Below are 68,557 nucleotides of genomic sequence, written 5' to 3'. Positions count from 1 at the left end.
TCTGTCCTGTTCTGTTCCATACATGTTAATGTCAAGTTCCCCAGTCCAAGTTGATTTATACTGCTGCTGCTATATTATTTGCTGATTCTATTCTATTCTGTTCTATTCTATTTTATTCGATTCTATCGTGTCCTGCATAATTGCTTTTTCACTCACAAATGTGCAGCAGAAATCAACAATTGTAACGGAGGGGGGATAAAAATCCCCATTTGTTGCAGCCGATCACTTGTTGACGCCCATCAAGCATCGAAATCCACCAATGAGAGGACAGCGTCTATTCCAAATATGGCATGCCGACATCTCGGGCCCGCCCTTCTTTGTTGGCTCGGCCAATGGGAGGCCGCCGAACGCTGGCGGCTGTCGGGGCTACGAGCTACGGAGGGATACGGCAACACAGCGGGCAGCTAAAGGACTGTTTTATCCTCCAAGAGCGAAACATGTGACGGAGCGAAGGAGGATTTTTATCAGGATGAAGGCGGGTTTTCCGGGGAGATAGTCGCTACCGAGGCGCCATGTAGGCTGCAGACGGACAGGAATGTATGGAAGAGGTCATTTTTGTGGACTGGGGTAGCGGGTGGGAGGCAACGGCCCCCGCAGTGTTGTGAGACAGGAGGACCGGTGTCAAGCTAGCCAGAGAGAACACGGCCACTTCCGCTTGTCAACGTTTTCAAAAAACACTAAATTTCGGCATCTTCGGCTTTAAAAACTCGAACAGCCTCCAGTGGACAACAGCACCGTGTTATGAATGGGACTCCCCTCACCTCACTGTGGTTTTGTTAACGAGACAGATGCCTTTTAAATCGGAGGTTACCTCATTGATTTCAGTGCCAGTCTCGGCGGAGAATGGAAAAGACGGTATGGTTGGCTTGATAACGGTTGGAATATCGCATCGAAAACACCCAGAGGAAAAAAAAAAAAAAAAACACTAAAACTCATATAGGGACTTGTAGTGTAGTTCTGTAATACTCAATAGTAGTGTTGTAGTCAAGACCACACCAACCGAGACCAAGACATTAACGAGACTAGAGAGTACCGAGACCAAGATAAGACCAAGACATTTGGAGGTCGAGACTGAGACGAGACCAAGACTATATACACTACTCACAAAAAGTTAGGGATATTCGGCTTTCGGGTGAAATTTCAGGATGAACCTAAAATGCATTATAACCTTTACAGGTGAACTTAATGTGACCTTCTGTAAACTTTTGAATGCACATGTCCAACTGTTGAATGTTTCAGTACTTTTTGCACAAGTTGCTGTTTTCTAACAAGGAGTTTAACAGCAAAATTCACATCAGGTGTTTGATGCTCCAGCTCATCGAGGTCGTATCATTAGGGAACGGCTGCTGGAGACTGGGGTACCTCAAATGGAGTGGCCTGCACTTTCTCAGACCTGAATCCCATAGAAAACCTATGGGATCAGCTGAGTCGCCATGTAGAGGCTCGGAGCTCTGTACCCCAGAACCTCAATGTCCTGAGGGCCGCCCTTCAAGAAGAGTGGGATGCCATGCCTCAGCAGACAATAAGTCGACTTGTGAACAGCATGAGACGTCGTTGTCAAGCTGTAATTGATGCTCAAGGGCACATGACAAGTTATTGACACTGACATTTTTTGTTGTGGTAGGCCTATATCCACCACTGTTGTTGGCTTTTGTTTCAATAACTTGTTTGAGATGAGGAAATCACCAGTGCATGCTTCTACTTAAATGCCCTACTTTCATGATATAATATCACTGTAGCGTGAACATTTTCCATTTTCCATAAATTTCACCCAAAAGCCAAATATCTCTAACTTTTTGTGAGTAGTGTATATTAAAGAAAAATCCTAACACAATAGAACAAAATGACAGGTATCTCTTTTAAACTTAGTTTGCTTTTAAACAAATGCAACAGCAACAAAAACAAAATGCTGCTGTTTTCCAACCAGCACAATGAAACAAATCTCAAATCTAAGGAAATCTGTTGTTTGACTTCTTGTAAAAGGTACGCCATCATTGACCTGACAAGCAATGATAAATATGATATTTGATAAAGAAAGATTAAAAGAAAAAGGAATAAGACCTAAATTAAATGAACTAAACATGTATCTTTTCATAAACTCATTGGAAGATGTTTTATTTCAGCTGGGGGTGTGTCACTCCAATTTAACATCAGATCGGATTAATGTGGCAGCAAAGTAACAACAGTAAGCAGTCACATTAAGGCTGAACAGAGTTATATAATCACCTTTTCAGGCTGTTATCAATTTACCTCTGAAATAAAGACGACAGTTTTCACAGATGTGTTGATTTATTAAATGTTCATTTCAATGTACAGATGCAAACAAACTGACGAATTAATTAAATCAATGGCCAAGGCTACTCATAAAGACTAAACAAATGAATAATGATTAATACATTAATTAATAGCTGATAACATTAACACATTAATAACAAGAACAAAGTTATTGCCTGCACATCTCCGTGGAAAATCTTACTGGTACTGTCCGTGGTGCTGAATCTGCCTCAGCGGGTACTGTCCGTGGTGCTGAATCTGCCTTAGCTGGTACTGTCCGTGGTGCTGAATCTGTTTCAGCGGGTACTGTCTGTGCATTTCATTCTCTTTATTATAGAAAATAAAGCTCCATAAAATTCACAGAGGATCTTGTTTAGCTCTTCTTTACTTACACCTGAAAAATCAGCTGTTTGTCCGGTGTTTGTCAGGTAGTCTTGTAGACATTTGACGGCCCAAGACTTTGACCGGGCCGTACCGGCTTCATTTCCTGACCTCTCCAGCTGATCCAGCTCGTCACTCGTCACTCTCGCATATCTTGGCTTTATCTGTTTCTGTCTTGTCTTCCTCGTCCAGCCATTTATCCAAACTTAGGTCACCAAAGAAATCAAAACTGACAACAAATCGGTCCATTATGCAGACTAACAAAGATGACAGCGGTTTTTGATGCGGGTTTCAGTGAAACGTTCCGTGTTGCCATGGAAACCACACAGACTCGGGCAATAAGATATAGGGGGAGTAATATTTTCAGTGATGAGGTATTTTTCATTTGAGCATAGCTAGCCGTGCTGTCATGCTCATTTGAGCACATTCTAAACTTCTGATTGACCAGTCAGATTGCTCGGTCGGATCTACCTGTTGTATAAATTTTAAAAATCTCACGTACCCCCTGGAGTTCCTCCACTTACCCCCAGGGGTATGCATACCCCCATTTGAGAAACTGTGCTGTAGGGTATATGCCCACATCAGCATAAGCACTGACATCTTCTGCTAAATACACAACCATATAGGAAATCAAGTTTATCATATAATGATGTCCCTTACTGTATCGACCTCGGGAGCCGTGACAGCTATGAAAAACTGACACTGCCGTTTGGTTCCTGTCCGTTCTCATTTTTATTCTATGTCTATCCCCTCCTGCATGTTGCCGCACGTCAGCCAGTCCACCATGAGCCACAGAACACACTCGCCGAGACGTTTTGCAATTTGCCTTGTACTCGTTGCCACTGACTTATGCAACAAGAGAGAAAGCCAGCCAGAGTTTGCCGACATTTTTCATGGCGATTTCCCGGGGACGCCCAACATAAGCACCGCTTCTCCAGCCGTCTTTATCCACTTTGCGTGTTCAGGGGGCGTGTCACACAAGGTGTCGCAAAGGCTGTGTGACACCGGGAAGGCAGCAGCTGCACTTTTCTTTTTTCTCTTATCAAAGTATGAGAGACTGGTCTCGAGCGGTCTTGATCAAAAATTCCGAGTTCGCCCAGTCCGAGACCGAGACAAGACCGAGTGAAAATGCCTTCGATTCCGAGACGAGACCGAGACCCTCAAAAAGTGGTCTCGAGACCGGTCTCGAGACCAAGACCGATCTCGAGTACTACAACACTACTCTTTTATGAGGTTGCATCTTTTCCCACTGCAGTTGTGAAAATCTTTCTCATCTGCAGCTCTTTCATTTCTCAGCAGCTTGAAATTTAACTAGAAAAAGTGGGCAAGCTGGAAGCAGTTAGAAATTTAGGGTCAACTCTGTTGAAAACGTGTGTTGACCCACTGCTAAGCTCAGAATTCTCTCCTGACTTATGAGGACACTCCCCCTTGTGGCAGAAATGGGTAACAACTCACGTGCTCACCTGCTGTGCAGGAAACTGAAGGGTAGTTTTACTTTGTAATTACACGACATACATAGAATATAAAACAGTACATGTTTTAGTAAAAGAACACATTAAAGTCGATAATTTCCAAAACTCACCGCTCCCGTGACCAATAAATAAATAAATAAATAAATAAATAAAAACATCCTTGGGCAGAGTCTTAATAATTCCACAGCATCTAAAACATATTCCACAGTCAAACATCAGAATGGACATCTTAGTTCACTTAACTCCAGAGAAACAAATATCAGAGCAGTCTGGTGAGTGTAGCGCTTCGCTGTTTCAACGTGCCGTAGTATGCAGTGCACTTTCACTCATGAATTTGCCTGGCGCCTCTGTGTCCTTTCAAACTCATTCATAAATTTCAGCTGCTTTCACTTCAGAGCAGGGGTGTCCAATCATGTGCCATGGAGGGCCAAGAGGCTGCTGGTTTTCATTCCAACCAAGACCTCCACCAGGTGACATCACCTGAGTTTACTCCTCGACCCTCACACCATTCGCAAAGTCTGGTTCTTCTTTTCCTTCAACTCTGCAGTTTTGTCGTCTGCTGTCAGCTCATGCCACAGCCTGGCATTCAGACCACAGACTTGTAATGAAAATCTAAATGACAATAAGTAAAAAGTCAAGTAAAGAGTATAAATACAAAATTTAAGAATTAATGTGAGAAGTACTTACTAATATGAAGTTACCTTTTCCCTCTTTGTGTTTCCTGTATGGCTTTACTACCTGCTGCTAAGACATTTAGATGCAAGCTAATAGAAGTTATCATTTTTATTTGATTTAGGCACGATAAAGAACTACACTTACTAATGAGGGACCATAACACAACACATTTTGAATACGTAACATTACAACAAGGCCCACATGAGGTGGCGCATTCATGGACCCTTGGACGGAATTGTTTGGAAGTAAACCTCTTCTCCTGCCCCTGCAGCACTCAATACTCTCCAGGAGGGGGTGCTGTTTCACCACCAGCACCCCTAGTTCCCTCCCCCAATGACAGTCGATCCAAGAAAATTCTGAATAGAAGTTGAACAGCCTGAAAAAGTTGGATTATCTCATCCCACCCATTTTTACCTTGTTTGAAGAAAAACAAGATATTAACTCTGTATTTCAGATTCAATGAGTTGTTGAGAGTTGAGATGGATTTTATTTAATCCAGAGCTGCTCTCTGAGGCTGATGTGCCTCTTGTCTCCTTCATTGTAATGCTGTCGACTGGCTGTATCTGTCATCTCTGTGTGGTTCAGATGCTGATGCTCTCATCATGAGAAGGACAAACCAGCAGACCTCTGCTCACCGCTGAACCAACGTTCACACCAAAACACTGCCTGTGCCTCTCAGCAAAAATGACTCCAAAGCTGCAATGAGGAACTAACACCTCTCAGGGTCCTAAGATATCGTCATATCTGTGGATATTGTTTCTCACAGAACAGTGTCATTTTCACCATGAGAATTAAGAGGCAAAGTGTTGTCTATAAGCAGTGAGACTCTTCACTCCTCACTAATCCAGTCTGTTCTTTGCAGCACTCTTTGAGCCGTATCTATCGTATCAGTCGTATCAGTCACAGGACGTCAAAGAGTTATTATTATGAGCATTTGTCTTGAACTACAAAATCTTCACACATTTTTTCCAAGCTTTCGGAGTGCTCTTTTCTTCTTTAAGAGGAAACTACATCATCGCTACAAAATACAACATTAGAAAAAGGCATTTGAGAGCCTCCTTCTATGACTTCTGCTTTTTATCTGGACCAAGTCTCTGTAATATGAGAGTTTGTTTTGTTTGCAAAGAAAACATGTCAATTCTATTTAACCAACATCAGGAGAAAAAAAAATAGACAGAGCATAGAGGTTTGTCAGTATTGTCAGTTTCAATTAATTTTAATAATCAGTTCCTAATAAACATCTGGTGCCAGTGACCACAACTGCTTGCCAGTCCTGAGTTGACAAGTCAACACTTTGAGTCAACCACAACAGGTCAAAGATATTTGGAAAAACACTGTGACACCCACAGTTTATTTACCAGATCCATGCAACAAAGGTTTAAGAGGCTTTTAGTGATGATTTCAAAATTTTTCCATCTGTTCCCGACCCAGAGTGTCTTGGTGTTGTTGTTCTCTCCAGAATTGATCTTTGCTCGTTGGTGGATAAAAATCTCACATGTACGTCGCTGTGGTTAAAAGCGTCTGCCAAATGTGAGTTGTAATTGTAATTGTTTAGGTGGTGAGAAGTTTAATAATAGCATCTTACATTGTCCCTTACACAGTGTCAGTGTGGAGATGCTAACAGCTTAGCCACTGCAGCTCAGCTAACACCCTGGACCAGAGATAGCAGCACTTCTTGTATAGACACAAATTAGACCCAAAAACCAACCGCATGATGTTACACTGCTAACTTTATGCTGCTGTTTAACATGTTGAGAGGCTGATAGCAGAATCACAGGTCCTGACCACCATCACCTCTTCACCTCCTCTCTTTAGCCTGCTGCTGCACAAAACGTCTCTGAAATACAGATTAGAAATAAACAAGATCAGATAGATGCACAGAATTTAGCCTGTTTGCAAGACTGTGTGTGTGTGTGTGTGTGTGTGTGTGTGTGTGTGTGTGTGTGTGTGTGTGTGCGTGCGTGCGTGCGTGTGTGTTTTGGTTGCATATATACCTGTATTTACTATGTGGTTGTGTGTTGGCCTACATATCTTGTGTGCACTGGGGAAATATGTGTGTCTAAAATAATATATATATATGTATATATACACTACTCACAAAAAGTTAGGGATATTTGGCTTTTGGGTGAAATTTATGGAAAATATAAAATGTTCACGCTACAGTGATATTATATCATGAAAGTAGGGCATTTAAGTAGAAGCATACACTGGTGATTTCCTCATCTCAAACAATTTATTGAAACAAAAGCCAACAACAGTGGTGGGTATACCACAACAAAAAATGTCAGTGTCAATAACTTGTCATGTGCCCTTGAGCATCAATTACAGCTTGACCACGACGTCTCATGCTGTTCACAAGTCGACTTATTGTCTGCTGAGGCATGGCATCCCACTCTTCTTGAAGGGCGGCCCTCAGGACATTGAGGTTCTGGGGTACAGAGCTCCGAGCCTCTACACGGCCACTCAGCTGATCCCATAGGTTTTCTATGGGATGCAGGTCTGGAGAAAGTGCAGGCCACTCCATCTGTGGTACCCCAGTCTCCAGCAGCCGTTCCCTAATGATACGACCTCGATGAGCTGGAGCATCAAACACCTGATGTGAATTTTGCTGTTAAACTCCTTGTTAGAGAACAGCAACTTGTGCAAAAAGTACTGAAACATTCAACAGTTGGACATGTGCATTCAAAAGTTTACAGAAGGTCACATTAAGTTCACCTGTAAAGGTTATAATGCATTTTAGGTTCATCCTGAAATTTCACCCGAAAGCTGAATATCCCTAACTTTTTGTGAGTAGTGTATATTTTGAAAATAGTTGAACCATCACCTCATTATTGCAAGAGAAGAAAGACAAACTCTGTCCCTGCTGACTTGCCATAGAAATTTGCCTTAAAGTGAGAATGATTTAAATGTTTTGGCTCATCCTCAGCTCAGCTTCCTTGTCGCTGGGTGTGAGGCCTTCACACAACATTTTCCTGCTAGTCTCAAATGTTAAGATAGAAGCAGATAAAAATGACATTTTCAGTTTGTGGCTCTCCAGTGGAGGAGTTCACCTCATTACTTCCTTCAGCACAGGAGGGTCTGAGGCTGTCCACATCTTCTCTGTGGTTGATCATTTCTGAAAACAGATCAGCAGCTCCTGTCAGCCTCTCTACACTGAACAGCTTCCTCCTCTACTCACCACAATGGAAAAATCAACTCTTCTTCTTCTTCTCCTTCTTTTGTAATTCATTCATTTCCTGTTACTTCTCTACTTTACATGATGAGTCCAGCATCACAGGGCGCTGTGACTCTTTGACCCTCCATCTCGTCACTGTAGTTTCAGTAGGAATTGACACCTGTTTTCTTCTACTGCCACTGTAAGTCACTCTGTCACCTAAAATGAAAACAATTAAAATCAAAGTTTTTCATTGGTGCGATCTGAGCCTCTTTCTGTTTGCATCTTCAAGAAATTCTGTGAGAAGAGAAAACAGATAAACTGCACACATACAAAGTCAACCACACAGAAGAAGAAGAAGAAAAAAAAAAAGAAATATTAGCTGCTATAAGGAAGTGACCTCCCACTGATGACAGGAAGAATATCTGTATGTTTAAGAAGTTTTAGTCTGAGAGGTTTTGACAGTTAACAGTGAGAGAGCAAGAGGGAGAGGAAGGCACAACGGCCGAGTTCAGACGGACTAAAATGTCTTTGTTTCTGTTACTCCTGTTTCCCTTCACAGGTGAGGCTGCATTATGTATTCTAAATTACAGACACACAGTAAAACTTCACTTCACTGAGAACACTACTTTTAATTCTTCTTGTCATGGATTTAAGTTCAATCATGCCATCTTTCCAGGGCTCATTCGCAAATTTACTGTATTTTGTTTCTGTGCAACTATTGCTATTTCCTAATTATTCTGTTTATATCTTTTTATTTTTATGTTCTGTGTCTGCCATTGTATTTGTTGTAATTTTCTTTTTTCAACAATCATTTCATTCTGTGTAACATTCAGTTTGTGCTCTTTTACGTAAGACATTAATTTTTTTTTTCTTGTGTGTGAAGTGTGCTAAGTTGTATTAATAAAGCTAATGTTCCTTACAAGTCATATTTCTATTTTTGATCAATTTTAGTTTTCATAAAATTTCTCCCCAGCAGTCACTGGACAAGATGCCCCCTCCTTCTATGTGACAGATGGAGCTGAAGTCTCTCTGCCTTGTGGCAGTTTGATACCCAGTCAGTATAAATGTCAGTATACCACCTGGAACTTTCATCCTGTCAAAAAGAGCTATGCAGAAGAGCTGGTTGCCCATGGGAAGATTACACTACATGAGTTTGCCCGAGCTAACACAGCCAGACTGAGTGTTACAGCGGACTGTTCTCTGGTTATAAAGAAAGTCACAGCTGAGGATGTTGGTCGTTACGTCTGTCAACAGTTTATATCAGGACGACGACAAGGTTCAGATGCTTGGGTTTATCTGTCTCTTATAAAGAGTGAGTATTTCCATTATAACCTGTTCAGATCAAACTGCATTCTTGGAACAGTAAAGTAAATATTATAGTAGTGATCACAGTAATGTAGTTAATTTCCCTCTGTCACTGTCTTCCTCTCCCAATCTCTCCATCTTCTCCAGTGACTGAACAGCAGCAGAACCATCAGCTGAAGTTGCAGTGCTCTGTGTCCACATTTGGACGGTGTCTACAGACGGTGACGTGGCTGTGTGGGGAGGAAAGGTTGGATCAAAGTTCCAGTGACATTCAAATATCAGCGTCTCCCTGCGACACCACTGTGACCCTTCAGAAGAATCACTGTGACAAAGAGAGACTGAAGTGTCAAGTTTCTGATGGCACAGGAAAAGTGCAGACGTTTGACCTCACCCCTCTGTCCTCAGGTGAGGAAACTCTGACAATGTGATGAATTTTTGATATGAAACTTTGACATCATAATCATACGGGAAATTCAGATCTTGGTTTAGCTGATGTGCTCTGCGTAATCATGCAAAAGATTATTTCATCAACCCTTTGTGTTGGGTTTTGTTGTTTTATTTGTCCCGGTGAAATAGGCACAACGACATCAACAACAACAACAACAACAACAACAACACCAACAACAACACCACCACCACCACCACCACCACCAACAACAACAACAACAACAACAACAACAACAACAACAACAACAACAACAACAACAACAACAACAACACCATCAACATTCGGAACAACTTTGAAAATACCAGAGAAGACTAAAGACACAGGTACTGACTTCCTTCCATATTTCCACAGTCCAGCCTCTCTCTCTGTTTCTCTCCTGCTCTGTTGCTCAGATTTGGTGGTAGAATTTGTGTTTGCTCTGATATTTGGCTGTGAGAGGGAAAATTCTCTGATCTAACCAGCATCAGTCAAAATAATTTACAAGTAGGAAAGTTGGTACACAAATGTCCTCAAAGAGAAATTCATACACTTTTTCTTATTTTTTCTTCTTCTTTGGCTGATGCAGGGTTTTTTTTGTTTAATTGATAAATGTTTCATTTGTATCATCCTTCATATTAACTCTAGACTAATCCGTCTTTTGAAATCTCTGTGGCATTTAATTAACTTTGCTTTACAACCAAAAAACAAAGAAAACAGAAGAAAACAAAAGAAATCAGAAAATTCCTCTAAAGATTTTTTTCATGCATTTTTTTTTTTTTACCTCATAACCATTTAGGTGCCCCATATTTTTCTCTATTTTTCTATATTAACCCAAGAAAATTATTGCAAAATCAAGTCCACACACTCACTCGCATGGATGCACACACACACAGACACACACACACACACACACACACACACACACACACACACACACACCACACAAAGTCACAGATTCCAGTTTCATAACCAAAAATTCATTTTTATGTGTTTTATCTATGTAGTTTTATCTATGTAGCCACATGATCAGCCTGATTATGATAATGATTAATGATTATTCATTCAGAATCAGAATCAGAATACTTTATTGATCCCCAGGGGGAAATTACTTTATCATTCATTTGTAAAGCCACTTACCCTAATTAAGTTCAGGGATGATGATGATGATTATTTTTAATCTTATTTCCTCTCTCCTCTTTAATTGTCTACATGTCATGTTTTTCTTATAATCAGGTTCCACAGGTTCCTCTGGTGTGACCCACCTCATGTTGGCTCTTCGTGTTGCAGAGCTGCTCCTCCTTACTGTAATGACCGCTCTGCTCATCAGAACGTGGCGCAGAACAAGAGGTGAAGAAATTCAGAAATAAAAACAAATTCATCTGGTTAAAACAAACTGTCATTATAGAATTTAAACTGTTCTCTTTGTGTTTTTCCAGTGACGATGAAAACACCTGCGGGCAACGCTGTAAGTTTTAAAAATAAATCTGAAAAATTACATAAAACATGGTGGCATTACCTTTCCCTTTCCATAACTAGCCAGCCATTTCTGTCATGTAGGATTGTAACTGCATGTGTGTTAATACTTGTGTAGATTTTAAATTTGGTCAGAGGCTCCACAGTGAAGCAGCTTCTGATGGGCTGCTTCCTGTGAGGCTGTCGAAGTGTCTCCAAAGCCAGATTCTGTACAGTCTCTTCATCTTCTCCAGTGACTGGACAGCAGCAGAACCATCAGCTTTAGTTGCTCTGTGTCCACATTTGGACATAAAACATGATGGCATGTTTTGGTGGCGTGTATACCTTGAATATCTTGTGTCTGAGTGAAAAATAAAAAAAAAAGGGACCATAAAAACGACACCATAACATTTTACAAGCAGCTCCATTTGGAACGGTCTTTGACAAATAGCCATTTATCCATTCTCCAATCACATTGATTAAGCAACTTTGCCCAAGAGTTGTTTCTTTCAAAGACATTTTGTAAGTGAGCTCTTGAGACTGAGCCTACAGGAGTTTAGCCGGCTGAGTTTAGCAGGGAAGCTTGTTAGTTAGCTGTGTCACATCTGCATTTAACCCCACAGGCACAAGATGGCTCAGCACTGAACTTCAAAACTTCTGAAACTGCTGCACACAAACTCTTACGTGTTGTGTTGTATTGCACTGCATTGCATTGAATTGTGTTGCATTCCACAGGTGCATAACGATAATGATGATGGCGGTTCAGTGAACTATGACGATGTCGACGCTCCCTCTTCCTCTGTCGGACTCCACTGATCAACAGCCTCCACACTGACGTCGACTAACCAGAGAAACAAGACGACACAGCAGCTGAATGTCATCACATTGCAATCATTTTCAGAGGAGTCACTGAAGAATTTATATTAGAAGTTAAAAGATGAGTCAACTTTTAAATGTACTTTCAAGTAGATTTATAGCTTTAACCGATGAATTTTTAATGACAATACAAGTGTTTGTTTTGCCTTTTTTTTTTTTTTTTTTCCAAAATGACATGATCAAGGGTCGTCAGTAAAGTTGCAGTTATGGGTCCGGTGGCAGCAGCTGGATGTACGCTGGGTTGTGAGAGTAGGCTGGATGCAGAACAAACACCTGTTGCAGCAGCCGGGTGTAGAGCTGCATCTGGGTCCAAATTACAGTTTCCTGAGTGCAGGTGGAGGCAGAGACAGTCTAGAAGAGAGACGGCTCACTGTAGAGTCATTTCTTGGATCTGGGTCACGTGGATTCCTCCAATCATTCTCACACCAAAAATGAAAACCAGTCTGGAGAAAATGAACTGTGTTTGAGACCTGTCCCTTTTCCAGCATCACAGACTCACAAGGTCTGGCAACACAGATATTTCTTCACTTTGTCTGGCCTTTGTTTTTGATGCAGTGCTGCTGACGTTACTCTCAGACTGAATCAACAGAAATTTAAAGAGACTGATGTGTGAAATCATGAATTATTAGTTAAAACTGAAATAGAGTTTGTGCTTCTTTGCTTAATTATGCTATTACTGTTATAATGTAATTGTTTTTAGAGGGGAAAAAAGTGATTATTATTATTATTATTATTATTGTAACGAGCTTTCCATCTGGATTGATATATTGATCTAATGATCAACGATCCAGTATAATCAATTCTAATTGAAAATATTGTTCCATATTATCATCTTAGAGATCTGCCTTTATTTTGAAATTCCCATGGCATGTCTGTGTCACCATTTCCATCTAAGAACACGGCCAGAAACAGTGCCAGAGCCAGGCAGATAAAAGCAGCTGCAGCCAAGAAAAAGACAATAAGGACACTCTTTTTAGTTGTAGTCCACCACCTGCTGGGAGATTCTAGATAGAACTTCTGCCTGTGAACACATCATCTGCACCAGCGCAGCTGCACCAAGTCTAGTGCTCAGCTGTGTTCAGCTTAGAGCTTAAACTCAACCTTTTGTTTTACATTCAGCTGGTCGACTGGCCTATTAGACAATTCATTACTTAAATATTAAGATTAAAACAATGACTGTATTGGACAGTTTATACAAGGCTTTCCTACATAAACATACAGAGACATTTTGGGTTTAAGAGTTGTATTCCAACATATCGACCTTTTGCAGAAACTGAGGCCCACAAAATACCAACAAAACAATTGCTCACATCAAAGTGAATGAGTGTCATGTGTAAATGTTAAAGATATTATCTTTTTGTAGAGATGATGTTATTCCTATCTTTTTTTGTTAACTTAGATTTGTTGGACATGGCCTGTATTAAATATTGCAAATCACAATTATGAAGTTGTCCCAGCTGGCATTCAACCGACGTTCAACATCGAAATATAATTTAAAACAAGTTGTTGTTTCAACATTGAAGCAATGTTGAAATAATATGTAAAGCTAAATAATTGTGGAAACGTTGACAACCTATCAATAAATCAACGTTGAAATTTTAACAAGATCTGTATGTTGACTCAACCTATTGTCCTCTTCCATGTTCTATTTTAAAATTATCATTATGATGGTTCTTTTTATTTTACTAGCATTTTTTGTATTTTGTTCATAATGTTCTTCAATTAAAAAAATTCAAAAATATACATTTTATATATTAAAAATAGACACAGATGAGTTTGTGTCCTGCATGTGGTGTATTTGAATACAAAAAGGTAATCTCGAGATCACATGAGACTTCATAAGCAGGAAGTATAGAAAATGATACAGACAATAGACATAAGGCATAGGTCGTAAATCTTATAAAGGATCAAATACACAAAATTTGGCAAGAATATTGGAATATTACTGATACAGTGCAGAAGCCCAAGGGAGGAGATCCACTTAAAAATAGGCCACACAGGACTTGACCAGACTCTGCATATTACAGGAAAACACCCCACTGGACCCGACTGCAATACACCAGAAACTGTCAAACATTTACTAATAGGCTGCAATGAATATAAAGAAGAAAGGAAGAGGAAAGTAGTAGGAAAAATAGTTCTGCTTTGAAAAATGTAACTAGAAAAGCAAAGCAACGTATACTTTTTACACTGTGACCAGGGCCAAAACCACCAGATATCCCGGAGGCTTTTAACCTTTCCAGGGTTCAACTCCCCACCTGGGCAAAGCGACAGCACTACACAACCCACAAACAGCATAGGGCTGGTGGGATACCACGTGGTCGCAAGGGTGGCAAGCACGTTCAGAGTTTCTCCTTCTTACTTTTTAGTGATTCAGACGCACACCCGCCAGCAACGGCCCCCGAGGCACTCTCAAAATTTCCGCGGGGAATTTTCTATATTAATTCACTGTTGGGCCTTCAACATTAGTTCACTCATGTTGAAACAACATCACAATATCAACGTTGATTCGGTTTGCAAAAACAAAAACCAAATTCAACATTGATTCACCCATGAGTTATGATCTTGATTCAGTGTTGAATAAATGTTAAAATGCCAGCTGGGGTATCTTTTCCCACTGCAGTTGTGAAAATGTTTCTCGTCTGCAGCTCTTTCATTTCTCAGCAGCTTGAAATTTAACTAGAAAAAGTGGGCAAGCTGGAAGCAGTTAGAAATTTAGGGTCAACACTGTTGAAAACGTGTGTTGACCCACTGCTACGCTCAGAATTCTCTCCTGACTTATGAGGACACTCCCCCTTGTGGCAGAAATGGGTAACAACTCACGCACTCACCTGCTATTGTCTGAGTGCAGGAAACTGAAGCGTAGTTTTACTTTGTAATTACACGACATACATAGAACATAAAACAATACATGTTTTAATAAAATAACACATTAAACTGCACATTACAACCTCCCAACAAACCTGGCGTCTGTTTTGTAATACAAGAAATCGTCATGTTCTAATATCAAGCTATGTGAATAGTGACTATAACCAACTGAAAAGAAAGTCGATAATTTCCAAAATCCTCCTATGACAAAATAAATAAATAAATAAATAAAATAAATAAAACCATCCTTGGGCAGAGTCTTAATAATTCCACAGCATCTAAAACATATTCCACAGTCAAACATCAGAATGGACATCTTAGTTCACTTAACTCCAGAGAAACAAATATCAGAGCAGTCTGGTGAGTGTAGCGCTTCGCTGTTTCAATGTGCCGTAGTATGCAGTGCACTTTCACTCATGAATTTGCCTGGCGCCTCTGTGTCCTTTCAAACTCATTCATAAATTTCAGCTGCTTTCACTTCAGAGCAGGGGTGTCCAATCATGTGCCATGGAGGGACAAGAGGCTGCAGGTTTTCATTCCAACCAAGACCTCCACCAGGTGGCTTAACCTCACCACCTGAGTTTACTCCTTGACCCTCACACCATTCGCAGAGTCTGGTTCTTCTTTTCCCTTGACTCTGCAGTTTTGCCATCTGCTGTCAGCTCATGCCACATCCCGGCATTCAGATCACAGACTTATAATGAAAATCTAAATGACAATAAGTAAAAAGTCAAGTAATGGCTCAAAAATTGTCAAGTCAAGAGTATAAATACAAAATTTAAGAATTAATGTGAGAAGTACTTGTTACTAATATGAAGTTACCTTTTCCCTCTTCGTGTTTCCTGTATGGCTTTACTACCTGCTGCTAAGACATTTAGATGCAAGCTAATAGAAGCTATCATTTTTATTTGATTTATATTTAGGCATGATCAAGAGCTATACTTACTAATGAGGGACCATAACAACACATTTTGAATGCATAACATTACAACAAGGCCCACATGAGATGGTGCATTCATGGACCCTTGGACGGAATTGTTTGGAAGTAAACCTCTTCTCCAGCCCCTGCAGCGCTCAATACTCTCCAGGGGGGGGGGTGCTGTTTCACCACCAGCACCTCTAGTTCCCTCCCCCAATGACAGTTGATTCAAGAAAATTCTGAATAGAAGTTGAACAGCCTGAAAATGTTGGATTATCTCATCCCACACATCTTTACCTTGTTTGAAGAAAAACAAGATATTAACACTGAGATTAAATGAGTTGTTGAGAGTTGAGATGGATTTTTTTTCCAGAGCTGCTCTGAGGCTGATGTGCCTCTTGTCTCCTTCCTTGAAATGCTGTTGACTGGCTGTATTTGTCATCTCTGTGTGGTTCAGATGCTGATGCTCTCACCATGAGAAGGACAAACCAGCAGACCTCTGCTCACCGCTGAACCAACGTTCACACCAAAACACTTCCTGTACCTCTCAGCAAAAATGACTCCAAAGTTACAATGAGGAACTAACACCTCTCAGGGTGCTAAGATGTCGTCATATCTGTGGATATTGTTTCCCTCAGAGCAATCGCATTTTCACCGTGAGAATTAAGAGGCAAAGTGTTGTCTATAAGTAGTGAGACTCTTCACTCCTCACTAATCCAGTCTGTACTTTGCAGCACTCTTTGAGCCGTATTTATCGTATCAGTCGTATCAGTCACAGGACGTCAAAGAGTTATTGTTATGAGCATTTGTCTTGAACTACAAAATCTTCACACATTTTTTCCAAGCTTTCGGAGTTCCCTTTTTCTTCTTTAAGAGGAAACTACAAAATACACCATGAGAAAAAGGCATTTGAGAGCCTCCTTCTATGAATTCTGCTTTTTATCTGGATCAAGTCTCTGTAATACAAAAGTTTGTTTTGTTTGCTAATAAAACATGTCAATTCTATTTAACCAACATCAGGAGAAAAAAAAATGGACAGAGCATAGAAGTTTGTCAGTATTGTCAGTTTCAGTTAATTTTAATAATCAGTTCCTAGTAAATATCTGGTGCCAGTGACCCCAACTGCTTGCCAGTCCTGAGTTGACAAGTCAACACTTTGAGTCAGCAACAACAGGTCAAAGATATTTGGAAAAACACTGTGACACCCACAGTTTATTTACCAGATCCATGCAACAAAGGTTTAAGAGGCTTTTAGTGATGATTTCAGACTTTTTCCATCTATTCCCGACCCAGAGATCGACCACTGCTCAGTCTGTAAAGCCCGTTCATGCAGAGAGTTTGTTCTGGAGTTTGGAGGTTTGAAGAGGAAAATGTCTGTTAATTGTTAAGTTTCAGGAATCAGAGACTCACAGTCAGTACGTACTGAGTCAAAGATAAATCTGCTGTGTTCCTCTGTGCTGTTTTTACTTTCCTTTTCCTTTTCTGGAAATGCTGAAATGTGTGTGTGACAGTGGCTTAATGGATACACTCATTTGTGTTTAGAAGAGAGTCAATACACAGATGTGTATTGATGGTTCAGCATGTCAAGTGAGATGGTTTGCACTGAGAAAGTTTTTTTTTTTTTTTTTTTTGGCAACAAAAGACACTATGACAGAACTATGACCTCTCTCTCACATTTTACCTCTGACACACTGATGATGAAATGGAGCTACAAACACTGATGTGTCATGCTGGTTTCCAGTTTCTGCTTTTGTTTGTGGGACTCTGAGAATCTTGTTGGATGTTGTAACTATACATTTAAAAAAAAAAAAAAAAAAAACTGCCTCTATGCTCTCCTCCTTCCTCTATGCACTTTTTGCTCTCTATTTATTCCCTCTCTGTTCTGCCTCGTAGCTCCTCTGTCCTTTGGATCAGAACCGTAGCTTTGTGGCACTTGGTGTTGTTGTTCTCTCCAGAATTGATCTTTGCTCGTTGGTGGATAAAAATCTCACATGTACGTCGCTGTGGCTAAAAGCGTCCGCCAAATGTGAATTGTACTTGTAATTGTTTAGGTGGTGAGAAGTTTAATAATGGCATATTACATTGCCCCTTACACAGTGTCAGTGTGGAGATGCTAACAGCTTAGCCACTGCAGCTCAGCTAACACCCTGGACCAGAGCTAGCAGCACTTCTTGTATAGACACAAATTAAACCCAAAAACCAACTGCATGATGTTACACTGCTAACTTTATGCTGCTGTTTAACATGTTGAGAGGCTGATAGCAGAATCACACGTCCTGACCACCATCATCTCTTCACCTCCTCTCTTTAGCCTGCCACTGCACAAAACTTCTCTAAAATACAGATTAGAAATAAACAAGATCAGATAGATGCACAGCATTTAGCCTGTTTGCAAGACTGTGTGTGTGTGTGTGTGTGTGTGTGTGTGTGTGTGTGTGCGCGCGCGTGTGTGTTTTGGTTGTATATATACCTGTATTTACTATGTGGTTGTGCGTTGGCCTACATATCTTGTGTGCACTGGGGAAATATGTGTGTCTAAAATAATATATATATATATATATATTTTGAAAAAAGGGTGAACCATCACCTCATTACCGCAAGAGAAGAAAGTCAAACTCTTTCCCTGCTGACTTGCCATAGAAATTTGCCTTAAAGTGAGAATGATTTAATGTTTTGGCTCATCCTCAGCTGGGCTTCCCTTGTTGCTGGGTGTGAGGCCTTCACACAACATTTCCCGTTCATCTCAAATGTTAAGGTAGAAGCAGATAAAAATGACATTTTCAGTTTGTGGCTCTCCAGTGGAGGAGTTCACCTCATTACTTCCTTCAGCACAGGAGGGTCTGAGTCTGTCCACATCTTCTCTGTGGTTGATCATTTCTGGAAACAGATCAGCAGCTCCTGTCAGCCTCTCTACACTGAACAGCTTCCTCCTCTACTCACTACAATGAAAAAACAGCTCTTTTTCTCTCTCTAATTCATTCATTTCCAGAGGTGGGAAGTAACGAAGTACAAATACTTCGTTACCGTACTTAACCCTCCTATCGTGTTCGCGGTCAAATCTGACCGGTGTACAAGTTTTCTCTCCAAAAAATGCAGTTAATTTCATCTGTTTGTCATGAGGTTCCATGACTTTGTTCACACATGGCATCTGAACACATAAAATAAATTTGGAGAATTTTTATTAATTTTTGAATGTTTTATTTAACTTGTATACACCCATCGTGTTCCCGGTCACAAATGACCGGTCATTAGAAATGAATGGGTAAGACTACAATTAGTGTATAAAATAGAGTTAAACACATTCCCACACTCCTTTCCCACACCCCAACATGCAGGTGTCTTTGAGCAGACACAGATGTGTGTGAACACACACACACACACACACACACACACACACACACACACACACACACACACACCTTATACCCCTTTCTGGCTTCCATGGGAACCCCCACAGGAAAGTATCTCTCTGACTTCTTTCCCACACCCCAACATGTAGGTGTCTTTGAGCAGGCACACACACACACACACACACACACACACACACACACACACCTTATAACCCTTTCTGGCTTCCATGGCAACCCCCACGGGAAAGTATCTCTCAGACTTCTTTCCCACACCCCAACATGTAGGTGTCTTTGAGCAGGCACACACACACACACACACACACACACACACACACACACACACACACACACCTTATACCCCTTTCTGGCTTCCATGGCAACCCCCACGGGAAAGTATTTCTCAGACTTCTTTCCCACACCCCAACATGTAGGTGTCTTTGAGCAGGCACACACACACACACACACACACACACACACACACACACCTTATACCCCTTTCTGGCTTCCATGGCAACCCCCACGGGAAAGTATCTCTCAGACTTCTTTCCCACACCCCAACATGTAGGTGTCTTTGAGCAGGCACACACACACACACACACACACACACACACAAACACACACACACACACATGGACACAGACACACACAGACACACACAACTTTGCCCCTTTTTGGCTTCCATGGCAACCCTCACGGGAACCTACCACGGGAACTGCCAACACCTGTCACCTGACACCTGACACCTGTCAGGTGTCAGGTGTCAGGAAGAAGACCCAGCTGAAGTTGTGGTCACCTTTCGGTCCAAAAATGGTCATTTTTCCTGGACCTCATCCCCACCTGAGAGGAACGGTCAGCTTCCATGTGAAAATGTCATGAGGATGACTAGCTAAATCATAGTGGTCAATGCTGACGGGAACACAAAAGATGCTATTTTTTTTGCCACTATTTAGAAAATTGAAATGTTTTCAAAACAGTGTCCCTGGAAAACATTGAAATGAAGTACTCTGTGATAACTACTACAATATGTTTCATCTGAGTATTTGTTATAGTCAAAATAATATCTATATAATGTTTTTTTCCCTAAAAAACGAATGGTATGATCTCAGGTAAATTAGGCCTACAGCACATACATAGCAAATAGAAGTTCAAAACTTGTCATTTTCACAAGAGCAGAAGTTGATAAAAAGATCTAACACAACATTAGGTGATAATATGTATCATAGTGGATGTATAATCAAATATAATGTTCCCGGTCACATGTGACCGGGAACCTCATGAGTGTTAGCCCAAAATGAACAGAATAGGAGGGTTAAGTAGATTTTTCAGGTATTTGTACTTTACTTGAGTATTTAATTTTCTGCCGACATTTTACTTTTACTCCCTACATTTGAACACAAATATCTGTACTTTTTACTCCTTACATTGTCAAAACAGGCTCGTTACTTCTCTCTCCCTCTCTCTCTCTTTTTGGTGGGGGCGGGCGGGCTCGTTACCACCAAGAAAAAAATTATATCAACTGCACCGACACCGTACGAGAACAAAAGGCAGAGAAACTTTCCAGGCTACAGCAGTGCACTGACATGGATTGTGTAACAAAGCGAAGAGTTGCCACTCCGCTGTATTTTCACTGGCTAACAGCAGCACACTGGCTTAGCTTGTCTATTCAGAGAAGAGATATCACTTTGGCTTATTTTTCATTCTATGTTATCACATGCATACTACTGCTCATTCATTGGTAGCTGAATTGTTAGGTCTGTTTGATAAGTACTTTACATTTTTAAAACAAATAATAATTTAACATATTGTTAAATTATTGGAGTCAAGCTTACTGGTAAACATCTACTCCTTCAAGATAATTTATTATGTTCTACAACTCTGTACGTAGATCTTATTCTTTATTTTTTATTTATTTAATCTGTAATATGTGGATACTGCTGAAAAACTGTGAATTTCCTTCGGGATGAATAAAGTATCTATCTATCTATCTATCTATCTATCTATCTATCTATCTATCTGTCTGTCTATCTATCTATCTATCTATCATAAACATACACTAACACTACATACCGAGTGTTAGAGCAGCATATCTCCTCTGTGCTACAAAAGATCCGTGGTAAAAATTATTAACGTTAATGCTGAAGCCCTCCCCCACAGTTTCAAAAAATCCTGGAGGAAACCCTGCACAGAGAGGGAAAGGGAGAGAGGGCGCGGGGCGTGAGAGCAGCTAAGAAAAAGAAAACCATATAGAGAAATCTGGAGACATGGAGGAAGACAGTTGCCAGGGAAGATAACGTTAGCCGACGACAAAACAGAGTCGGAGAAGCAAGAAAAAATCTGTTAAAAGTCATATACGTTAGGTATAGTATTGAGAGTACCAAAGCTGTTATCAAGGTACTCATTCAAGACCTCTGGTCAGTTCAGTCTTGATTATTGTGTGAAACTGGGCTTGCAGAACAACTAGACTGTCGCGTGATTTTTATTCTCTGTACCAGCACTTTGCAGGTTGTTAATAAAAGTTCCTGTTTTGTGTGCCCTGAACTTTTTTTTCATCAAAAAGTTATCAAAAAGGTATATGTATCATTAATGGTAAAAAAAAAAAAATCATTTTTACTTTTTACTTTTGTACTTAAGTACATTTCAGAGCCTGTACTTTCTTACTTTTACTTGAGTAAAGAAGTTGAATTGGTACTTCTACTTTTACCAGAGTCTTTTCTCACACAAGTATCTTTACTTCTACTTAAGTACAGAATGTCAGTACTTTTGCCACCTCTGTTCATTTCCTGTTACTTCCTGTTACAAGGCGCTGTGACTCTTTGACCCTCCATCTCCTCACTGTAGTTTCAGTGTGAACAGACACCTGTTTTCTTCTACTGTCACTGTAAGTCACTCTGTCACCTAAAATGAAAAAAATTAGAATGAAAGTTTTTCATTGGTGCAATCTGAGTCTCTTTCTGTTTTGCACCCTCAACAAATTCAGTAAGAACAGAAAACAGATAAACTGCACACACACAAAGTCAACCACACAGAAGAAGAAGAAAAAAAAAGAAATAGAAGCTGCTATGAGGAAGTGACAGCCCACTGATGACAGGAAGAATATCTGTATGTTTAAGAAGTTTTAGTCCGAGAGGTTTTGACAGTTAACAGTGAGAGAGCAAGAGGGAGAGGAAGGCACAACGGCCGAGTTCAGACGGACTAAAATGTCTTTGTTTCTGATACTCCTGTTTCCCTTCACAGGTGAGGCTGCATTATGTGTTCTAAATTACAGACACACGGTAAAACTTCACTTCACTGAGAACACTACTTTTAATTCTTCTTGTAATGAATTAAAGTTCAATCATGCCATCTTTCCAGGGCTCATTTGCAAATTTACTGTATTTTGTTTCTGTGAGGTGCATGAATGACAACTATGGCTATCTTCTATTCATTCTGTTTATATATTTTTATTTTTTATGTTTAGTGTCTGCCATTGTATTTGTAGTAATTTTCTTTTTTCAACAATAATTTCATTCAATGTTAAATTCATTTTGTGCTTTTTAACATAAAAAATAATTTTGAAATATGCTAATTTGTGTTGATAAAGCTAATGTTCATTACCAGTCATATTTCTATTTTTGTTAAATTTTATTTTTCATGAAATTTCTCCCCAGCAGTCACTGGACAAGATGCCACCTCTTTCTATGTCAGAGATGGAGCTGAAGTCTCTCTGCCTTGTGGCAGTTTGATACCCAATCAGGATAAATGTCAGTATATCACCTGGAACGGTCAACATGTCAAAAAGAGATCAGCAGTAGAGCTGGTTGCTGATGGGAAGATTTCACCAAGCAAGTTTGCCCAAGCTAACGCAGCCAGACTGAGTGTTACAGCGGACTGTTCTCTGGTTATAAAGAAAGTCACAGCTGAAGATGTTGGTATTTACGTCTGTCAACAGTTTATATCAGGACGACAACAAGGCTCAGGTGCTGTGGTTGATCTGTCTCTTATAAACAGTGAGTATTTCCATTATAAACAGTTCAAACTTGGAACAGTAAAGTAAACATTACTGTAGTGATTACAGTAATGTAGTTAATTTTCCTCTGTCACTGTCTTCCTCTCCCAATCTCTCCATCTTCTCCAGTGACTGAACAGCAGCAGAACCATCAGCTGAAGTTGCAGTGCTCTGTGTCCACATATAAACAGTGTAGACAGACGGTGACGTGGCTGTGTGGGGAGGAAAGGTTGGATCAAAGTTCCAGTGACATTCAAATATCAGCGTCTCCCTGCGACACCACTGTGACCCTTCAGAAGAATCACTGTGACAAAGAGAGACTGAAGTGTCAAGTTTCTGATGGCACAGGAAAAGTGCAGACGTTTGACTTCACCCCTCAGTCCTCAGGTGAGGAACCTCTGACAATGTGATGAATTTTTGATATGAAACTTTGACATCATAATCATACGGGAATTTCAGATCTTGGTTTAGTTGATGTGCTCTGCGTAACCATGCAAAAGATTATTTTATCAATCCTTTGTGTTGGGTTTTGTTATTTTATGTGTCCCGGTGAAATAGACACAAGGACATCAACAACAACACCATCAACAACATCAACAACTTTGAAAATACCAGAGAAGACAAAAGACACAGGTACTGACTTTCTTCCATATTTCCACAGTCCAGCCTCTCTCTCTGTTTCTCTCCTGCTCTGTTGCTCAGATTTGGTGGTAGAATTTGTGTTTGCTCTGATATTTGGCTGTGAGAGGGAAAATTCTCTGAACTAACCAGCATCAGTCAAAATAATTTACAAGTAGGAAAGATGGGCACACAAATGTCCTCAAAGAGAAATTCATATAGTTTTTCTTTTTCTTATTTTTTCTTCTTCTTTAGGTGATGCAGTTTTTTTTTTTTTTTTTTGTTTAATTGGTAAATGTTTCATTTGTATCATCCTTCATATTAACTCTAGACTAATCTGTCTTTTGAAACCTCTGTGGCATTTAATTGACTTTGCTTTTCAACCAAAAAAAAAGAAAGAAAACAAAAGAAAACAAAAGAAATCAGCAAATTCCTCTAAAAAAATGCACTTTGCATCATGTGTCTGTATGAAAACAGGGCTCTGAGTTCAAACCACTAAAAATGGAGTTACAACATATCATATAACACACAGGTGTTAAACTCGTGCCATGGAGGGCCAAGAGGCTGCAGGTTTTCATTCCAACCAAAAACTCCACCAGGTGATTTCACTGATTAGTCCCGCCTCTCTGTTTGGAGGTAGGGTGATCAGTGAAATCACCTGGTGGAGTTTTTGGTTGGAATGAAAACCTGCAGTTTTGACACCCCTGATTAACAAAATGTTCCTGAGGAGGTAAAAAACAAAAGAACTGAAGCTGCTGTGTGGACGTGACACTGATCACATGTGGGAACAATATTTTTTTCTTTATTTTGTCATTTTTAGTCTTTAAGTTGTGAAGCAAATTGAATTTGTGGATATAATACTATATAAATATGTCATATGTACATAATGGAGCCATGGCTTGCCAGTCATGTTTCTGTTTTGATTCATTTCAGCTTTCATTATTTTTTCTCATCGGTTTCTCCCCAGCAGTCACTGGACAAGATTTCTATGTCAGAGACGGAGCTGAAGTCTCTCTGCCTTGTGGCAGTTTGATACCCAGTCAGGATAAATGTCAGCATACCACCTGGAACGTTGCAAATGCAGAATTTTTTCATGCATTTTTTAACCCCATAACCATTTAGGCGCCCCATATTTTTTCTCTATTTTTCTATATTAACCCAGGAAACATTATTGCAAAATGAAGTTCACACACTCACTCGCATGGATGCACACACACACACACACACACACACACACACCACACAATGTCACAGATTCCAGTTTCATAACCAAAAATTCATTTTTATGTGTTTTATCTATGTAGTTTTATCTATGTAGCCACATGATCAGCCTGATTATAATGACGATGATGGTTAATGATTATTCATTCATTCATTTGCAAAGCCACTTACCCTAATTAGGTTCAGGGATGATGATGATGATTATTTTTAATCTTATTTCCTCTCTCCTCTTTAATTGTCTACATGTCATGTTTTTCTTATAATCAGGTTCCACAGGTTCCTCTGGTGTGACCCACCTCATGTTGGCTCTTCGTGTTGCAGAGCTGCTCCTCCTTACTGTAATGACCACTCTGCTCATCAGAACGTGGCGCAGAACAAGAGGTGAAGAAATTCAGCAATAAAAACAAAATCATCTGGTTAAAACAAACTGTCATTATAGAATTTAAACTGTTCTCTTTGTGTTTTTCCAGTGAAGATGAAAACACCTGAGGGCAACGCTGTAAGTCTTAAAAATAAATCTGAAAAATTACATAAAACATGGTGGCATTACCTTTCCCTTTCCATAACTAGCCAGCCATTTCTGTCATGTAGGATTGTAACTGCATGTGTGTTAATACTTGTGTAGATTTTAAATTTGGTCAGAGGCTCCACAGTGAAGCAGCTTCTGATGGGCTGCTTCCTGTGAGGCTGTCAAAGTGTCTCCAAAGCCAGATTCTGTACCGTCTCTTCATCGTCTCCAGTGACTGGACAGCAGCAGAACCATCAGCTTTAGTTGCAGTGCTCTGTGTCCACATTTGGACATAAACCATGATGGCATGTTTTGGTGGCGTGTATACCTTGAATATCTTGTGTCCAAATTCTGAGTTAAAAAAAAAAGGGACCATAAAAACAACACCTTAATATTTTACAAGCAGCTCCATTTGGAACGGTCTTTGACAAATAGCCATTTATCCATTCTCCAATCACATTGATTAAGCAACTTTGCCCAAGAGTTGTTTCTTTCAAAGACATTTTGTAAGTGAGCTCTTGAGACTGAGCCTACAGGAGTTTAGCCGGCTGAATTTAGCAGGGAAGCTTGTTAGTTAGCTGTGTCACATCTGCATTTAACCCCACAGGCACAAGATGGCTCAGCACTGAACTTCAAAACTTCTGAAACTGCACAGAAACTCTTGTGTGTTGTGTTGTTTTGCACTGCATTGCATTGAATTGTGTTGTATTCCACAGGTGCATAATGATAATGATGATGGCGGTTCAGTGAACTATGATGACGTCGACGCTCCCTCTTCCTCTGTCGGACTCCACTGATCAACAGCCTCCACACCGACGTCGACTAACCAGAGAAACAAGACGACACAGCAGCTGAATGTCATCACATCGAAATAATTTTCAGATGACTTGCTGAAGAATTTTTTTTTTTTTTCAAAATGACATGATCAAGGGTCGTCAATAAAGTTGCAGTTATGGGTCTGGTGGCAGCAGCTGGATGTACGCTGGGTTGTGAGAGTAGGCTGGATGCAGAACGAACACCTGTTGCAGCAGCCGGGTGTAGAGCTGCATCTGGGTCCAAATTACAGTTTCCTGAGTGCAGGTGGAGGCAGAGACAGTCTAGAAGAGAGACGGCTCACTGTAGAGTCATTTCTTGGATCTGGGTCACGTGGATTCCTCCAATCATTCGGACACCAAAAATGAAAACCAGTCAGGAGAAAATGAACTGTGTTTGAGACCTGTCCCTTTTCCAGCATCACAGACTCACAAGGTCTGGCAACACAGATATTTCTTCACTTTGTCTGGTCTTTGTTTTTGATGCAGTGCTGCTGACGTTGCTCTCAGACTGAATCAACAGAAATTTAAAGAGACTGATGTGTGAAATCATGAATTATTAGTTAAAACTGAAATAGAGTTTGTGCTTCTTTGCTTAATTATGCTATTACTGTTATAATGTAATTGTTTTTAGAGGGGAAAAAAGTGATTATTATTATTATTATTATTATTGTAACGAGCTTTCCATCTGGATTGATATATTGATCTAATGATCAACGATCCAGTATAATCAATTCTAATTGAAAATATTGATCCATATTATCATCTTAGAGATCTGCCTTTATTTTGAAATTCCCATGGCATGTCTGTGTCACCATTTCCATCTAAGAACACAGCCAGAAACAGTGCCAGAGCCAGGCAGATAAAAGCAGCTGCAGCCAAGAAAAAGACAATAAGGACACTCTTTTTGGTTGTAGTCCACCACCTGCTGGGAGATTCTAGATAGAACTTCTGCCTGTGAACACATCATCTGCACCAGCGCAGCTGCACCAAGTCTAGTGCTCAGCTGTGTTCAGCTTAGAGCTTAAACTCAACCTTTTGTTTTACATTCAGCTGGTCAACTGGCCTATTAGTCAATTCATTACTTAAATATTAAGATTAAAACAATGACTGTATTGGACAGTTTATACAAGGCTTTCCTACATAAACATTCAGAGACATTTTGGGTTTAAGAGTTGTATTCCAGCATATCAACCTTTTGCAGAAACTGAGGCCCACAAAATACCAACAAAACAATTGCTCACATCAAACTGAATGAGTGTCGTGTAAATGTTGAAGATGAGATTTTATCTTTTTGTAGAGATGATGTTATTCCTATCTTTTTTTTTTTCGTTAACTTGGATTTGTTAGATATGTCCTGTATTAAATATTACAAATATCTATTATGATGTTGTATCTTTTCCCAGTGCAGTTGTGAAAATCTTTCTCGTCTGCAGCTCTTTCATTTCTCAGCAGCTTGAAATTTAACTAGAAAAAGTGGGCAAGCTGGAAGCAGTTAGAAATTTAGGGTCAACACTGTTGAAAACGTGTTGACCCGCTTGTGCTCATCTACTATTGTCTGAGTGCAGGAAACTGAAGGGTAGTTTTACTTTGTAATTACACGACATACATAAAACATAAAACAATACATGTTTTAGTAAAACAACACATTAGTAAACCGCACATTACAACCTCCCAACAAACCTGGCGTCTGTTTTGTAATGCAAGAAATCGTCATGTTCTAACAATCAAGCTGTGAAAACGGCAACTGCGACAACACGAGACATGGCAAGCCAGCTGATATCACCAATCAGTCCAGCAGCAGGGATTCAGCTCGGCGTCTGTCTTCCAGCCTCTGACTTCACGAAGCTCTCGCCAGCGACTTAAAGCCCAATATTTACTCCAGTCTTGCCTCTTGCTCGGCCACTATCTCATAATCTCATATCCTCCGTCGCTGTTTTCTTCGGGTTTCATGGGCTCTGCCGTGATTTCTGTACCAAGAGCTGGTGACATGATGCCATAAAGCGGTGCGTCCTGTCCCGACCCGCTCCACGGAGCTCATCCAGCGTAGGGACAGGCTTACAGGAACACGGCCTGCAAACCAAGTGAGGTAATCCCAGATTGTGATGATATTATAAGAATTATCCAACGCCGAACTTTTAGAAAAATGTTGGGGAGGGAAATTTATTCGGCAGAAAGTCATTTTTCTGAACATGGAAAAGGACCCGAATCCCATCTCAAGTCGAGTGAACAGCATGAACTGATGGAGCCACTTGGATAAGGGGCGAAACGTCTTCTAAACATATACCTAAGTTCAGTTAACCTGACTCAGCTTCCTTGAGATGCCTGTGACCTGGACGAATGAGAATATGCACAGACACAGACCCACATATGAGCTGAGTCGTCCTGCCTAATGCATGTCCAGTTTCTCTCTTTATCTGCCTAATACTGCCACCTTGTGGGGAATTCAGTACGGCAAGAATAACAAGGAATGTGGATCTATTGAAATACTGAAATTTATGTTTGCTGTCAAGGTCAGGTAGAAGTTGAGATCTCTGTTTTTTTAAGGTAAGCTCAGTGTTGTGTTCTGTTGTCTTTTTTATTTTTTATTTATTTTTTTTATTTTTTATTTATTTTTTAATTTTTTTTTTTTTTTAATTTTTTAATTTAATTTTTTTTTTTTTTGTATAGGTTGAAACAGTGTGACAGGTGACAGGTGTACCCTTTCCCTCTTTGTGTTTCCTGTATGGCTTTACTACCTGCGGCTAAGACACTAAATGCAAGCTAATAAAAGTTATCATTTTTATTTGATTTAGGCACGATAAAGAACTACACTTACTAATGAGGGACAATAACACAACACATTTTGAATACATAACATTACAACAAGGCCCACATGAGGTGGTGCATTCATGGACCCTGGGACAGCATTGTTTGGAAGTAAACCTCTTCTCCACCCCCTGCAGCACTCAATACTCTCCAGGAGGGGGTGCTGTCCTACCACCAGCACCCCTAGTTCCCTCCCCCAATGACAGTTGATTCAAGAAAATTCTGAAGAGAAGTTGAACAGCCTGAAAAAGTTGGATTATCTCATCCCACACATGTTGTTTGAGGAAAAACAAGATATTAACACTGAGATTAAATGAGTTGTTGAGAGTTGAGATGGATTTTTTTCCAGAGCCGCTCTCTGAGGCTGATGTGCCTCTCATCTCCTTCCTTGTAATGCTGTCGACTGGCTGTATCTGTCATCTCTGTGTGGTTCAGATGCTGATGCTCCCATCATGAGAAGGACAAACCAGCAGACCTCTGCTCACCACTGAACCAACGTTCACACCAAAACACTTCCTGTGCCTCTCAGCAAAACTTTGAAAATTCATAACAAATCAACCATATGTGCTACAGCTTCACAATTTTCATCAAACTGTAGCCTCCATATAGAAGAAACTTTTGTACATTTAAACCTATTGAAAATTATGAAGCCATCACTCTGTTTTTTTTTTTTTTTTCAAAAACTGTAAAACTTCTTAAAACTATCTCCTCCAACAATTTTGGCTGAAATGTCACCTGCTACAGAGCATCTTCAGACTGTCCTACACAAACGATGTTCACAGATTTTTGATTCATCAAAAATTAAGCCTACAGTGCATCAAAATGTTTTACTGTAAACGCTACTGTAAACATATACCTGCAAAGTCTTGCTAAATAAATCTTCAATGTTCATGAAAAAAATTGACAAAATTCTGGACTCATGGTCGGTGATGTGTGGTAAATTTCAGAATTGTATCTCAAAAACTGAATTTTTGACAGCATTTTGAATTTTGCTCTCATGTGAACAATTGGAGTCAATGTAAAAATGGCATTTTTAAACATCAATTTTTCACTTATGGAGCCAATCAATCATTGTTAAAAACAAATTAACATCATCTCCCTGTTGTCTAGATCAGTGTTTCTCAAATGGGGGTACGCTTAAGCCTGGGGTACTTAGAGGAACTCCAGGGGGTACTTGAGATTTTTTAAAAATTATAACACATGAGACTACGTTGCTTAGATCCCACCAAGCAATCTGATTGATCAATCAGACGTTTAGAATGTGCTCAAATCAGCATGACAGCACAGCTAGCCGTGCGCAAATAAAAATACTGAATCAATCAATGAAAATAATACTCCACCTAACATCTTATTGCCCGAATCTGTGTGGTTTCCATGGCAACACGTTTCACCGAAACCCGCATCAAAAGCCGCTGTCAACTTTGTTCGCCTGCATAATGAACCGTTTGGTTGTCAATTTTGATTTCCTTGGCGACCTAAGTTTGGATAAACGTCTGAACAAGGAAGACAAGGCAGAACAGATAAAGCCGAGATACGCGAGAGTGACGAGTGAAGAGCTGGATCAGCTGGAGAGGTCAAGAAATGAAGCCGGTACGGCCGTCAAATGTCCACAAGACTACCTGACAAACACCAGGCAAACAGCTGATTTCTCAACTTAAGTAAACAAGAGCTAAACAAGATCCTCCGTGAATTTTAATTAAGTGCCTCAGCGGAGTCAGCACCACGGACAGTAGGCTACCTCTAAGATTTTCCACGGAGATGTGCGGCTATATATTGTTATCAGTTATTAATTAGCCTATTAATTGTTATTCATTTGTTTAGTCTTTATGAGTTTCCTGGGCCATTTATTTAATTAATTTGTCAGATTTGTTTGCGTCTGTACATTGAAATGAACTTTTAATAAATCAACACATCTGTGAAAACTGTCGTCTTTATTTCAGAGGTAAACTGATAACAGCCTGAAAAGGTGATTATTTAACTCTGTTCAGCCTTAATGTGGCCGCTTACTGTCCTTATTTTGGCTGCATAGCCACATTAATCGGAGCTGACGTTAAATTGGAATGGCACACCCCCAGCTGAAATGAAACATCTGCCAGTTAAAAATGACTGAGAAGTCAGTAGAAGTATAATTATCAGTCCATGATTTTTTTTTTTTTTTTCCAGCAGATATTCAAGTTACAACATGATTGAGCTAGCAAATCAGTTTTATTTTGCTATGTTTGGTATCTATTCAGTTTCAGGAAAACACGATGTAACCACTGGCTTAGTCAATTTGTCAAGCTGCTACTAAGCTGCTACTTGCCAATTAGCTCAGGGTGGTAAACGACTGTCTTTGGCTCCAGAGGTTGCAGGTTCGAACCTCGACTGGTGCAGAATCCACATTGTAATGTGAACATCTTAAGCATGTGCTCCAAACTGCGTGAGTGTGACTGATCACTGAGCAGCATCTTCCTAAAAATGCCTGGACCCCACCCATCGCTGCACAGCAGCTGTAATTTTACGTATATTTCCAATACATGTTCCCATATAATTGGAATGTCATAGATCATGTATTTATAAATATATTAACCCAGTGTTCATCACATAAATGTAAATGCATTATGAGGGACTTTTATACATATAAAAGTCAATATATGAACACATATATTATATATTTATATTGCAATATATGGCAAATATATGAAATGCGTGATTGTTACTGCTATTTTTCCATATATTAACATATATTGATGTAAAATATGAATATATGCCACATATATGATTCACCTATATATTACACCATTTATTTCTGAGACATTTTCAAATATATAATATATTTCTATACATTGTTGGTCGCATATTAAATGTAATATATTCTAATACATTACAATACATTGCATTTCATATATTGGTAAATATATTTTCTTTCCATAAGGGGTCATATCTGTGGATATTGTTTCCCTCAGAGCAATCGCATTTTCACCGTGAGAATTAAGAGGCAAAGTGTTGTCTATAAGTAGTGAGACTCTTCACTCCTCACTAATCCAGTCTGTTCTTTGCAGCACTCTTTGAGCCGTATCTATCGTATCAGTCGTATCAGTCACAGGACGTCAAAGAGTTATTATTATGATCGTTTGTCTTGAACTACAAAATCTTAACACATTTTTTCCAAGCTTTCTCAGTTCCCTTTTCTTCTTTAAGAGGAAACTACATCATCGCTACAAAATACACCATGAGAAATAGGGATTTGAGAGCCTCCTTCTATGACTCCTGCTTTTTATCTGGATCAAGTCTCTGTAATACAAGAGTTTGTTTTGTTTGCTAATAAAACATGTCAATTCAATTTAACCAACATCAGGAGAAAAAAAATGGACAGAGCATAGAAGTTTGTCAGTATTGTCAGTTTCAATTAATTTTAATAATCAGTTCCTAGTAAATATCTGGTGCCAGTGACCACAACTGCTTGCCAGTCCTGAGTTGACAACTGACACTTAAACTGACACCCACAGTTTATTTACCAGATCCATGCAACAAAAGCTTAAGAGGCTTTTAGTGATGATTTCAAACTTTTTCCATTTTTTCCCGACCCAGAGATCGACCACCTCTCAGTCTGTAAAGCTCGTTCATGCAGAGAGTTTGTTCTGGAGTTTGGAGGTTTGAAGAGGAAAATGTCTGTTAATTGTTCAGTTTCAGGAATCAGAGACTCACATTCAGTTCGTACTGAGTCAAAGATAAATCTGCTGTGTTCCTCTGTGCTGTTTTTCCTTTCCTTTTCCTTTTCTGGAAATGCTGAAATGTGTGTGTGACAGTGGCTTAATGGATACACTCATTTGTGTTTAGAAGAAAGTCAATACACAGATGTGTATTGATGGTTCATCATGTCAAGTGAGATGGTTTGCACTAAGAAAGTTTTTTTTTTTTTGGCAACAAAAGACACTATGACAGAATTATGACCTCTCTCTCACATTTTACCTCTGACACACTGATGATGAAATGGAGCTACAAACACTGATGTTTCACGCTGGTTTCCAGTTTCTGCTTTTGTTTGTGGAACTCTGAGAATCTTGTTGGATGTTGTAACTATTTAAAAAAAAAAAAAAAAAAAAAAAAACTGCTTCTATGCTCTCCTCCTTCCTCTATGCACTTTTTGCTCTCTATTTATTCCCTCTCTGCTCTGCCTCGTAGCTCCTCTGTCCTTTGGATCAGAACCGGAGCTTCCTGGCACTTGGTGTTGTTGTTCTCTCCAGAATTGATCTTCGCTCGTTGGTGGATAAAAATCTCACATGTACGTCACTGTGGATAAAAGTGTCCGCCAAATGTGAGTTGTAATTGTAATTGTTTAGGTGGTGAGAAGTTTAATAATGGCATCTTACATTGTCCCTTACACAGTGTCAGTGTGGAGATGCTAACAGCTTAGCCACTGCAGCTCAGCTAACATCCTGGACCAGAGCTAGCAGCACTTCTTGTATATACACAAATTAAACCCAAAAACCAACCGCATGATGTTACACTGCTAATTTTATGCTGCCGTTAACATGTTGAGAGGCTGATAGCAGAATCACACCACCATCATGTCCTGACCACCATCACCTCTTCACCTCCTCTCTTTAGCCTGCCACTGCACAAAACTTCTCTGAAATACAGATTAGAAATAAACAAGATCAGATAGATGCACAACAATTAGCCTGTTTGCAAGACTGTGTGTGTGTGTGTGTGTGTGTGTGTGTGTGTGTGTTTTGGTTGTATATATACCTGTATTTAGTATTTGGTTGTGTGTTGGACTACATATCTTGTGTGCACTGGGGAAATATGTGTGTCTAAAATAATAAATATATGTACATATATAAAGTACAGGCCAAAAGTTTGGACACACCTTCTCATTCAATGCGTTTTCTTTATTTTCATGACTATTTTCATTATAGATTCTAACTAAAGGAATCAAAACTATGAATGAACACATGTGGAGTTATGTACTTAACAAAAAAAGGTGAAATAACTGAAAACATGTTTTATATTCTAGTTTCTTCAAAATAGCCACCCTTTGCTCTGATTACTGCTATGCACACTCTTGGCATTCTCTCCATGAGCTTCAAGAGGTAGTCACCTGAAATGGTTTTCACTTCACAGGTGTGCCTTATCAGGGTTAATTAGTGGAATTTCTTGCTTTATCAATGGGGTTGGGACCATCAGTTGTGTTGTGCAGAAGTCAGGTTACTACACAGCCGACAGCCCTATTGGACAACTGTTAAAATTCATATTATGGCAAGAACCAATCAGCTAACTAAAGAAAAACGAGTGGCCATCATTACTTTAAGAAATGAAGGTCAGTCAGTCTGGAAAATTGCAAAAACTTTAAATGTGTTCCCAAGTGGAGTCGCAAAAACCATCAAGCGCTACAACGAAACTGGCACACATGAGGACCGACCCAGGAAAGGAAGACCAAGAGTCACCTCTGCTTCTGAGGACAAGTTCATCCGAGTCACCAGCCTCAGAAATCACAAGTTAACAGCAGCTCAGATCACAGACCAGATAAATGCCACACAGAGTTCTAGCAGCAGACCCATCTCTAGAACAACTGTTAAGAGGAGACTGCGTGAATCAGGCCTTCATGGTCAAATAGCTGCTAGGAAACCACTGCTAAGGAGAGGCAACAAGCAGAAGAGATTTGTTTGGGCCAAGAAACACAAGGAATGGACATTAGACCAGTGGAAATCTGTGCTTTGGTCTGATGAGTCCAAATTTGAGATCTTTGGTTCCAACCGCCGTGTCTTTGTGAGACGCAGAAAAGGTGAACGGATGGATTCCACATGCCTGGTTCCCACTGTGAAGCATGGAGGAGGAGGTGTGATGGTGTGGGGGTGTTTTGCTGGTGACACTGTTGGGGATTTATTCAAAATTGAAGGCACACTGAACCAGCATGGCTACCACAGCATCCTGCAGCGACATGCCATCCCATCCGGTTTGCGTTTAGTTGGACCATCATTTATTTTTCAACAGGACAATGAGCCCAAACACACCTCCAGGCTGTGTAAGGGCTATTTGACCAAGAAGGAGAGTGATGGAGTGCTGCGGCAGATGACCTGGCCTCCACAGTCACCGGGCCTGAACCCAATCCAGATGGTTTGAGGTGAGCTGGACCGCAGAGTGAAGGCAAAGGGGCCAACAAGTGCTAAACACCTCTGGGAACTCCTTCAAGACTGTTGGAAAACCATTTCAGGTGACTACCTCTTGAAGCTCATCGAGAGAATGCCAAGAGTGTGCAAAGCAGTAATCAGAGCAAAGGGTGGCTATTTTGAAGAAACTAGAATATAAAACATGTTTTCAGTTATTTCACCTTTTTTGTTAAGTACATAACTCCACATGTGTTCATTCATAGTTTTGATTCCTTCAGTGAGAATCTACAATGTAAATAGTCATGAAAATAATGAAAACGCATTGAATGAGAAGGTGTGTCCAAACTTTTGGCCTGTCCTGTATATTTTGAAAATAGGTGAACCATCACCTCATTATTGCAAGAGAAGAAAGACAAACTCTGTCCCCGCTGACTTGCCATAGAAATTTGCCTTAAAGTGAGAATGATTTAAATGTTTTGGCTCATCCTCAGCTGGACTTCCCTTGTCGCTGGGTGTGAGGTCTTCACACAACATTTCCTGCTCGTCTCAAATGTTAAGATAGAAGCAGATAAAAATGACATTTTTAGCTTGTGGCTCTCCAGTGGAGGAGTTCACCTCATTACTTCCTTCACCACAGGAGGGTCTGAGTCTGTCCACATCTTCTCTGTGGTTGATCATCTCTGAAAACAGATCAGTAGCTCCTGTCAGCCTTTCTACACTAAACAGCTTCCTCCTCTACTCACCACAATGGAAAAAAAAAAAAAAAAAACAGCTCTTCTTGTCTCTCTAATTCATTCATTTGCTCTTTCTTCTCTACTTTATATGATGAGTCCAGCATCACAGGGCGCTGTGACTCTTTGACCCTCCATCTCTTCACTGTAGTTTCAGTAGGAACTGACACCTGCTTTCTTCTACTGCCCCTGTAAGTCACTCTGTCACCTAAAATGAAAAAAATTAAAATCAAAGTTTTTCATTGGTGCGATCTGAGCCTCTTTCTGTTTGCACCTTCAAGAAATTCAGTGAGAAGAGAAAACAGGTAAACTGCACACATACAAAGTCAACCACACAGAAGAAGAAGAAGAAGAAGAAGAAAAAGGAAATATTAGCTGCTATGAGGAAGTGACAGCCCACTGATGACAGGAAGAAAATCTATGTTTAAGAAGTTTTAGTCCGAGAGGTTTTGACAGTTAACAGTGAGAGAGCAAGAGGGAGAGGAAGGCACAACGGCCGAGTTCAGACGGACTAAAATGTCTTTGTTTCTGTTACTCCTGTTTCCCTTCACAGGTGAGGCTGCATTATGGATTCTAAATTACAGACACACGGTAAAACTTCACTTCACTGAGAACACTACTTTTAATTCTTCTTGTAATGAATTTAAGTTCAAGTATGCCATCTTTCCAGGGCTCATTTGCACATTTACTCTATTTTGTTTCTGTGAGGTATATGAATGCCAACTATGACTATCTTCTAATTATTCTCTTTATAACTTTTTATTTCTTATGTTCAAGGTCTGCCACTGCATTTGTTGTAATTTTCTTTTTTCAACAATCATTTCATTCTCTTAAATTCAGTTTATGCTCTTTAGAGTAAAAAATAAATCTTTTTGCTAGTGTATGAAATGTGCTAATGTGTGTTAATAAAGCTAATGTTCCTTACCAGTCATATTTCTATTTTTGTTAAATTTTAGTTTTCATGAAATTTCTCCCCAGCAGTCACTGGACAAGATTTCTCCTCCTTCTATGTCAGAGATGGAGCTGAAGTCTCTCTGCCTTGTGGCAGTTTGATACCCAATCAGGATAAATGTCAGTATACCACCTGGAACGTTCAGCATGTCAACAAGAGCTATGCAGAAGAGCTGGTTGCCCATGGGAAGATTACAATACATGAGTTTGCCCAAGCTAACGCATCCAGACAGAGTGTTACAGCGGACTGTTCTCTGGTTATAAAGAAAGTCACAACTGAGGATGTTGGTATTTACATCTGTCAACAGTTTATATCAGGACAAAAACAAGGTTCAGATGCTGCGGTTTATCTGTCTCTTATACAGAGTGAGTATTTCCATCATATTATGTGGAACTTAGTGGAACAGTAAACTAGACATTATAGTAGTGATTACAGTAATGTAGTTAATTTTCCTCTGTCACTGGCTTCCTCTCCCAATCTCTCCATCTTCTCCAGTGACTGAACAGCAGCAGAACCATCAGCTGAAGTTGCAGTGCTCTGTGTCCACATATGAACAGTGTCTACAGACGGTGACGTGGCTGTGTGGGGAGGAAAGGTTGGATCAAAGTTCCAGTGACATTCAAATATCAGCGTCTCCCTGCGACACCACTGTGACCCTTCAGAGGAATCACTGTGACAAAGAGAGACTGAAGTGTCAAGTTTCTGATGGCACAGGAAAAGTGCAGACGTTTGACTTCACCCCTCAGTCCTCAGGTGAGGAAACTCTGACGTCTAAGTAACTCTAAGTAACCATGCAAAAGATTATCTCATCAATCATTATTTGGGGTTTTGTTATTTTATTTGTCTCGGTGAAACAGCTACAACACTGCCAACATCAACAACAACATCAACAAAAACAACAGCAACAGCAACAACAACAACAACAACAACAACAACAACAACAACACCATCAACATCATCAACTTTGACAAAAGACCCAGGTACTGACTTTCTTCCATGTCTCCACAGTCCAGCCTCTCTCTCTGTTTCTCTTCTTCTCTGTTGCTCAGATTTGGTGGTAGAATTTGTGTTTGCTCTGATATTTGGCTGTGAGAGGGAAGATTCTCTGAACTAACCAGCGTCACTTAAAACAGTTTACAAGATGGAAAGATGGGAACACAAATCTCCTCAGAGAAATTCATACACTTTCCTATGATCTAATTATTATGATTATGATTATTTTATTATTATTTTCCTTCTTCTTCTTTGGCTGATGCAGTTTTTTTTTTTTTTGTTTAATTAGTAAATGTTTGATTTGTATCATCCTTCATAGTAGCTTTTGACTAATCTGTATTCTGAAACGTCTGTAGCATTTAATTGACTTTGCTTTCCAACCAAAAAAGAAAGAAAGAAAGATCAAAAAGAAAAGAAAAGAAAAAAAAGAAATCAGCAATTTCCTCAAAAAAAAAAAAAATGCACTTAGCATCATGTGTCTGTATGAAAACAGGGCTCAGAGAGCAAACCACTAAAAATGGAGTTACAGGTTTTTCATATAACAAAATGTTCCTGAAGAGGAAAAAACCAAATGAACTGAAGCTGCTGTGTGGACATGACACTGATCACATGTGGGAACAATATTTTTCTCTTTTAGATGTAAAGCATATTACATTTTTCATGTGAATGAATTGCTATTTAAACATTAATAAAGCAGCCCAGCCATGTTTCCATTTCAATTCATTTCAGTTTTCATTTTTTTTGTCTCATCAACAGGCACAAGACAGGATTTATATGTCAGAGATGGAGCTGAAGTCTCTCTGCCTTGTGGCAGTTTGATACCCAATCAGGATAAATGTCAGTATACCACCTGGTACGTTTATCATGTCAAAAAGATCTCAGCAGAAGAGCTGATTGCCCATGGGGAGATTTCACCAAATCAGTTTGCCCAAGCTAACACAGCCAGACTGAGTGTTACAGCGGACTGTTCTCTGGTTATAAAGAAAGTCACAGCTGAGGATGTTGGTCGTTACGACTGTCAACAGTTTATATCCCGACAAAAACAACCTTCATATGCTGAAGTTGATTTGTCTCTCATACAGAGTGAGTATTTCCATTATAATCTGTTCAGCTCAAACTAATCAGAATTGTACAGTAAACATTATAGAAGCGATTACCTTAATGTAGTTAACTTTCCTCTGTCATTGTCTTCCTCTCCCAATCTCTCCATCTTCTCCAGTGACTGAACAGCAGCAGAACCATCAGCTGAAGTTTCAGTGCTCTGTGTCCACATATGGACCGTGTAGACAGACAGTGACATGGCTGTGTGGGGAGGAAAGGTTGGATCAAAGTTCAGTGTCTCCCTGTGACACCACTGTGACCCTTCAGAAGAATCACTGTGGCAAAGAGAGACTGAAGTGTCAAATTTCTGATGGCACAGGAAAAGTGCAGACGTTTGACCTCACCCTTCTGTCCTCAGGTGAGGAAACTCTGACACACACAACCCCACCCACTTGGGGTTGTCACAATAATCATATGACCAATTAAAATCAAAACCATGCAAAATATTCTTTCATTGTTTATTTATTGTGTATGATACACATGAATGCTTTCTCACTTGGGTTTTGCTATTTAATTTTGTCCAATCAAAACAGGAGGAACAACTACAACGTTAGCCTCAACAGGTACTGACTTTTTTCCATATTTCCACAGTCCAGCCTCTCTCTGTGTTTTTGAACTAACCAGTGTCTGAAGGTTTTTTTTTCGTTGTTGTTGTTGTTTTAATTTCAGACGTCTTCAGGTGAGAATATGACGTTGATGTCTTTAGAATATCTCCATTATGATATGAAACACAATTCATATGATTTTTTTTTTTATTTTTTTTTTTAAATTTTTGATACACTTTAAGTAACTATGGAAAATATTGTTTCATTTTGTATTCATTTCCTGGATATGAGAATAATGAGCTTTTCTCTAACCCCACTGTGCATTTTTTGATTTTGTTATTTCATCTGTCAAGGTGAGACAGAATCTTTCTGTTAAAGATTACAGACATTTTCCTCTCTCTGTTTATCTCTCTTGATCTTTCATTCAGCTTTGGGTGTGGGAAATGTCATTGGTCTCATGTTTGGCTATTTAAGGGGAATTTATGCCAGTGCCTGTTTCTTTTTTCTTGTTTTCCGGTTGGTTTTTGTTAACTGGGAAATTGGTAAAGCTCACATGTGACCTCTGTTAATTTACTTTAAGCTATGAAGAACACGGCTCTCCTGAAAGACAACACATAAAAAAATAAAGAAAAATGTGGAGAGTGTCAGAGACAGACTGAGACAAAACTCTTTAGACAACACAATTTAGTCAAAAAGCTTTTTTTTTTTTTTTGCTTCTCAGGTCCTCTGCAATTACTATTTGAATAAAGAATATTTCTAATTAGATTTCTTGTCATTCTTATGGTTACGTTCCAAATTACAGTTACAGGTTTCTGTGTAAGTGTTTTTTAGTGTTTGGTGCTTTTCTGCTCAGCTGCCTGAATGATTTTAACTTTTTCAATCTCTCTCAAGCTCCATTCATCGCAGTGGGTGTGGTTTCAGCAGCTCTTTTAATAACTGTGGCTGTGCTCATCGTATACTGTAAGAGAGCTAAAGGTGAGAACGTACACGGATGAAAAGTTTATCACATTCATAAACACACACTGTCTTCGTGGAAGCTGACCTCGACTATCCCTTTTGTTTTTTTCAGGGAACAAAACAGCAACAGAAGACAACGTGGTGAGTTTTAAAATGTTCTTTAATCACGACTTTAGGTCTTCACAGCTGCAGCAAAATAACTGTGCTGAATTTGTGGCTTCTTTTCACTGCAACTGGGCCTCTGTCATATTTTTATGAGAGGAGCAGAAAATAAGATGAAACTTATCAATCCTAAAGTTGTTACAGCAGCAAAAGAAAAAGGATTCATCCGGAGGGAAAAAGCAAATTAAAATGTAATTACAACAATGCAATATATATAGACTAGACAAGACATTAAAAAATCATAATAAATAAAATAATGTTTGAATGATATATAGAGAGAGTGGTGATGACAATTTCAGTACAAAACGTACAACGTATGGATGGGACACATGGAAAGGACCAGAGACAGCTGGGCCTTGTTGTCACTGGACTTTGTTCGGTTGCATTGTACCTTTATAAAGAAGAGTGAGGCCCAAATGGCACTGTAAGATAGGCATATCGTCCCTCTGTCCCTGTACTGTACATGAATCTGATCAGGATATTCTGAGATGAAGACATGAGAGGGATGCAGTATGTGTCCCTCTCATAAAAAAGAAGGGGTAGATCTATGAATTTCCCCTGCCAGCGTTCACTTCCCATCAGAGATGATTGTGCTCAGAAATATTTATACACTTATACACTGTGAATCTAATTTTAAATGTCCATTAAATGGAGAAGAAATGCTAGTAGCCTAAAACAAGGGGGAAAATACACTTTACTGGCATCTAGCGGTTCAAATGTTCACTTTGCCTCAGTTATTTAACTGTTTAAAGTGTACTGTGTTTGTCCAGGGTCTGACCTTAATCAGTGATGCTGAAGGAGGAGTGAAGCAGTCTGGACCAGCAGGCAGTCAGGACAAGGTGAGATCACACACTGCACTCTCCTCCACTACATCTAGTAGATACTGTAAAAACACACCCTTTTACCAACTCAGTCTCATCTTCAGCAATAAAATATTGTTTTTCTTGTTTTTCTTGTTTTTGGCCTTCTAAGGACAAAACTCTGCTGGTGAGATAACATAATCCCACTTGCTTCCAGAAATTTCTTGAATCAAGGGTCATTTTCTTGAGCCTAGTGCCTGATCTGAAAAAAAAAAAAATCCAGAAACAATTGAATCTGGTTTTGAAACAAATGGGATTATGTCAGATTTGTAGATTTGTTTTACCTTGTTTGAAGAAAAACAAGATTTTAGCACTGCATATGAGGCTACCTCATAAAAATGAGATTTTTTTTTACAGTGCTTTTGCATTTTATTTGCTTACCCGTGTAAGACACAGTCATTCTGTTTCTCTGAATGTTTCTGCTTGTCCTCAAAAGAAACTGAAGAGAGAAGTAAAAGAGACTAGTATTCAACAGATCTGGATATGCCATAGTGTGGTGTCAGTGTGAAACAGGGTGTTAACAACACGCATGACTGCTCACTCCACCCCTTCCTGATAAAGCAGCAGTCAGGCAAACCTGGGCAAACCTCTGCCCACGCTGAACTAACCTCCAACTTGCTCTTACACCCAAACACATCATTGCTGTCGCTTCAGCTTCAAGTTTCAAGTGTGATTTGGTTTCTTGACCCTGTAAACATAACCTTAGGACGTGGAATCAACTCTCTACATCCATTAGTTTCATCTTCTTTGAGAAACAAAAAAATATTCATGTAATGGCTAAAACCCTGGAGCTGGATTACAACTGAAATCTAACTAATTGTCCTACTTGATTTCATGGAAATCCTCTCATAAGGGAGATCGAGGGAGATTGAATGACAGACAAATTAACTAATTGGGACGAAAGCATAAACTCCTTGGAGGAGATAACGTGTTAATAAAATAGATTAGAATAGAATAGAATAGTAGAGCCAGTCACTTCTGACCCATCATCAGAATCAGAATCAGAAAAACTTGATTGATCATGTTGTTTTCACCATGCAGGCTGATCCAGACACTCTCACCTACGCCTCCATCGTTCACTCTGAGAAGAAGGGCAAGAAAGCCAGAAAAGCAAAGGTAAACTATGTGTTTTGTTGTATTTTGTGTTTTTAAAAAAAAAAAAAACGGGGGGATTTCTCCTTTTTTTGGAGGCTGGTCAGACTAAGTTGCAATTTGAAGACGTCACTTTGGGCTCTGATCATTTCCCATGAACCCATGATGAAACTTTGGCATTATTGTCAAGCTTTGATAGACTATTTGAAAATGAACAGATAAATATAAAAAATGTGATTACTCAAAAATGAAAAAACAAAACAAAACAAAACAAAACAAAAAAAATCACTGCAGCTGTACTTGAGAGTTTCAGCCCATAGAGGGCAGTGTAACAGTAATATTCTGCCTTATGGGATTTCATGTTGATTTGCTATTCAGGTTTTTCAGCTGGAACTGATGCTGCTGTTTTGTTTCCTGTTCTGTTCTGTTTTTCGTTGCGCTGTCATGTCGTGTCGTGTTGTCTGTTTGCTGTTCTGCCTTATTTTGCTGCACAGGTCCAGTGTACTGATGATGGTGACGATGCGGTGACCTATGCCACCGTGAGACCGTCCTCTGCCTCTGCTGTAGCCTCCACTGATCTCAACCTCTACGCCACCGTCAACAAGCCCGCTAAATAACACAGCACAGCAGATATCTGTTGTTTTATATGACCGGCTTTATTCACTGAATGTAACTTGAAAGAAGAAGAAGATGCTTTGCACAGATTCACTATGCTGTCATTGAAATGAATTGGGTGACATCTTTGATTTGGCACATTTTTTGATTTGTTGTATCAACTGACGTGACATCTGACCAGTGGAGACACGTACCGTTGGAAACATTTTTCGGGGGCGAATGTGATTGCTTGATTTGACACCTAAGCTGTTTTGAGCTGTTGCTTTTTTGAAGTTTCCCAGCATGCAAACTGGCAAAATGAATCTCTGAATCGATGCAAGCTGTGATCCAAACTCAGAATGTAAAATTTGGAACATTTCTAAAATTATACTGTAAAGATTTCGGGCATTAGGCATTCATTACGTTCATTCAAGTCTGAGTTTGAACCTTTCAAATCTTATTTCTCAACTCTAAATCTCAGTTTTAACTTTAAAAGATTTTTATGGTCATTTTTGCTTTGTTAGACGGGCACAGTGGAGAAAGACAGAGTCGACAGAGGGGATGACACGCAGCAAAGGGCCGGGGCCAGATTCAAACCCTCAGGTCTCTGCGGCTCGGTTAGCCTCAATAGTACATGCTCAACATGGTGAGACACCAGGGTGCCCAAATCTTAAAGACTCTGACTGTGATTTCAGATCCTTTAGGGCTACTTCTGTACTGTAACAATACAAGGTGATGCATCTTGAACAGAATCACAGAGGACTCAGCAAACAAATAATGCACAGCTCTACCTGAGCTCAACCTGAGCTCTAACAAACTGCCTTGAGTGAACTCTTTCAGGCAGTTCACACACTCCACTGTATAAAAAGCAGCTAATTATATTTACTCAGGCAGCTGTTACTGAACTTTGTACCTTTTTAAGTATTTTTGAAAGTGTTACTTTATACCAAAGCTTTATACCAAATGAAACCAAAGGGATAAAACATCTAATGTTGGACAGTCCAGCTTTCTCTGAGCTCACTTGCTACTGTTTAGGAAACACTTTTTTTATTTTGCGTTAAAGTATAATATATATAGTATAATATGAGTAAACAGGGTCTACTTCAGCAGGTCTCAACTTGGGGATCCCCATGGGTCCTTGAGGGCATACTACGGGGTCCCCAGTAAAAAAGGGGAAATATTTTATTTTCAAGATTATTTCATTGAGTTTGACTGAATAGAAGTTAGCCCAATGAGACAATTGTGGAAGAATGACTCTACATGGTCTACATGGTCTCAGTTGGTCTAGAAGGAATGAACTGCTGTGATTTAATCTTTATACATGCAACTTTCAGAAAATTAGGTTTCTGTTTCCCTTTGCTGGACGGGGGTGTAAGTCTGCCCAGAGTGGCTTTGGACTGAATCCCACCAGCACGTTCTTATGCATTTACTGCACTGTATAACATAATAATAACTTAATTGACAATGTATTGATCCCTTTGGTGGAAACGGCTATAGTGTTATCAGCTGGTACTACTCTTGAAGTGTGTTTTTACTTCCGACTTGTTATGCTGTCATTCAGTTACATACAGGAAATATTGAGTATACAGCCCATGCTTTCCAAAGTACAACAAAGCAGATGCATAGAACTTGCAACACTTTAAAGCAATATTATCTATTATTTACAGAAAATTATCTTTTTTTTTAAATTTTTCTATTCTTTTAATGATTCATTGTTGTAAAAAGTGATGTTGCAGTGTATGATAGGTCCAGAAGGTGGTGTGTTAGGCTAACAGAGCACAATGTAAAGTGAAGAATTGACACACCATTATTCATGTGAGATAACTGCTGTGATTGACGAGAGCTGCTGTTCGTCAACACACAATATATTTATCTTAAAGAAAATAATTACCACTTTTTGTGTTTTTCAATGAATGTGTTTAGGAGTAGGTTGTAGTGCATGAATTATGTGGTTTACTACTGCTTTAATAATGTTAGCGTTTTGTATTTCAGCATTTAATTCTATTATGAATTGTCTGTAACCATTACATATTGAATTGTCTGGATATTTATATCACCCCATTTTTTTTTTTTTTTTTTTTTTTTTGGAGCTATTACTATTAAAACCTTATTTTCCTTATCTTTCCTCAGAAGATCTTAGAATTTGCATCTTTTTTGGTTTAAAAAAAGTGTTATTTGCTCACTGTTTCAATAAGGTACACGAGCAAACCTTTGTAAGAAGAATAAAGTTATTTTGCTTTACTTTGTCTTTCTTGTGTTCTGTCCTGTCCTGTTCTGTTCCATACACGTTAATGTCAAGTTCCCCAGTCCAAGTTGATTTATACTGCTGCTGCTATATTATTTTCTGCTTCTATTCTATTCTGTTCTATTCAGTTTTATTCGATTCTATCGTGTCCTTCATAATTGCTTTTTCACTCACAAATGTGCAGCAGAAATCGACAATTGCAACGGAGGGGGGATAAAAATCCCCATTTGTTGCAGCCGATCACTTGTTGACGCCCATCAAGCATCGAAATCCACCAATGAGAGGACAGCGTCTATTCCAAATATGGCATGTCGACATCTCGGGCCCGCCCTTCTTTGTTGGCTCGGCCAATGGGAGGCCGCCGAACGCTGGCGGCTGTCGGGGCTACGAGCTACGGAGGGATACGGCAACACAGCGGGCAGCTAAAGGACTGTTTTATCCTCCAAGAGCGAAGCATGTGACGGAGCGAAGGAGGATTTTTATCAGGATGAAGGCGGGTTTTCCGGGGAGATAGTCGCTACCGAGGCGCCATGTAGGCTGCAGACGGACAGGAATGTATGGAAGAGGTCATTTTTGTGGACTGGGGTAGCGGGTGGGAGGCAACGGCCCCCGCAGTGTTGTGAGACAGGAGGACCGGTGTCAAGCTAGCCAGAGAGAACACGGCCACTTCCGGTTGTCAACGTTTTCAAAAAACACTAAATTTCGGCATCTTCGGCTTTAAAAACTCGAACAGCCTCCAGTGGACAACAGCACCGTGTTATGAATGGGACTCCCCTCACCTCACTGTGGTTTTGTTAACGAGACAGATGCCTTTTAAATCGGAGGTTACATCATTGATTTCAGTGCCAGCCTCGGCGGAGAATAGAAAAAACGGTATGGTTGGCTTGATAACGGTTGGAATATCGCATCGAAAACACCCAGAGGAAAAAAAAAAAAAAAAAACACTAAAACTCATATAGGGACTTGTAGTGTAGTTCTGTAATACTCAATAGTAGTGTTGTAGTCAAGACCACACACTGAAAAAAAAAGTCTGTTGGATAAACATAAAAAAAATATGTACATCGGTTGCACATATTAAAATTATGTTTACTCTAAAAGGGTTATTTATGTTCAGTGTACATAATTATCACTTGTTAAACCAAAATGACTTTTTCATATACATTACACACAATGTGTTTGTGTTAAATCAAAATGACTTTTTCATGTGCATAAGACACTATGTTTTCATGTTAAATCAAAATGACTTTTTCATGTGCATAAGACACTATATTTTCATGTTAAATCAAAATGACTTTTTCATGTTCATAACACACAATGTGTTAATGTTAAATAAATATAAGCTATTCAATCACATTGCACACCATTGAGTTATATCACTTCAACATAATTTAATTCTAGTCATTCTACTTGATTTATTATCATTTCTATAACCTGATTTTTTTGTTATCTAATGAAATGATTATATTCATAAAACAAAACAAGAATATATCTTTTTAAACCAAAACATTTTTATTTTGATAATAAGATCAATCAGAATACAAGTTTTCCACTCATTAACTGAATGTAAAACATCAAACCAAGTGTAATCAAATACATTTCACTTGTAATAATGCACCTATGATGCAAGTTGAACTTGACTGCAACACAATACACGTCTTTAGAACATCTGCCTTATCTACAACCCGTCAAGGACACAGTGGCAAAACAAACTTTCCTGGGGCAAAAACATAATTATCAAGAGTGAAAAGCCACCACAGTTTGCAACACATACTGCACATATTGCAACACACGACCAATGGTTTTTCGGGGCCAATACTGATTATTAGTTACCCAGGACACCGATAAACATGGAAATTGCAGCGTCAAAATTAACAGTGTTTAAAACACCAACACAAACCTTGCTTTCAATTAACAAATGATTACCAATATTATATTGGTAATTACAACCCATAGGACACAGTAGCTGAGTAGCAAAAACAAACGTTACTAGGATAAACCAACAATTATCAAGAGTACACAGCCATCAGCCAGCAACACATTACAAGTTGTGAAGGATTTGTGTATGATTTTTTTTTCTCTCTCTGACAAATACTTGCACAGGTACATTAATAGTTATATTGATATAAAGTAGGGATCAACCAATATCGATTTACTGTTTCAGGATTAATACTAATTATGAGTAATCCAGGACACCAATAACTGATATTCAGGGCTGATACTAATTTGTAATAAATGTGAAAATTGCAGTGTCAAATTTACTGTGTTAGAGACACCAACACAAACCTGGCTTTGAACTAACAAATGTTTAATTTTATTATACTGTTGAAAAAATGAACAAACAAACAAAAAGAAAGAAAATTACAAGAAAAATTTGCAAAAAAATCAAATTTAAAAACAAAAAGGACAAAAAGATGTATTTCTTTGTTGATATAATGATGTACAAATTAAATTAATTTCTTTCAAAAACATGGGAAAAGGGAAAACAATAGAAAAAATTGAGAAAGTTCGCAAAATATTTCTGAAAATGACAAAAAAACTATTTCTAATGATTAAGGTGCTACAGCTGAAGGTAACATCAGTGATACTAGATCAAATTTCTTGTGTTTAATTGTGAAAGCATTTACAAGCAAATACTACTATAAAACTGAAATGAGGCAGACTCTGAGCAGTTTTAAAACCAGGCATCCTGTAAATCAAAATTGCAATACCAATTGATGAAAAATATTGGTCGATCACTAATGTAAAGAGTCTTTATGAACTGTCATCGTGATTAAGTGTAGCTCAAATACTAGAATATTTACCCATCATTGCTAAATGTCTTTCCTTGTCAGAAAAAAAAAAATCACACAAAACCTTCACAAATTTAACTACAGCTCCTGTAGGTGCAACTTGTTAAATTCAATAAAGAATAACTACTGGGTTATTCCCTGATAACTACAATATGTCGCTATATTTACTGTGCCAAAATACTCTCTTGGTTGAATGCTACAAGAAACTTTCCTTGTCAATGCAATTTTACAAAAACAGCCAAAATAGACCCAAAAAAATAAATAAGTAAATGCTGAATGCAGCGGGGGGGGGGGGGGGGGGGGGGGGGGGGGGGCAAAAAGCAAGGCAGTTCAGTGAGATTAAGTGAAAGACATGTCCAAAGGCATCTGTAAGAGTAACATACTGAATCCCTGATCGCTACAATGGAAGCAATGGCTAACATGGACAACTGCATAGTGTTCCCCTACCCATGAACAAATTGTTCAAACAGTTCACTGACAGAGTCTGTTTTTGAGAACTGGGCTTTCTTGGAGAGTGTATTACCTTCCAGCTTCATGACAATCTTCTGGAGGACTTCAAAGGTGTACTTCAGTTCAGCAGGATAGTTTAGGTTCAAAGCATACAGCAGTCCAAACAACATGGCAGCTGCAAAAGCCAGATTGTCCAAATCCTGCAACACAGTCTGGCCCTCAAGGACGATCCCGATGTCTTCTGGTTTATCACTGGCATTTTGTTTGATCACATAGATTCCCACAGTGGTCTCCTCAATGGCCTCCTGGATGCGGGCTTCGTCGGCGGCCTGTAGAGGACATATTAAGTTAAAATGAAAATACAGTCTGCTGCTCATGTTAAAATCTCTTAAGCTCTTAAAAGCTCCTAAGTTAGTGTGTGGACTATGACTTAATGAATAAGAACATACACTGTATAGACAAAAGCAATGGGCCACCTACACATTACACCTACAGGAGCTTCTATGACATCCCATTCTAAATCCAGAGGCATTCATATGGAGTTGGTCCCCCTTTGCAGACGTGTGTCCCGATACATTTGTCCATATAGTGTATGTGGACCCTGAGGCAAGACCAGTTGAGAACCACTGACTTATACTACTCAAGTGTTAAGACTGCATATGCTAAAATCTCTAAATATTGTTTGTTTACTTGCACTGGTTATCACTTGATTTTCTATCATACGTTGTGCAGAAGAAATGATGAAAACCAAAATGCATTTTGGGTAAGACATGCCCCTTTAAGGGTTGATGTCACTTAAGTCCAGTTCGATTTTCAGAGTAGTGGAATGGCAAGACAACAGCAGGGACTCCCAAGATGGCATGTGATGAGGGGAAAGCAATCAGGGCTTCTCAAATTATTACTGGAATACACCATTAGGGTCACAAGTGGTTGCAGAACAGATTAAGTTATTTCAAACTTGAAAAAAAAAAAAACTGGTGAACTATAATCTTCATTTGTCCGCCAGGGATGAAAGTGTCAGGTTAGTCAATCCAATTTTCTGATCAGCTGAGCAGCTTCCGAGGTGCCCAAACCAGTCCTCAAAAACCGTACATATTTTTGTGCCAGCTCCACTCGTTTACTTGATCCAGTTAAGGGCTACATACTTCCATGGATGCACTGTTCAGTTTCTACCCATCAGTATTAACCCTTTAATTATATCAGGTGTGCAAGAGTAGAGCTGGAACAAAAACTTGCAGGACAGGTGGTCCTTGAGGACTGGCTGGGACCAGGGCTTGAAATTGTGACCTTTAAATAAAAATAGTCACACCTGTGCGACCACTTTCCCCCCCAGTTAAACGCCTCTTTTGCTGTACATTTGGTTGTCAATAGGCATGCAAACCGCTCCTGCTGCTTGAATAGAGATGGGCGTGTGTATTGGGGCTGTGCATACATCTACTCGACATACCGCAGCCGGGCGTACCGAATGGAGCGCAACTAGTGTGTTCCCTTGAGCTGACAGTCACCATTCTGGCCAATCAAAGGAGAGCTTCATGTCCTAAACCTCAGTACTGGTTCTAGATTGGTTAATATTAGCCGTCAATCTCTCCATTTCGCGGTACTGAGAGTTACTATTCAGCGCATGAATGAAGAGTTACTATACCGAGGCTTAGCAGCAACTGGACCAGAGAAAACAACAGAAAGTGTCCAAAGTTTTGGATCATTTCAAGCTGAAACAAACTGAAAACTCTGTACAGTGTGTCTACTGTAAAAAAGAACCAGCCTACCACAACAGCACGACCGCAGCGCTTCAGTAAAGCATAGGCATCATTCTGTGACTAGGTTCCATTGAGTAAAAACAAGCATTAGGCGAAAGTAAATTATTACGTTATCATGATGTGTTCAAATGTCATCTTGTAAAATTTTGTTTTTGGTGGGAAATGGTGACATGTTTGATGCCTCACAGGCATGAAGAGATGGGTGGAAGGGCAGAGAGCCAGGAGACCAAATTTTAAATCCTGGCCTCAGGATATGGCTTAAAGCCAAAGTAGTGGAAACCTTTGGTAATGAATGAACTAAAGACTGTCATATTGTTTAAGAAATTTCATTTGTTGGAGACAGTTGTGTTGTTAATGTGGAGTGTTATATTATCGTTTTTTTTTTTAACATTAAAAATCTGTATTGTTGGTGCTTTTTAGATTTTGGTGTGTACGCTCCAAAATTTTGTGTCGCGCTCCTAACTTTTTGGGAGCGTGGCTCTAACAAGTAAAAAAGTTAATTTTAGAGCCCTGGCTGGGACACAAGCATTCTACATGATTTCCTGAACTGTTGAGGTTTGGATTTTCAGAAAATTTGAACAAAATCTAAAAACTCAATATTATGAACTTATGAACAACTAAACTGTACTTACCATATGTTCCTTCACAAGATTTTCTGGGTCCTCGTTGAGGTACACGCAGAGTCCCTTGATAGTACATTCTCTTCTCAGGTCAATGTCGTCATCCTGGTTAAAGCACAACAACATGCCATGTAATTAGAATCCCTTTTCTATATTCAGATTAGCAGTTAGGGTACAATTGTTATCTATGTATCACTCCGCTTTATCAGTGTTCAGTAATAACTGTTAACTGCATTAACAGTCAGGACTTACATTGTAAATTTACACCACAACAGCGCAAAGATGAATATGTTTTCTAAAATAACCAGAGTTAAAGCATTAATGGTGGTTAGAAGACACCACGTGGGAGGAAAAGCTTGGATACTGATGGCCACTTTTTTCCATTTTTTGCCCCCATTGTTGACTGTTGGCAGTGCTGCCTCACAGACTGTGTTTCTGGTTTTGGTGATGACTATTGGCTATAAAGAATCATGAGCAGATACTATGGTGGAAACCTCCAGGCAAGCTAGATTGCAGTCAGGGAACTGTTAATGCTCAATTCAGCTACAGTATTTGATTTCTGACAGAATTGTTCTGTATTGGTGGAGGCGGAAACTGATTAAATAAGTAAATCATTATCTGTTGTGTCTTATCACCATTATTTGATGGTGTTATTTGTAGAACTGTTGTATGGTATGAAAAATATCACCCGTGACATTGTGTTGTTATACTGTAGCTGGGATTATCTTCAGCACTCACAGCCATGCTGATATGTGGTATTGCTTAATAATATTAGTTCAATATCACATACAGATGTTGTCCAGGAATGCATTCTTACCTGAGCCATTGGTACCATAATGCTCTGTAATCTTTTGCCTATCTGTCCTCCTCTCTTTTTGAACAACTCAAAAAGTTTGTCGGCGTGGACATCCAGCTGGGACAGAAATCTGGACTGCATGGGCACAGTGGTGATACGCTTGAATTCAGCATTTATCTGAAAGTAAAAGGAAAAAAAGGAAAGGATAGGAAAGGAAAGGAAAGGAAAAAAGGGAAATGTAAAAATGTCCAGCAATTCAGCAAGGCAAGCAGTGCTTTTTAAAAAAAAAAGATCAACAAATCCAAGGGCATTACCACAAAGGTTAGTGATTACCTCTATTGTTTAATTTCTTTACTACAATTTATTCATTTTCCCGTTGTATCTGTACTTGTAACACCCCCCCTCCCTTTATCTGCTGATGTTGGATTTGAATACCTAATTGTTACAAACACCATCAAAGGCAGGATTAAAAAATCTCATCTTAACAAATTCAGTTGATTCATTACGTATACCTCAGGTACATCGAAGAGTGCTGGCCACCGTGTCTTGAAGTCTTCCACCATGGGTGTGTTGCGAACCACCTCATACCTCCTATACGCAAAAGTCTTTTCCATTTTCACCCTCACTACCTCCCTGTTGTTCTTCTTCTTGACATCTGAAAGAAGTTCCAGCCTCAGACTCTCAAGGCTCTCATCAGATTCTCCAGTAGGATAGGGAGGACAATAGTTCACTTCAGACCGCCTTGGTTTCTTGATGGCAAAAGCAGCACTTGATTTACCCTCTGGTTTGTGCTTGAGAGAGTTTACCGTCACTTCAGGACACCCCAGTTTCCTCAGGTGAGTGCGGTAGATTGCCAATTTATTCTTCAAACTTGCTTTCCACCCAGCATATCCAGTGACTGAGCCTCTCTCAGTCAGGCAAGGATGCTTTGTGATGATCATGTTCCTCACACTCTTCATCATGGCTTTCAACAAAGGAATCATCTAATGAAGGAGATGCCACTCTAGTTATTCTCACTACACCTGGATTGAAATCAGTTAAGGTATGAGGTGTATGCCTGCGACTTTTATGAGACTTAAAAGTTCCGTAAATACTGGTTGTAAAACTACAGCCTATAAACATGCAAGAAACATTCTCATTCCTCTTAAGATGTGTGTTAATATGAACAAAGTAATCTCTTTCATTAGCTAAATCATTACATGCACATATGTGACGACTAAAGATTGATAGCTCTGTTTGTCTCTGACCTACTGGTGTGGAGTGAACTCTACTTTGATGTACGATTAAAGCATTCCATGTCTTAAAAGTGCATGGACATTTTAAATATGTACATGGATATCGGATCGTGCGCCCAAAGTGTGGATGTTTAAGTTTGTAGTGATTAAGTAGTTGAGACCTACTTGAGACAGTTAGTGAACACCCCTTACACTGCCACATACACTGCAGAGAGAAAAGAGAGAAAGAGCATGTCAGTTAATCCATAACTAGGCTTTCTTTAAACAATTTAATATCGGTGTACAGTAATACTCAACTGTTTCACTTTTATAACACTTTCATAATATGCTTAACTGCAAATATCTAAGCAGTTTTAGCATACAGTATACAAAATGCAGGCAACAAATATTTTCAAAACTGACAGCACACTTATACCTAGGAGCTGTAGGTTCACTCTTTAATATCTAAGTTTTATTTTATTTTATTTTATTTATTTATTTAAACAAATGAAAGGAAATTAAATTACAAAATCCACAATACTCACCACTACTACAGAGCCTTTGAAGCATCAAAATCCAACTAATGGTCTTCACTGGCTGTTCAGAAAGGCACCTATCAAATAAAATGCACCATTAGTACTATTGTTATTATTAACATTTCTATGCAAAAGATGAAATTAAACACCAACACTTGACATTGAGTGTTTTTCAAAAATACATAAATGGAAAAAATAAATAATAAATGGAAAAAATAAATATTTCTGACATAAATTTTATTGCAACTGGGTGGTGAAGTTTTAGAGAAATTGGGCTTATTTGTTTACATCTTACACACCCCGGCTAAATATTATGTAGATTTAGAGCATAAGGTGTATCTCAGGTCCAAAAGAATAAGGTGCTATGTCCAAGTACAAGTTAGCTGCTGCCCATATAGGAAGCTAATGTTAGCTATTTAGATCGTGAGCATTACTGTTTCTTTATATAGATTCAGTAAGTCCCAAAGTTATGTAAATATAATGAATTGTCATAATGACAAGAAAGTCCGTCCATTTCATGCATAACTCGATCTTATAAATATCATAGGCTCATTATCGCCTGACTGACACGCGGTAGTGGTTTTGTGTGAAATGTTTGGAAAATAAATAAGTCTCGTGCTTTCATTCATATAAGAAATAATATGACCAATCCATTTCTGTTTCAGTTCCAAAGCATCCTCGTTTTGCCCCTGAAATAATAACTTAAGTTGTCAACTCACCGTGCCCTGCCCTGTTTTTGTCCGACAAAATGCAGTTAAGACCAAAAGCATCATGATAACAAGCGAACGCTGTTACCAGCTTGTTACTGCTTCCTTTCGCATTTCACAGTAAAAGCCTTCGGGCTAAAACAACCATACTTGCCTTTAATGTAAGTCGCCGACAGGAAGTTTTGCCTGATAGTAACTTGCAGTAGCTTAGCCTGACTTTATTTGACTTAAATTGACACTGAAAGTCTAAATATGTCTAAATATAAGCTACGTTCCGATCTGCAGGCATTAGTGTCAATGTTTGAACCATCTCCCGTCTGCACACAGACAGTTAACATTACAATAAATTTAAATTCAGAGCTAAATTTAACTGGATTCAAGTTCATTTTAATAAGACATGTCAGCAATGGAGCTCATTCTTGTTTACAGAACAAAATGGATTCATGCCCTAATCACATGCATTTCGTGAATCTTACAGGCATTATTTAACGAACGTTTTCACGGTATTATTGTATGACGGCAACAACTATCATATCTATTAGCATACCTTAGTGAATGTTTACTTGGCTAACTAAAGTTCAAGTTGCTTAATATTACAAATGTCAGCACAAAATGGCTCACTAACGTCTATAAAACAAAAGCCAAGCGAAAACAATGGGAAATAAGTACAACTCTTGTTTGAAAAGGTTCCCCCCCTTTCTTTCTTTCTTTCTTTACCTTCTCCAAGTAGCTAGTCTCTCCAGAGAGCTTCCAAAGTCCAGTAACGGTCATGTGGCACAAAAAAATGGCCGCGACTGATGATCTTCCCGCTTCTGTTCAGTCTTCCTGGCGCTTTTGCCCACATCCGGTCATGACAAAACATGATTACTTTTATGTCTCTGAACATGATTCAGATTTAAAGATTTTACATTCCTTGCAATTAAATAAATTCAACAAGATTGATATATGTTCTGAAGCGGTATGTAATTCAGTCATGTTATATATACCAAATTCATTTCTGTAAAATGAACAACCTGCCATCTCCCATTTTTTCAGTGCACCAACCAAGACCAAGACATTAACGAGACTAGAGAGTACCGAGACCAAGATAAGACCAAGACATTTGGAGGTCGAGACTGAGACGAGACCAAGACATTTGGATGTCGAGACCGAGACGAGACCAAGACCATATACACTACTCACAAAAAGTTAGGGATATTCGGCTTTCGGGTGAAATTTCAGGATGAACCTAAAATGCATTATAACCTTTACAGGTGAACTTAATGTGACCTTCTGTAAACTTTTGAATGCACATGTCCAACTGTTCAGTGTTTCAGTACTTTTTGCACAAGTTGCTGTTTTCTAACAAGGAGTTTAACAGCAAAATTCACATCAGGTGTTTGATGCTCCAGCTCATCGAGGTCGTATCATTAGGGAACGGCTGCTGGAGACTGGGGTACCTCAAATGGAGTGGCCTGCACTTTCTCAGACCTGAATCCCATAGAAAACCTATGGGATCAGCTGAGTCGCCGTGTAGAGGCTCGGAGCTCTGTACCCCAGAACCTCAATGTCCTGAGGGCCACCCTTCAAGAAGAGTGGGATGCCATGCCTCAGCAGACAATAAGTCGACTTGTGAACAGCATGAGACGTCGTTGTCAAGCTGTAATTGATGCTCAAGGGCACATGACAAGTTATTGACACTGACATTTTTTGTTGTGGTATATCCACCACTGTTGTTGGCTTTTGTTTCAATAAATTGTTTGAGATGAGGAAATCACCAGTGTATGCTTCTACTTAAATGCCCTACTTTCATGATATAATATCACTGTAGCGTGAACATTTTACATTTCACCCAAAAGCCAAATATCTCTAACTTTTTGTGAGTAGTGTATATTAAAGAAAAATCCTAACACAATAGAACAAAATGACAGGTATCTCTTTTAAACTTAGTTTGCTTTTAAACAAATGCAACAGCAACAAAAACAAAATGCTGTTGTTTTCCAACCAGCACAATGAAACAAATCTCAAATCTAAGGAAATCTGTTGTTTGACTTCTTGTAAAAGGTACGCCATCATTGACCTGACAAGCAATGATAAATATGATATTTGATAAAGAAAGATTAAAAGAAAAAGGAATAAGACCTAAATTAAATGAACTAAACATGTATCTTTTCATAAACTCACTGGAAGATGTTTTATTTCAGCTGGGGGTGTGTCACTCCAATTTAACATCAGATCGGATTAATGTGGCAGCAAAGTAACAACAGTAAGCAGTCACATTAAGGCTGAACAGAGTTATATAATCACCTTTTCAGGCTGTTATCAATTTACCTCTGAAATAAAGACGACAGTTTTCACAGATGTGTTGATTTATTAAATGTTCATTTCAATGTACAGATGCAAACAAACTGACGAATTAATTAAATCAATGGCCAAGGCTACTCATAAAGACTAAACAAATGAATAATGATTAATACATTAATTAATAACTGATAACATTAACACATTAATAACAAGAACAAAGTTATTGCCTGCACATCTCCGTGGAAAATCTTACTGGTACTGTCCGTGGTGCTGACGCTGCCTCAGCGGGTACTGTCCGTGGTGCTGAATCTGCCTCAGCTGGTACTGTCCGTGGTGCTGAATCTGCCTCAGCGGGTACTGTCTGTGCATTTCATTGTCTTTATTATAGAAATTAAAGCTCCATAAAATTCACAGAGGATCTTGTTTAGCTCTTCTTTACTTACACCTGAAAAATCAGCTGTTTGTCCGGTGTTTGTCAGGTAGTCTTGTAGACATTTGACGGCCCAAGACTTTGACCGGGCCGTACCGGCTTCATTTCCTGACCTCTCCAGCTGATCCAGCTCGTCACTCGTCACTCTCGCATATCTTGGCTTTATCTGTTTCTGTCTTGTCTTCCTCGTCCAGCCATTTATCCAAACTTAGGTCACCAAAGAAATCAAAACTGACAACAAATCGGTCCATTATGCAGACTAACAAAGATGACAGCGGTTTTTGATGAGGGTTTCAGTGAAACGTTCCGTGTTGCCATGGAAACCACACAGACTCGGGCAATAAGATATAGGCGGAGTAATATTTTCAGTGATGAGGTATTTTTCATTTGAGCATAGCTAGCCGTGCTGTCATGCTCATTTGAGCACATTCTAAACTTCTGATTGACCAGTCAGATTGCTCGGTCGGATCTACCTGTTGTATAAATTTTAAAAATCTCATGTACCCCCTGGAGTTCCTCCACTTACCCCCAGGGGTATGCATACCCCCATTTGAGAAACTGTGCTGTAGGGTATATGCCCACATCAGCATAAGCACTGACATCTTCTGCTAAATACACAACCATATAGGAAATCAAGTTTATCATATAATGATGTCCCTTACTGTATCGACCTCGGGAGCCGTGACAGCTATGAAAAACTGACACTGCCGTTTGGTTCCTGTCCGTTCTCATTTTTATTCTATGTCTATCCCCTCCTGCATGTTGCCGCACGTCAGCCAGTCCACCATGAGCCACAGAACACACTCGCCGAGACGTTTTGCAATTTGCCTTGTACTCGTTGTCACTGACTTATGCAACAAGAGAGAAAGCCAGCCAGAGTTTGCCGACATTTTTCATGGCGATTTCCCGGGGACGCCCAACATAAGCACCGCTTCTCCAGCCGTCTTTATCCACTTTGCGTGTTCAGGGGGCGTGTCACACAAGGTGTCGCAAAGGCTGTGTGACACCGGGAAGGCAGCAGCTGCACTTTTCTTTTTTCTCTTATCAAAGTATGAGAGACTGGTCTCGAGCGGTCTTGATCAAAAATTCCGAGTTCGCCCAGTCCGAGACCGAGACAAGACCGAGTGAAAATGCCTTCGATTCCGAGACGAGACCGAGACCCTCAAAAAGTGGTCTCGAGACCGGTCTCGAGACCAAGACCGATCTCGAGTACTACAACACTACTCTTTTATGAGGTTGCATCTTTTCCCACTGCAGTTGTGAAAATCTTTCTTATCTGCAGCTCTTTCATTTCTCAGCAGCTTGAAATTTAACTAGAAAAAGTGGGCAAGCTGGAAGCAGTTACAAATTTAGGGTCAACTCTGTTGAAAACGTGTGTTGACCCACTGCTAAGCTCAGAATTCTCTCCTGACTTATGAGGACACTCCCCCTTGTGGCAGAAATGGGTAACAACTCACGTGCTCACCTGCTGGCAGGAAACTGAAGGGTAGTTTTACTTTGTAATTACACGACATACATAGAATATAAAACAGTACATGTTTTAGTAAAAGAACACATTAAAGTCTTTAATTTCCAAAACTCACCGCTCCTGTGACCAATAAATAAATAAATAAATAAATAAAAACATCCTTGGGCAGAGTCTTAATAATTCCACAGCATCTAAAACATATTCCACAGTCAAACATCAGAATGGACATCTTAGTTCACTTAACTCCAGAGAAACAAATATCAGAGCAGTCTGGTGAGTGTAGCGCTTCACTGTTTCAATGTGCAGTAGTATGCAGTGCACTTTCACCTATGAATTTGCCTGGCGCCTCTGTGTCCTTTCAAACTCATTCATAAATTTCAGCTGCTTTCACTTCAGAGCAGGGGTGTCCAATCATGTGCCATGGAGGGCCAGGAGGCTGCAGGTTTTCATTCCAACCAAGACCTCCACCAGGTGACATCACCTGAGTTTACTCCTCGACCCTCACACCATTCGCAAAGTCTGGTTCTTCTTTTACTTCAACTCTGCAGTTTTGTCGTCTGCTGTCAGCTCATGCCACATCGCGGCATTCAGACCACAAACTTGTAATGAAAATCTAAATGACAATAAGTAAAAAGTCAAGTAAAGAGTATAAATACAAAATTTAAGAATTAATGTGAGAAGTACTTGTTACTAATATGAAGTTGCCTTTTCCCTCTTTGTGTTTCCTGTATGGCTTTACTACCTGCTGCTAAGACATTTAGATGCAAGCTAATAGAAGTTATCATTTTTATTTGATTTAGGCACGATAAAGAACTACACTTACTAATGAGGGACAATAACACAACACATTTTGAATATGTAACATTACAACAAGGCCCACATGAGGTGGTGCATTCATGGACCCTTGGACGGAATTGTTTGGAAGTAAACCTCTTCTCCAGCCCCTGCAGTACTCAATACTCTCCAGGAGGGGGTGCTGTCTCACCACCAGCACCCCTAGTTCCCTCCCCCAATGACAGTCGATCCAAGAAAATTCTGAATAGAAGTTGAACAGCCTGAAAAAGTTGGATTATTTCATCCCACACATTTTTACCTTGTTTGAAGAAAAACAAGATATTAACACTGAGATTAAATGAGTTGTTGAGAGTTGAGATGGATTTTTTTTAATCCAGAGCTGCTCTCTGAGGCTGATGTGCCTCTCATCTCCTTCCTTGTAATGCTGTCGACTGGCTGTATCTGTCATCTCTGTGTGGTTCAGATGCTGATGCTCTCATCATGAGAAGGACAAACCAGCAGACCTCTGCTCACGGCTGAACCAACGTTCACACCAAAACACTTCCTGTGCCTCTCAGCAAAATGACTTCAGAGCTACAATGAGGAACTAACACCTCTCAGGGTGCTAAGATATCGTCATATGTGTGGATTTTGTTTCCCACAGAACAGTGTCATTTTCACCGTGAGAATTAAGAGGCAAAGTGTTGTCTATAAGCAGTGAGACTCTTCACTCCTCACTAATCCAGTCTGTTCTTTGCAGCACTCTTTGAGCCGTATCTATCGTATCAGTCGTATCAGTCACAGGACGTCAAAGAGTTATTATTATGAGCATTTGTCTTGAACTACAAAATCTTCACACATTTTTTCCAAGCTTTCGGAGTTCCCTTTTCTTCTTTAAGAGGAAACTACATCATCGCTACAAAATACAACATTAGAAAAAGGCATTTGAGAGCCTCCTTCTATGACTTCTGCTTTTTATCTGGATCAAGTCTCTGTAATATGAGAGTTTGTTTTGTTTGCAAAGAAAACATGTCAATTCTATTTAACCAACATCAGGAGAAAAAAAATAGACAGAGCATAGAGGTTTGTCAGTATTGTCAGTTTCAATTAATTTTAATAATCAGTTCCTAATAAACATCTGGTGCCAGTGACCACAACTGCTTGCCAGTCCTGAGTTGACAAGTCAACACTTTGAGTCAGCAACAACAGGTCAAAGATATTTGGAAAAACACTGTGACACCTACAGTTTATTTACCAGATCCATGCAACAAAGGTTTAAGAGGCTTTTAGTGATGATTTCAAAATTTTTCCATCTGTTCCTGACCCAGAGTGTCTTGGTGTTGTTGTTCTCTCCAGAATTGATCTTTGCTCGTTGGTGGATAAAAATCTCACATGTACGTCGCTGTGGTTAAAAGCGAAGTGAGAAGTTTAATAATAGCATCTTACATTGTCCCTTACACAGTGTCAGTGTGGAGATGCTAACAGCTTAGCCACTGCAGCTAACACCCTGGACCAGAGATAGCAGCACTTCTTGTATATACACAAATTAGACCCAAAAACCAACTGCATGATGTTACAGTGCTAACTTTATGCTGCTGTTTAACATGTTGAGAGGCTGATAGCAGAATCACACGTCCTGACCACCATCACCTCTTCACCTCCTCTCTTTAGCCTGCCACTGCACAAAACCTCTCTAAAATACAGATTAGAAATGAACAAGATCAGATAGATGCACAGAATTTAGCCTGTTTGCAAGACTGTGTGTGTGTGTGTGTGTGTGTGTGTGTGTGTGTGTGGGGGGGGGGGGGGGGTATACTTGTAGGCTATTTACTATTGGGTTGTGCATTGGCCTACATATCTTGTGTGCACTGGGGAAATATGTGTCCAAAATAATATAGATATATATATATATTAAAAAAAAGGGTGAACCATCACCTCATTATTGCAAGAGAATGAAGACAAACTCTGTCCCTGCTGATTTGCCGTAGAAATTTGCCCTTAAAGTGAAAATAATTTAAATGTTTTGGCTCATCCTCAGCTCGGCTTCCTTGTCGCTGGGTGTGAGGCCTTCACACAACATTTCCTGCTTGTCTCAAATGTTAAGATAGAAGCAGATAAAAATGACATTTTCAGTTTGTGGCTCTCCAGTGGAGGAGTTCACCTCATTACTTCCTTCACCACAGGAGGGTCTGAGTCTGTCCACATCTTCTCTGTGGTTGATCATTTCTGAAAACAGATCAACAGCTCCTGTCAGCCTCTCTACACTGAACAGCTTCCTCCTCTACTCACCACAATGAAAAAATAAACTCTTCTTCTTCTTCTCCTTCTTCTGTAATTCATTCATTTCCTGTTACTTCTCTATTTTACATGATGAGTCCAGCATCACAGGGCGCTGTGACTCTTTGACCCTCCATCTCCTCACTGTAGTTTCAGTGGGAACTGACACCTGTTTTCTTCTACTGTCACTGTAAGTCACTCTGTCACCTAAAATGAAAAAATAAAAAAAAAAGTTTTTCATTGGTGCGATCTGAGCCTCTTTCTGTTTGCACCTTCAAGAAATTCAGTGAGAAGAGAAAACAGATAAACTGCACACATACAAAGTCAACCACACAGAAGAAGAAGAAAAAAAAAAGAAATAGAAGCTGCTAATAGGAAGTGACCTCCCACTGATGACAGGAAGAATATCTGTATGTTTAAGAAGTTTTAGTCTGAGAGGTTTTGACAGTTAACAGCGAGAGAGCAAGAGGGAGAGGAAGGCACAACGGCCGAGTTCAGACGGACTAAAATGTCTTTGTTTCTGTTACTCCTGTTTCCCTTCACAGGTGAGGCTGCATTATGTATTCTAAATTACAGACACACAGTAAAACTTCACTTCACTGAGAACACTACTTTTAATTCTTCTTGTCATAGATTTAAGTTCAATTATTCTATCTTTCCAGGACTCATTTGCAAATTTACTAAATGCCAACCATGGCTTTCTTCTAATTATTCTGTTTATATCTTTTTATTTTTTATGTTCCATGTTTGCCATTGCATTTGTTTTTCATTTTCATTTTGCAACAATCATTTCATTCTCCATTAAATTCAGGTTATGCTCTTTAAAGTAATTTTTTTCTTGTGCAGTCATATTTCTATTTTTGTTCAGTTTTAGTTTTCTTAAAATTTCTCCCCAGCAGTCACTGGACAAGATTTCTATGTCAGAGATGGAGCTGAAGTCTCTCTGCCTTGTGGCAGTTTGATACCCAATCAGGATAAATGTCAGTATACCACCTGGTACGTTCAGCATGTCAAAAAGATCTCATCAGAAGAGCTGGTTGCCCATGGGAAGATTTCACCAAGCAAGTTTGCCCAAGCTAACACAGCCAGACTGAGTGTTACAGCGGACTGTTCTCTGGTTATAAAGAAAGTCACAGCTGAGGATGTTGGACGTTACGTCTGTCAACAGTTTATATCAGAACAAAAACAAGGTTCAGATGCTGAGGTTTATCTGTTTCTTATACAGAGTGAGTATTTCCATTATAACCTGTTCAGCTCAAACTACATTCTTGGATTCTAGTGATCACAGTAATGTAGTTAACTTTCCTCTGTCACTGTCTTCCTCTCCCAATCTCTCCATCTTCTCCAGTGACTGAACAGCAGCAGAACCATCAGCTGAAGTTGCAGTGCTCTGTGTCCACATTTGGACGGTGTAGACAGACGGTGACGTGGCTGTGTGGGGAGGAAAGGTTGGATCAAAGTTCCAGTGACATTCAAATATCAGCGTCTCCCTGCGACACCACTGTGACCCTTCAGAAGAATCACTGTGACAAAGAGAGACTGAAGTGTCAAGTTTCTGAACTCAGTGGAAATGTGGAGATGTTTGACCTCACCTCTCTGTCCTCAGGTGAGGAAAACTGAGAATGTGATAAGTTGTTTAAAATATCTGAATTATGATTGAAGAAATAACAGAAACTTCTTATTACTTGCTCAAAGTAACCATGGAGAACTGGATGGATGATTTAATTATTTACTGTATATGAAACATTTGAACTATTTACTGATGCTAAAAAGCAAATGCAGAATTTTTTAATGCATTTTTAACCCCATAACCATTTAGGGGCCCCATATTTTTCTCTATTTTTCTATATTAACCCAGGAAACATTATTGTAAAATCAAGTTCACACACTCACTTGCATGGATGCACACACACACACACACACACACACACACACACACACACCACACAAAGTTACAGATTCCAGTTTCATAACCAAAAATTCATTTTTATGTTTAATCTATGTAGTTTTACTGATGTAGCCACATGATCAGCCTGATTATGATAATGATTAATGATTATTCATTCAGAATCAGAATCAGAATACTTTATTGATCCCCAGGGGGAAATTACTTATTCATTCATTTGCAAAGTCACTTACCCTAATTAGGTTCAGGGATGATGATGATGATTATTTTTAATCTTATTTCCTCTCTCTTCTTTAATTGTCTACATGTCATGTTTTTCTTATAATCAGGTTCCACAGGTTCCTCTGGTGTGACCCACCTCATGTTGGCTCTTCGTGTTGCAGAGCTGCTCCTCCTTACTGTAATGACCGCTCTGCTCATCAGAACGTGGTGCAGAACAAGAGGTGAAGAAATTCAGAAATAAAAACAAATTCATCTGGTTAAAACAAACTGTCATTATAGAATTTAAACTGTTCTCTTTGTGTTTTTCCAGTGAAGATGAAAACACCTGAGGGCAACGCTGTAAGTTTTAAAAATTAATCTGAAAAATGACATAAAACATGGTGGCATTACCTTTCCCATTCCATAACTAGCCAGCCATTTCTGTCTTGTAGGATTGTAACTGCATGTGTGTTAATACTTGTGTCGATTTTAAATTTGGTCAGAGGCTCCACAGTGAAGCAGCTTCTGATGGGCTGCTTCCTGTGAGGCTGTCAAAGTGTCTCCAAAGCCAGATTCTGTACAGTCTCTTCATCTTCTACAGTGACTGGACAGCAGCAGAACCATCAGCTTTAGTTGCTCTGTGTCCACATTTGGACATAAACCATGATGACATGTTTTGGTGGCGTGTATACCTTGAATATCTTGTGTCCAAATTCTGAGTAAAAAAAAAAAAAAAAAGGGATCATAAAAACAACACCTTAACATTTTACAAGCAGCTCCATTTGGAACGGTCTTTGACAAATAGCCATTTATCCATTCTCCAATCACATTGATGAAGCAACTTTGCCCAAGAGTTGTTTCTTTCAAAGACATTTTGTAAGTGAGCTCTTGAGACTGAGCCTACAGGAGTTTAGCCGGCTGAATTTAACAGGGAAGCTAGTTAGTTAGCTGTGTCACATCTGCATTTAACCCCACAGGCACAAGATGGCTCAGCACTGAACTTCAAAACTTCTGAAACTGCTGCACACAAACTCTTGTGTGTTGTGTTGTATTGCACTGCATTGCATTGAATTGTGTTGTATTCCACAGGTGCATAATGATAATGATGATGGCGGTTCAGTGAACTATGACGACGTCGACGCTCCCTCTTCCTCTGTTGGACTCCACTGATCAACAGCCTCCACACCGACGTCGACTAACCAGAGAAACAAGACGACACAGCAGCTGAATGTCATGACATCGCAATAATTTTCAGATGCGTTGCTGAAGAATTTATATTAGAAGTTAAAATATGAGTCAACTTTTAAATGTACTTTCAAGTAGACTCATAGCTTTAACCAATGAAATATTTTTCAATGACAATACAAGTGTTTGTTTTGCCTTTTTTTTTTTTTTTTTTTTTTTTTTTCAAAATAACATGATCAAGGGTCGTCAATAAAGATGCAGTTATGGGCCTGGTGGCAGCAGCTGGATGTACGCTGGGTTGTGAGAGTAGGCTGGATGCAGAACAAACACCTGTTGCAGCAGCCGGGTGTAGAGCTGCATCTGGGTCCAAATTACAGTTTCCTGAGTGCAGGTGGAGGCAGAGACAGTCTAGAAGAGAGACGGCTCACTGTAGAGTCATTTCTTGGATCTGGGTCACGTGGATTCCTCCAATCATTCGGACACCAAAAATGAAAACCAGTCAGGAGAAAATGAACTGTGTTTGAGACCTGTCCCTTTTCCAGCATCACAGACTCACAAGGTCTGGCAACACAGATATTTCTTCACTTTGTCTGGCCTTTGTTTTTGATGCAGTGCTGCTGACGTTGCTCTCAGACTGAATCAACATAAATTTAAAGAGACTGATGTGTGAAATCATGAATTATCAGTTAAAACTGAAATAGAGTTTGTGTTTCTTTGCTTAATTATGCTGTTATTGTTATAATGTAATTGTTTTTAGAGGGGAAAAGAGAATATTATTAGTATTATGAGTTTTTGTTTGTGACAAGCTTGCGATCTGGATTGATATATTGATCTAATGATCAACGATCCAGTATAATCAATTCTAATTGAAAATATTGATCCATATTATCATCTTAGAGATCTGCCTTTATTTTGAAATTCCCATGGCATGTCTGTGTCACCATTTCCATCTAAGAACATGGCCAGAAACCATTTTCTTGGCTGTATTGGATAGTTTATACAAGGCTTTCCTACATAAACATACAGAGACATTTTGGGTTTAAGAGTTGTATTCCAACATATCAACCTTTTGCAGAAACTGAGGCCCACAAAATACCAACAAAACAATTGCTGACATCAAACTGAATGGGTGTCGTGTAAATGTTAAAGATATTATCTTTTTGTAGAGATGATGTTATTCCTATCTTTTTTTGTTAACTTGGATTTGTTGGACATGTCCTGTATTAAATATTACAAATCTCTTTTATGAAGTCGTATCTTTTCCCTCTGCATTTGTGAAAATCTTTCTCGTCTGCAGCTCTTTCATTTCTCAGCAGCTTGAAATTTAACTAGAAAAAGTGGGCAAGCTGGAAGCAGTTAGAAATTTAGGGTCAACACTGTTGAAAACGTGTGTTGACCCACTGCTACACTCAGAATTCTCTCCTGACTTATGAGGGCACTCCCCCTTGTGGCAGAAATGGGTAACAACTCACGCGCTCACCTGCTATTGTCTCAGTGCAGGAAACTGAAGCGTAGTTTTACTTTGTAATTACACGACATACATAGAACATAAAACAATACATGTTTTAGTAAAACAACAAAATCGTCATGTTCTAATATCAAGCTATGTGAATAGGGACTATTATCAACTGAAAAGAAAGTCGATAATTTCCAAAACTCACCGCTCCCGTGACAAAAAATAAATAAATAAAAACAACCTTGGGCAGAGTCTTAATAATTCCACAGCAACTAAAACACATTCCACAGTCAAACTTCAGAAGGACATCTTAGTTCACTTAACTCCAGAGAAACAAATATCAGAGCAGTCTGGTGAGTGTAGCACTTCGCTGTTTCAATGTGCAGTAGTATGCAGTGCACTTTCACTCATGAATTTGCCTGGCGCCTCTGTGTCCTTTCAAAGTCATTCATAGATTTCAGCTGCTTTCACTTCAGAGCAGGGGTGTCCAATCATGTGCCATGGAGGGCCAAGAGGCTGCAGGTTTTCATTCCAACCAAGACCTCCACCATGTGACATCACCTGAGTTTACTCCTCAACCCTCACACCATTTTCAATGTCTGGTTCTTCTTTTCCTTCGACTGCAGTTTTGTCTTCTGCTGTCAGCTCATGCCACATCCCGGCATTCAGACCACAGACTTGTAATGAAAATCTAAATGACAATGAGTGAAAAGTCAAGTAATGGCTCAAAAATAGTCAAGTAAAGAGTATAAATACAAAATTTAAGAATTAATGTGAGAAGTACTTGTTACTAATATGAAGTTACCTTTTCCCTCTTTGTGTTTCCTGTATGGCTTTACTACCTGCAGCTAAGAAATTTAGATTCAAGCTAATAGAAGTTATCATTTTTATTTAATTTAGGCACGATAAAGAACTACACTTACTAGTAGTAGTAGTAGTAGTTCTTTATTCCGAGTAAGCAAAACAAATAAACAAACAAAAAGAAAAGAAAAGTAATCACACAGTAATGGACAAACATAACATAAATAAGCATAAAAATGAAACAACACATAATGATTTAATTTTACCTATCCGGAAGGGAGTGGGAAGAAGTAAAACTTATCTAGTCCCACCCCTCGTCCATAAGTCAATTACATATTAATACATATACCTTATCCACCTGAAGCATACCTTAATTCATTATTTGGACTAGTTCTGCTATTATATCCTAATTACCAATCATATTTATCTTTATATGCAAATAACTTGTTATAAACCATGGCCAGAAATTATATCAATTATTTACTGTCACAATAATCTAATCATAATAATCCTAATATTTTTCATCCTTATCATGGAGTTATACATAATCAGTTATGAATACACATGTTTACACATTCATACATATATATATATATATATATACATATACATACACATATACAAACATATACACATATACACACATACATACATATACATACATACACACACACACACACACACACACACACACACACACACACACATATATATATATATATATATATATATACATATATACACTACTCACAAAAAGTTAGGGATATTTGGCTTTTGGGTGAAATTTATGAAAAATATAAAAAGTTCACGCTACAGTGATATGATATCATGAAAGTAGGGCATTTAAGTAGAAGCATGCACAGGTGATTTCCTCATCTCAAACAATTTCTTGAAACAAAAGCCAACAACAGTGGTGGATATACCACAACAAAAAATGTCAGTGTCAATAACTTGTCATGTGCCCTTGAGCAACAATTACAGCTTGACAACGACGTCTCATGCTGTTCACAAGTTGACTTATTGTCTGCTGAGGCATGGCATCCCACTCTTCTTGAAGGGCGGCCCTCAGGACATTGAGGTTCTGGGGTACAGAGCTCCAGCCTCTACACGGCGACTCAGCTGATCCCATAGGTTTTCTATGGGATTCAGGTCTGAGAAAGTGCAGGCCACTCCATCTGAGGTACCCCAGTCTCCAGCAGCCGTTCCCTAATGATACGACCTCGATGAGCTGGAGCATCAAATACCTGATGTGAATTTTGCCGTTAAGCTCCTTGTTAGAGAACAGCAACTTGTGCAAAAAGTACTGAAACACTGAACAGTTGGACATGTGCATTCAAAAGTTTACAGAAGGTCACATTAAGTTCACCTGTAAAGGTTATAATGCATTTTAGGTTCATCCTGAAATTTCACCCGAAAGCCCAATATCCCTAACTTTTTGTGAGTAGTGTATATATACACACACACATACATACATA

General features: G+C 39.3%; 2 protein-coding genes and 2 long non-coding RNA genes across 4 annotated transcripts; 3 read left to right on the top strand and 1 right to left on the bottom strand.

Annotated features, from left to right (window-relative positions):
* The first annotated feature begins 10,934 nt into the window (after positions 1 to 10,934).
* On the top strand, positions 10,935 to 12,090 carry LOC115355788 (uncharacterized). Its single transcript, XR_003927912.1, has 3 exons — positions 10,935 to 11,038; positions 11,128 to 11,156; positions 11,879 to 12,090. It is a non-coding gene; the product is annotated as an uncharacterized LOC115355788 (long non-coding RNA).
* A 12,347-nt stretch (positions 12,091 to 24,437) lies between these two features.
* LOC115355787 (uncharacterized) lies at positions 24,438 to 27,627 on the top strand. The gene is made up of 4 exons (XR_003927911.1): positions 24,438 to 24,540; positions 25,248 to 25,361; positions 25,451 to 25,479; positions 26,205 to 27,627. It is a non-coding gene; the product is annotated as an uncharacterized LOC115355787 (long non-coding RNA).
* An 8,820-nt stretch (positions 27,628 to 36,447) lies between these two features.
* On the top strand, positions 36,448 to 43,256 carry LOC115356594 (ras guanine nucleotide exchange factor glfB-like). Its single transcript, XM_030047811.1, has 10 exons — positions 36,448 to 36,484; positions 36,910 to 37,248; positions 37,379 to 37,452; positions 37,794 to 37,863; positions 39,511 to 39,540; positions 40,414 to 40,497; positions 40,592 to 40,620; positions 41,412 to 41,480; positions 42,543 to 42,617; positions 43,088 to 43,256. The coding sequence occupies exons 1-10, from the start codon at positions 36,448 to 36,450 to the stop codon at positions 43,208 to 43,210; spliced, it is 930 nt and encodes a 309-aa protein (XP_029903671.1). The 3' UTR covers positions 43,211 to 43,256.
* Positions 43,257 to 48,580: 5,324 nt separating this feature from the next.
* Positions 48,581 to 52,803, bottom strand: LOC115356593 (uncharacterized). Its single transcript, XM_030047810.1, has 4 exons — positions 52,357 to 52,803; positions 51,866 to 52,021; positions 51,061 to 51,153; positions 48,581 to 49,000 (listed from the first exon to the last, which is right to left on the bottom strand). Exons 1-4 carry the CDS (start codon positions 52,801 to 52,803, stop codon positions 48,665 to 48,667), a joined length of 1,032 nt encoding a protein of 343 aa, XP_029903670.1. The 3' UTR covers positions 48,581 to 48,664.
* Between the last annotated feature and the right edge of the window lie 15,754 nt (positions 52,804 to 68,557).

This window comes from Myripristis murdjan, chromosome 24 (genome assembly GCF_902150065.1).
Source record: "Myripristis murdjan chromosome 24, fMyrMur1.1, whole genome shotgun sequence".
NCBI lineage: Eukaryota > Metazoa > Chordata > Actinopteri > Holocentriformes > Holocentridae > Myripristis > Myripristis murdjan.
This window is presented reverse-complemented; position numbering and strand designations above follow the sequence as displayed.

What these genes read in the sequence shown, in the direction of transcription:
- LOC115356594 (XM_030047811.1), top strand. Translation starts at nt 36,448, where the DNA reads ATGTCTTTGTTTCTGTTACTCCTGTTTCCCTTCACAG. An exon ending in TTATCTGTCTCTTATACAGA is followed by an intron (nt 37,249 to 37,378) that starts GTGAGTATTTCC and finishes CATCTTCTCCAG; the next exon opens with TGACTGAACAGCAGCAGAAC. An exon ending in AACTTTGACAAAAGACCCAG is followed by an intron (nt 37,864 to 39,510) that starts GTACTGACTTTC and finishes CAATCAAAACAG; the next exon opens with GAGGAACAACTACAACGTTA.
- LOC115356593 (XM_030047810.1), bottom strand. Translation starts at nt 52,803, where the DNA reads ATGAAGAGTGTGAGGAACATGATCATCACAAAGCATCCTTGCCTGACT. An exon ending in TTATGGTACCAATGGCTCAG is followed by an intron (nt 51,154 to 51,865) that starts GTAAGAATGCAT and finishes TGCTTTAACCAG; the next exon opens with GATGACGACATTGACCTGAG. An exon ending in ATCTTGTGAAGGAACATATG is followed by an intron (nt 49,001 to 51,060) that starts GTAAGTACAGTT and finishes TGTCCTCTACAG; the next exon opens with GCCGCCGACGAAGCCCGCAT.